Genomic DNA, 61,199 nt, shown 5'->3' on the forward strand with positions numbered 1-61,199 from the left:
GCCGCTAAGGTGTTTATGGTTTGAGAGTGCGCATGTTTGTGGCTTTGAAGCAACGGAAATTAAACTTTTGTAGAAGTTATCTCTTGTAAAGTAGACAATGCTATTAGAATGAGGAGACAATAGACTTGAGATGATATCAAGATGGATGAAAACACGCTCGAATGCTAATGGGGTGAGTTGTCCTTAGTCATTGCTCAAATCTGATGCACCGATAGGAGTGATAATGATCAGCCAGTTAACCAGAGAACAATATCAGGAATCTCTTATACCTCTGCCAGCAGTCGATAAATAAGTCAAGTGAAATGACCGTACTCTATGTGGCAACAATGCTTATTTTTATATATTGGCATACCATTTCTTATAAATGCTCTCACACAAAAATATAAAGAGTGTCACTGAGTGACTAGCCGCTCCTATCAGAGAGAGAAGAGAAATTTAGGAAATATTTCAATAGTTCTAGCAAATGCTAACAGGGGTCCATTAGTATGTCACAGCATCATATACACAAACAAACAGGCAGCTATAGACGCTGGCTAATGTGGCACGGATAGAGACATAGTTCGAAGAAGATTATTGCTATCCAAATGTCTGGACGATAAAAAATAATTTATTACGTCAAGAAAATAATTAATAGACGCGAAGGACTGGAGGCACCATCTCTACATCATCATCTAATGTGCTGTCCACCACAGGTCTGTAGCTGAGGTCAACCTAAAAACGAACACAAAAAAGCCAATGCGCAATCGTGTACTTTCCAACTCTTATACTTATTGGATTAATTATACTATAATTCTTATACAATTCTTAATGCTATCAAACTTATTTCTCTTTAAGTAGACAGACCCAGGCAGTCTATGCAGTAATATTATATAAAATATCGCTAGAGCTGCAAGGATTGTCTATCCTTTCACCACCAATTTCTTGAGCTCATACTAAAGCATAGTATTCTGATATGACATCTCTACAAGCTCTAAGAAGTCTTGACAAAATTACTTGCAACTGTCTTTTAAAACACCCATCCATGTTCAACCAGTTGTAGCAGTTTCATCAATACAAAAGAAGGCCTCTGAAGGCGTAGGCTGTTTTTCGCTTTTAAAACATCTATTTGCATACATCTATTTGCATACATCTATATAATATTTGCATGCCGAGTGAAGGATTGTTTTAAACGTTCACATTACGTCTCTATACCCTAAAGAAACAGCCCACTAAGAACTGGTTTGTCATACAAATAACACATCAAGTTTATTACATGGTAGACTCCATACAATCCTGCATAACCATGCTGATGGCCTTCACAGGAAACTTGGCTTAACATTTTTTTTGTTTCTCTAACATATTAACTACAATGCTTCAGTAAAATGTATTTGGATCACTTTGACTAACAATTTAGAAAAGACCAACAAATAATGCTAGTTCGAAAGATTTTGCTGCTAAACTATAATATTTTCAAATGTGTGGAAACTATGCCAGTCATGCCAAGATAAATAATGAATAACTTTCAAATAATGAATAACTTTTAAATTATTAATAACTTCAATAACTCATTGGTCTCCAAAGACTTTCAAGAAAATATGGAAGTCAATGCAACTGTAATGTCAATCCTGTGTCAGTAGCACTTAATGGAGTCTATTCTAGTTCAGTAATCTTGCAGACTCATTTTGTGTCATCAGCATCACAGTATTCCAACCTAATATCCGACATTACTGAACATCTGACAAATGACCAACCGAAATGATAAGCAAACACAGACATGACAATCAGCGATGAGCATTCCTTCCTAACACTCACGGAAAAAGGGTCGTATAACGTGCCAACAAAGAGTGTGTAACGCTGACGATAAATGGAGAAAAAAACTCATCTACCTGCTTCAACCATTTGTATAACCAAGAATTCATGCCAAATTGTCCTTAGATGTTTAGACTTGAAAGAATTCCTCCAGTGTGATATATAAGCCGTGTCACCATATTTATCAAGTATAATGGTGAGATGAAGAGACTCGGTGTGAATGAGTCCGGCCCGTGGAAGACATATATCAAGAGATGAAGATCTTACCATTGTTTACCATCTAACCGAGTACAATGGTGAAGAGGCCTGAGTAACTGTCGAAACAGTAGAGCTGACACGATTGAGCTGCCAGTTGAATGGTCAAAATAAATTCTATAAATTTACCTTCTGAAGGTAATCCTTAATTTCACACGGAGATAAGATCAGTTCACTCTGCAGTTGACTACTCGTAATATATTGCTAACCAAAAATAAAACATTTGACTGTCTCGGAAAACCACTGGCTACATGAACCTGTAGTCATTTTGGAGACATTTTTAAAGTGCATCAACATCTCAAAAACTGTTTGGTCTATTTAAGGTTTCACTGGTGTTTCAACAAACTTTTGAAATGAGACTAATTTGGTTCTCATGATTTGTGTATAACTTTCTTCATACCTTACTCAAGCAAAAACATCACCAGCATCCGTGACCATCCGGACTCTATAGTAGCGAAATACGAAAACTATTGGGTTGATCAACAACAAAAAGCACTTTTAAAAATTGAATTTCAATCGTAGTAGCTGCTTATCTTCTTGCCAATTTCGTTAGAAATGCAGCAGCGAAATGAGCATTGTCAGCAACTTCTTTTATCACAGCATTTCATGATTCTCGACGGCGGACTGAAAGTTGTTAATGACTTTTGAAATTTTTTTATTTTTGAAAAAAGTTTTTGAAATGTTTTATCACCCCACGGTTGAAGTTAATAATTATATTAATATGTGTGTGGTATTCTGCGTGTTTGTTCCTTTTGTCTGGCCTGTATGAAAAACCTGACCATTTGACATACACTCGTAAAGAGCAATGAAATTGTGAATATGCAGGTGTATAAATTGTAAAAAAGTTGCCAAGATAGTGTTAAGGTTCTCACTACTGTTTGTAAATTGATTCTTCTGTAAAACTTGAAAAGTTAAACAAACCACAGATCCCTGGTATATATCTGCGAGTTATCTGGAAATGTCAAGACCTTTGATTTGGAGACAAATATCGGCTTTTACAACTTTTTAGGCAACACTATAGACATTTGAAGACCTCAACGGAAGAATGATCAATGTCACAATTGCTCAAACATGAGATATAGCCATTTTAAAGTTTAAAACTTGGACATTGATCAGTTTTGCAAAAAGCTAGTTTATTTTAAGTAGGGATATCCCTAGACTTGGATCATTTTTTGCTGAATATTTGTCACAGAGGCTAAAGTTTTGACCAGAACTATCTAATGGAAATTAAACCTAGTATTTTGAAAAAATGTGACATTGATCGTTCTTCCGTTGAGGTATTCATTTATCTTCTAATAAAGCACAAAACAAAACTTCCAAAACTCTTAGCACACTCTTATCTTTTCAAAAACTAAGTTAATCCACAAATGAACCCTAATTCTGCCCATGACTCGGATATGAACAAATAAATTTGGATAGTTGCCAACCTAAAAATTCAATTCAATAGAAACTGGCAACCATTAGAATGATTATTTTTTATAACTGCTGTTATGGGACCAATTTTTATATGAAGGCTCAACTGGTGCCGTAAGAAACAAAACGTTCTCAACTCTCTTATAAACTCAAGTTTGAAGTGATTTCGCTCTATCAAAAATGTCATATTACTTTTTAACTTGAATTAGTGGTTCAGCAGTTTTATTCAAGATTCAAATACGTATATTTGAGGCAAAGCTGTTCAGTGTGTCACGTACCTTTCCAGTTGAAACATCTTGTGAAACCATGGTGTGTTTCCTCCAATGCTCAGACATCGGCTTCTTCGTTTGACCTTCTACTGGCTTGGAGTAATCGTATTCATCGACGCGAGTCTAACAACAGTGCAGAGGAGAAATAATAAAAGGTCTTATGATTTGCCCGAGACAGTGATAATGTGGAATTGCCTAAAGACATCATTTATCGTTTAGCTATCAGTCTACTACATTGAGTTCTACATTCTAAAATAATTACTTTTTATAAAAACTGATGCAAGGTATTTGAATATATTTAATAATTACCATTATTGTATACAACATTTAAAAACAATCTTTTCTTGAAGTATAATTTGATGTATTTGCCAATCGATGTAAGGCAATAAAGTGAAGATTTATTTTGTAATACATGTATTATGTAATTTTTTGTGATTAGCAGATTTGACAAATATAATAAAAATCATTTAAAAAAAATTTATCGATGCTAACCAATTACAATATATTGAATAAAATGCGACAGCGAGCTAAATTAACTTTGGTATTTGTCACATATCCTAAACCATAAATGACCTCAAGATAATTCTTACCAAAATCTGAAAGGACAGGATGTCCACACTCACAGATATATGTTTTTACATACCATTTGCACTCCGGCCGAAATATGTTACTAAACGTTAGACTTAAATTTTGAAGAGCAATAGGAAAGCTTCTAGTAAGATTAGCGCTTTTATCACAACCCTTAAAATAACTGACTATTAAAAATTTGTGACAACTGGCAAAGTTTTTTGTAACATACCGTGGGAAGAACACTTGTGTCAACAATAACAAGTGGAATCATAATTTTGCGAGTTTGGCAAGTTTTAGGAATTGTCATGTCAACGTTACATTTTTTATACCAAACACCGTAACAGTTTATGAGTAATATTTAGAACAAATTGGTGCCCATCTCATGAGCAATAAATGTAAAAATTTCCTGATAGTATAAATGTACACAATATAGCTACAGAATAACACGTAAAAACAAAACAGGTGAATTGAGCAACTACAGAATAACGGGTAAAAAAACAGGTGAACAGTGAATTAAGGAGATGCATAGCAATAGTGAGTCTCCGACCACCAATTAGAGAAACTGCTTGCTATGTTATCTCCAGATGTGTTCTTTTTTTCATACAGAGACGCACATAGGCAAAGTTACATTTATGGTCTCCTGGTGCAATTTTAATAAAGTGATACTATCCACTGATGTTACAAGTTGGCAAACGCTGAATATTGTTTATCTCCTTTATTTCAATGGAACAATCATGCAAGTGCCTTGTATTCAGATATCAGTCAGTTAAATGAAATTTCACTGCTAATTGTTTAACTAGCGAACAAGGCTTTATTTAAAAATACATCATAGAGTTTCTGCTATACATAAGATATTCACAGAGCAATAGGTTCAATTTATAGAGCGCATTGTGAGGGCTATGTTCACATTCAGAGACTATAACCATATTCCTTGCCGAATGAATAATGCTCAGCGTCGTGCAAGCCTCTGTGTTTAGACACATTTGGAGGGTTAAGACTGAGATGGGAGAAAAAGCTAACACAGAAATGTATACAGCATACTGCTAAGAACGCAACATTTACAGCAGGTAATTACATATGCAGGAGAACATTCATTATGACAGCAGTGATATTTTTATACCACACACTAAATCATTAAGTAGTTACGGCCCAAAACAACAATTTACTTTTCTGCACGAACAACATTACACCCACAACATAGTTGCTATATTTAGCCGGCCGAGACTGATTCACTTTGGTGACATAACTATATAACTATATATAACATAACTATATACGTAACTATATACAAGGTGACATAACTATATACGTAACTATATACAAGGAAAAACAATTATTTAAAAAAGGGATTTGAGGAATTCCCGCCAAGCTTCTTCAGAAATACTTGCAGATTACAAGGATATCTCACCACAAAAAACATTAAGGGATACAACGAACTAATGTTGTCAGAGGTAGGTCCCACGGTTATAATGCCTCCAGTCAACTCGGAACAGCTCATTAACGAACGGTGTAAAATAGTTTTGAAGACAACTGAGCTTATTTTCCTATCTTAGCTAATCAATGCTTTTATTTGATGCATTTGCATTTCTCAGGCTGAACGACCAATCCGACGTCTAACAGTTTGGCTGTCCTGTACACATAGAGACATGTATGGGTATGGGCATACAAACAAACACATGATTTTTAAAAGAATACCTACAACACATTGTTTGGCTGCTATGTTTCTACCATTGACTTGAAAAAATGTTGTTTTGGAGACCATATCACTTGAGACGAACTGGCATTGTGGGAACGCATATCTTACTTAACTAAAATCAATAGAAGAATAGCGAAGGTGTTGTTAGACACCAAAAGGAATTACAAATATCGAAAGATCAAGATCGAGATTCAATTAAACAACCCTTGAACCCAAGTCTTGTACCGATACAAAAGTCACTGAACATATATTCAGTGACTTTAAATGCTCTTAATTGTATCTATTCCGACTCGACAACATTTGAACACGGAGGTAACACCCTTGCCTCTCCACAAACACGTTCAAATACATATCCTACTGCACTACAACCTCCGAGATAGAACCAAGAGAATTGGCAGGAATACTTATATGTTTGGGTTAGCCAGAAACACATGTGACCTTGGCACATTGAGAATAGAGACGCGTAATTAATAACAAATAGACAGAGTAAAAGCTTCCAATTCGACTCCGAGGAATGCAAAATCTAGCTAGGTCTCTGATCAGGCATATTTATTATACCTTCGTGTGAAGTGATTAAACAATATACTCAACATGCTATAAATAAATATTCTACTGTGTGACATTTCGACTTCTGTCTACAGTGTACAAACTCTCATGAGCATTCTATGAAACTGTATCGGACTATAATCGATTTGCTGAAATGATTAGAGAACCTCCTGAGAGCCCTCTGTCTATCCATTAATATGTAATCTTTACGAGAAATTTTATATTTGTGCTGACCCACCCACCAATTGGAGCTATTTCGGATCTGTGAGCTATTTCGGATCTGTGAGCTATTTCGGATCTGTGAGCTATTTCGGATCTGTGAGCTATTTCGGATCTGTGAGCTATTTCGGATCTGTGAGCTATTTCGGATCTGGGAAGACGGACATCGACAACATTAATCCCAGCCAAATAAAGACTAAAACAACCTTTTCAGAATTGTCTCTCCTACATCCTTTATACATGTTTGAACGTCTGTAACCAGCTTTTTATTCAGTAATGATATGTGGCTGAAACACTAGTGCGCTTTGTTTGTCAAGCTACATGCCAGAATTCAACGATCAGAATTAGTCAATGCGCCATTGAAAAGTATTGACACAATGTTTGGGAAAGAAGATGCTAAAGATTTGAAAAGATAATTTATATCAACAAAATAAATACTTTTAGCATTTTTATATAGCACAAGGTATTCTTAAAAATAACAAAAATCTATAAACAATTTCGCTTTTGAAGTGCGCGTGAAACAAAGAGTCGAGACTTTTAAGGAATTAAATGTCTAACATGAACCCAACAAGTTTGCTAAGCAAATACAACTGAGATGGCATAGCAATGGTATCTACCTATTAATATTACTTATTAACAATGCTTGTAAAAAAACCTTAGCAAGAGATGGTCTGAACTGGCAGATGTTTCAATTTTATTAAATTCAGCAACATTTCCGTTTTATTGAATGCTCCGGTAGTTATTTTAGAGACTTACAGAGTAATAACACCTGTGGAGCGCAGAGTATCTATAAATAACTCCACGTTTGGACTCACTGACAGTGTCTAACTGCCTTGAGTTACGAGCTGCTTACACGGTTTTTACCTCGACCTATAGGCTGGTTCACACAATATCGCCGTATTTCGGCGCTGATGCCACAATAGTTCGGTGATCGTCGATGATAACCATGTTCTCACTATCACATACCCATCCGTGTTTGCATCAGGAAATACTCTGTGACGTAGTGTTTTCATTTATCTATTTAATTTTTCGCGAAGAAACCCCTTTGTGTTTGCATGCTGGAATCAAAAGCTAGTCCTGCAACGACTATCATACACGGGAATAAATAAATCACTCAATCTGCGACCGTGAATTACCATCGCAAAAATGGTTCACATTTGAAAGGCGGTCGTCGATACTCGGCGAAAAATCGGGAAAGTTTGACAGCTGCAAACTTTCCCGACGATGCTTCGTCGGTGCCATCAATTCACAACTTACATAATCGACGATGAACGCCGAAAGGCAAATGCTGACAAATGGCGACATAGTGTGAACCGACCGTATGATTAGACACGTTATTGCGCAGTGAACCTTTTCCATCTGTTTAACTTTTCTCTTGTTTCATTAGATACTTTTGTTCTATGTTCTGAGTAAATCCTTGTTTCAAATACATGCGCAATTGACTGATATTTTATCAAATACATGCGCAGTTGACCGATCTTTTATCAAATACATGCGCAGTTGACTGATATTTTATCAAATACATGTGCAGTTGACTGATATTTTATCAAATACATGCGCAGTTGACTGATATTTTACCAAATACATGCGCAGTTGACCGATATTTTATCAAATACATGTGCAGTTGACTGATATTTTATCAAATACATGTGCAGTTGACTGATATTTTATCAAATACATGTGCAGTTGACTGATATTTTATCCAATACATGTGCAGTTGACCGATATTTTATCAAATACATGCGCAGTTGACTGATATTTTATCAAATACATGCGTAGTTGACCGATATTTTATCAAATACACTTGCAGTTGACTGATATTTTATCAAATACATGTCCAGTTGACTGATATTTTATCAAATACATGTGCAGTTGACCGATATTTTATTAAATACATGTGCAGTTGACCGATATTTTATCAAATACATGTGCAGTTGACTGATATTTTATCAAATACATGCGCAGTTGACCGATATTTTATCTACCACCGCTCAATTTTTGAAGAGGTGACCATTTGTTGAAATAAAAGTAAAGGGTGAACAAAATTCTGCTGTTTGTAAAGTAGGTAAAATGTTAAACATTAAATTATGCAACAAATACTATATAACCATCAGAACAAACAATAATTACAACGTAAACAGAGGAGACCAATAATTACGACACGACCAGCAGCAGAGACGAACAATATTTACAACATAACTAACAGAGACAAAGAGCAATTACCACATGAACAGCAGAGACCAACAATTACAATGTAACCAGCTGAGACAAACAACAATTACTACAATTGCAACATAAACGGCAGATATCAACTCTGTAGGAATATTAAATTTGCACTCCTACAAATCCTTTCCAAACAGAAATGAGGTCCCATTACTTAGGCCTGCATCCACTGCATCCGATACAACTCACTTCTTAACAACATTGTGGCCTGCCTTAAGTTGTGTAGACATTTTTTTAAATTCCAGGACAGGTAAAAATAGACATTGCGTGGAATTACAGAAAATAAAAAGTTCTAAACCCCAAGCAAACCACAACAGATATTTCTTCATTGTGTAGGGTCCCTGAGAGGAAGCGATTCAAAAACCACCTTTTCACAACCTTGGTCAATCCTTCTCCTCCCCCATTTGGAGCTTTAGCTCCAAATGGGGGAGGAGAAGGATTGACTGAAACTTAGCATACCTTAGAAACCGCACCAGCGTTTCATGAGACAAATAAACTGGCACTTGGGGCCAAACGAATTTTTGCTAGTAAAAGTGTATAAATGACCACAATACGCGTGAACTTTAAGTGAACTATACGAGGGGCAAGGCAAAAAGTGTGACCAATAGAAGTATCTGAGAAATAAATACCAGACGGTAAACAGAGAGCAAAAAGAAAATGTTGGGGCAATAAAGCACATAATATCTACCAAAAAAAACACTGCAGAACGAAAGAAGTGAAGGGTGTCAATTTGGAAGAGTGAAGGCTGAGAAAAGGGAAAACTGACGGGTATGAAGAAGTGCAGGGATGATAAAAATCTAGAGGGACGATCAAAGTAATGATAAAGATACATACATACACGGAAATATGTATATAAACCAGGTAGACAAACAATATTTATGACGTTTTTGCAAAGATTAGCATCAAAAAGCAATAGTACAAAAGTTAGTTTAAGGGCCAGTTTCTCGTATTAGCAAATAAATTAAACAAAATAGCATCTCTCATTGCTAGATGTAACATATTTTATTTAAAAACTCGCCTTTGCAAAAAATTCAGCTCTCACAAAAAGCTAGCAAACTAAAATAGACAAGTATATCGACTAGCTCTATGAGAAAGATCGGACAACTTCCTGTCTGTATGGGGTTACTAATAAAGTTTGTGCGCATGTGAAGCCACGCACATGGTTAGCTTTTTCCAACTTTCGAAAATGAAATACGTGTCTAGCACGCTGAATCAAGAGTGTTATAATTGTGAAACACTCATCGAACTAATACCTTGCGACTATTTATCTCAGCAAAGACGATGACATACATGGTAGTCATCCATAGCTACAGTATCTGAAAACGTCCCAATTGGGTTATTAACTAAGCAATGCCTAAATTGAATATATACAAATTCCGGTTTTGACAAAACCAAACTGGCGAGTGATAAACATTACAATATGAATAACGACAGCAATGATTTAGTTTAAACAAATCACGAATAAAAAGTGAAAGAGCAGCAGATACACTCGCACACACCTTGAAGTCCTCGCGAGCATGAGCTCCTCGACTCTCCTTCCTGTTCTCAGCTGCTACGACTGTTTGACTCGCCACCAGCATCAGGTTCTGCAACTCCAATGTCTCCACCAAGTCTGAGTTCCAGACCAAACCCTTGTCGCTCACCTTGAGGTCAGCCATTTGGTCGTAACATTCCTTCACATTCTCTACACCCTCTTTCAATGTCGGACCATCTCTGAATACGGCAGCATTTGTCTGCATCGTCTGCAGCCGTACAACACATTAGAGCATGGTTTGCATCAGCAAAAAACAAATAGTTGTGATTTTGATATTTTCCATTGATAAGCTCTTGCTTACATCTTTGTCTAATTGAAATATTAAAAGATTTAGTAGTTCTGCTTGACTTTATACCATTGTAAAATCTGTTAGCTTACTATTCAGAGCAGTCCTATATTACGATCCTATATTACGATCCTATATTACGATCCTATATTACGATCCTATATTACGATCCTATATTACGATGCAGGCGGATATCGTATACTGCTTACAAGTGTTTTTAAATCCTTCTGGTGTAACTTTTGTCAAGGTTGTTCTGTTATCATCACCCCTTTATAAATCAGACAAATTTAATATGAAATTTCAATTGCGCAAATTTGAAAATGCCTGGCAATTTTTGCTTGCCAAATTGCAAAGCCTGCCGTGAAAAATGTGGGTAGTCACAGTCTGTAGAAAAAATGCCAGAAAGCATGTTTATAAACAACAGTTCCTTAAAAAGGACCACAAAACAAGCTAGTGCAAAGAGTGTGATACTATACATCTTGCCAAAATGCAACCAACTTCTGTGAAAATTCAACTCACATTCAAGATTATTGAATGTTTTTAATTATTTAGCTAAAAGGTAAATCAATAAAAACAGCTATAAGACAATCTCATTCACCCGAGCCGCTAACCTAAAGAAAACACATCAACTGACACAATGCTAGGCGTTTTGTGGCACACCTCCAGAAACTAACAGTCGGTGTCGGGAACCTCCATCGCAGTCAAGTGAGGGTTATGCGGATTACTGTTTCATCTAATTAGCATGTCACACGGACCCCACACCCGAAGCGCAGTAATGCAGGCCTTAATCCTCTCATAAGCGAGCAACGGTTACCACGAGAACAAGATTTGGTGGCTAACCACCAGATGTTCAGGCACACCGCCTCTGACCGCTGGCATATTATATAATTATAAATATTATGATACGTGTATATATAGCACTGAGTTTGTGAATTTATTATACCACTGTGGCTACATTGAAAAGCTTCTCCGACAAAAATATGTTGAAAAACTATGTTGGAGATTTAAGGTAACGCCAGGCTGCGCCAACCTCCTCTTTCGAAAATGAGCCCATAGATTCAGTAAAGGCCTACAGTTTTTTTTTGTAGATGATGAGCTTGTCTTAAAAATGGGTAAGAAATGCAGTATTCATTACTTTTCTAACAAATACTTTCAAGATGTGTTCGTAACAGATTTGTTTTTAACATATTCTAAAGTTGATCTAATTTGAAAAGGCCAAGGTCTATATAAGGCAAATTACAAACTAACCCTTTGGAGTTTGAGGCGAAGTTGAGAAGTAGGAATGCTGCCATCTGAATATCGTATCTTATCCATATTGGCAATGGACTCCTCACCAGCATCCTGGACAGACAAAGCCTATATTATTTATCACAAACAACACCGCGCAACAACCCTTGGCAGATTTTATGGCGCCAGAATCACCGCCTTTACGGAAGTGAGAATTAACAGTTTGCCTTAAAATACCAATTTAGTCAACATTGTCTCACCTCTCAACCAATTATCACTGTTACAAAGATAAATACAATAAAACAATATTAAATTATAATGCTAATAAAACTTATTACGGTCAGTGGTCAACCACTTCTTCCTACGAATGCAGCGGGTTGCGCAGAGCTCTATAAATCAAAAATGAGTGGGTAATGGGAGCACCGAGCGTGGGAAACCAGCCTGCTAACCAGCCTCCCAGATTCCTTCTATCTGTGCCATGCTTAATAGTAATAGTTTGTATTCTTTCTACGCTTTCTCATTGCCTCAAAGGCTAGTTTTTGCAGCTCAAACGAATGATGATATCGTTCAATCCAAACTATTAAAGATAGGACCTGATAAAAAAATGGTCAACTATACTCAAATTGAATAGTGGATATTATTCCTTTTCTTCTTCCAGTGAACAAAATATGAAGATGCAATGTTCTAAAGGTGGAGCTGTCAAGCACTACGAGAGTACAGTAAATTAACAACAATAGCCAGTTATTTCTGTATGATGCCATTATGAATCTAACCAAGTGAGATGTGCGCTACTCTCACACTTTCTCCCCTTTCGATCAGCTATTTTATGCAATACCGACTATGTTCAAAATACAAATTCCTTTCACGTAACCCCTTTAGGCAGGTACAAACCTCACTCAAATCTTTAATCTTGTCTCCTGGTTTGTTTTCCTCACTGATAGTGATAGCACAAGCCCTTCCAAAGACGACCAAGTCGAGGAGAGAATTCGCACCGAGTCGATTTGCTCCATGAACCGACACGCATGCTGCTTCCCCGGCAGCATATAAACCAGGAACAACTTGATCCTCTCCATCTTCAGTGTGTTTTATAACCTAAAAACATAATATGGTTACAGGATGAAAAACTAATGTGGAAACAAATTAATAAAACCACCTAACCTTGTATCCGCATAGACGGAAGAAATATTTGTTTGTCTCCAAGTGCCTCTCATTTCATGCAACATGAGAGGGTTGCATTAGACCGAGCAATCATTAGTAATTACAGAAAATGCATAATCGTCCATTCATGAATGCAAATAAAAACTTAGTGATATATTTTAAGAAAAGTTAATGAAAGTGTTGTGGTCTGAAGAAGTCCATATCAAAGGTTTTCATGTGATAAGAGATGGCAACAACCATCAAATGACGTGATATTTATTAACATACAAATTCCATTCATACTCTTGGTTAGCTTTCTGCCAGGATATAGATATGAAATGTGAGCAAGCTTATGGTTTGAGGTTGCCTTCAAAGGCCTTTAAAATTTATATGCTCAGCCTTATATAACTCATTTCATCCGTCTACTGTAGCAGGCATGTGATTTTAACGGTTAGACGCTTCACTCCATTTTTCTACATCGAGTCAATCATAATTTCTAATCATAAATCAAATAAATAACCAGGAACTCTTACTTATGATTGGATGGAATTTAAAAGCATAGCAGTCATTGGTTAAAGAACCTGAATAAACAGAAGCTAGCTGTGGTTTCGTAAATATGTGAAGAAATGAGCTTCCGACAACGTCGCGAAAGGTGACACATCACCGTTTGAACTTCCCCAGGACGAAATAATAAGCGCGCTGATATCATCTAAGTCTAACGATTGCAAGCATTTATCTCTCAAATAAATTTATTTATCATTTTTAAAGCCAAAGAAAGGCCGACGTTAGAGCAACCTAATCTTTAGTCTAATAATTTCAGTATTCAAAAATACTGCCTGAAACCTTTTAGCCACAACTACTTCTGAAATCCTGACAATGTTAGGCAGCACAAATGTTCGCTAAAAGCAGCCACCCAACCTAGGAATACCTAAGAATCTATCACAACTGCATGTTTTTGTACACATGAGACAGATAACGGACAAACAACATAACAATGGAATTACACTGAACAGCTATAACTTCATCCTACTTGACATCTACACGACTGTACAATCCCATGAAAAAACAATGTTTAAATGAGAAAGACCCCAGATGCTACAGGAATGTGTACACTGGTGGAGTTTCATAACAATTATTATAACCTATAATTAATTATAACCTGTACATCGGTTATTATATTATGACTTGACTGTTAAAAATGTTGAAATTAAGTGGTACTGTGACAAGTGAAAGATATAATTAATAGGTAGCAGCTTCAGCAGGTGTGTATTTCAACTTTTTGCAAAATAAACATTAATTTGGAGCAAACGACCACGTGTCAGCTAAACCGCTACTCAACATCGAAGAACATTAAAAGTGCAACTTAACTAGAGGATGAACAATACCTCGAAGCTTTATTTCTTTTCCAATTCAAATGGATGTATTATTGAAATTTAAAATGTTTAAAACACACAACAAAGCAATTTGTGGTTCTGCATGACATGAAAAAATATAATATGATGAGTGATAGACCAACGTATGAGTCTTTCCCAGTGCACAAATATTCTCGCAGCGCGTCATCTCGAAAAGATTAACACAATGGAGCTTCACTGATATAGCTGAGCGTAAGATGCAAGAAAAGCTGAGTTGTTAACTTTCATAAATAGATATCTGTGGTTCTCAAGATTTCGAGTTTAATGAAGTATAGCAAGCAGATGAAATAGTATCATTTATGAGAATAAATCAGGGAGCTTATTTTAGGGGTACAGCTTTTTCACTTTCGCTAGAAAAGCTTACAATTGATGTACGGAATCCTTGAATTAGTATGATCCTAAAATTTGGGATCCTGAGGGTACCCCATGTGTAATTAAAACCAATTTGTACAAAAAGCAACATTGGTCATACATTAAAACAAAAGTAATATTGAAAACCTAAACACTGTATTTGGTGCACAGCTGATGAAGGTGACAGGCTCCAATATATGAATACCAGACTACTAAAGGCGTTATTGCTATAGATTGAGATGAAGGAAACCAGGTGAAAGGCTCCATTAAATAAGATACCAGACTAGAACAGGGGTGAATGCTATAGATTGAGATACATTGTAGAAGAAACCAAGTGGAGGGCTCAACTAGATAACATACCAGACTACTACAGCGGTGAATGCTATAGAATCATAGATTGAGATAGAAGAAACCAGGTGAAAGTCTCCAGTAGATAATATACCAGACTATTACAGGGGTGAATGCTATAGATTGAGATACATTGTAGAAGAAACCAAGTGGAAGGCTCAACTAGATAACATACCAGACTACTACAGCGGTGAATGCTATAGAATCATAGATTGAGATAGAAAAAAACAGGTGAAAGTCTTCAGTAGATAATATACCAGACTACTACAGGGGTGAATGCTATGAGATGTGATAAAAGGAAGCAAGACAAGAGGCTGCTGGCCCACTCATCTCAACTGACAACAGCATCAAATCACAGCAATAATCCTCTAATCCTTCAGAGTTAATCACGTCGATAGAGGATGTTTTTTCGACTCAACAGGAAACTGCTTACAATGTGAGTAAATGGAGAGAAAGCTTAAATGCCAGAGCTTCACAGCAAATTACATTGACCATTCGGTTTATTACTTTTTACTAGTGCTTCAGCACTAAATTTGCGCATTTCGACGCAACAACTACTACGTTCTGCTGAAGCCTTGATTACGTAATACGCTGCACTTGATGACTGCATTAAAATGCATAGATAAATTAAAATTGGTTGACACTCCTCTACACCAAAGATGTAAAAGTTACAAGCCAGACTATATATCCAGGTATCTCGGCAAACTAAATCATTTTTATAACCCATCATGACAGCATCGTCAAGAGAGTCAGAAAAACCTACACATAGTAGCATGATTGATATATGCATATACGTATTTTAATGTATTATGTCTTTTAACAATCTTCTAAGATACGTCTCTGGAAAACATATGTATGACATAAACTTACGGTAACAGCGCGGGTTTCAGAGAGCGAAGATATGAAAAACGTTGCATTTTACATACGAGTTTTTAGGGAACTGTTGAAAAGCCGCAATGCAACACCCAAATTACGATAAGTTGTTAATTTTCAGAGATAGTACAAAACAGCACTGACCGTCCTTTATTAGCGTCAAAGTAGATAAATCATCAGACATCCCCCGAACTTGATCTGTAGAGATAATAAGTCTGGGGCATCTGAGAGAGGCATCAATTTTTTATTCAAATACAATTCTGGGATTTAAATCCTAAGCTAGATAAGTCATTACTATCCTTTGACCAGTAATTTATAGTTAACAACCTTTCAACCAAACTAACTGACTTACTTAGAAAAACCTTTCAACAAAAATCCATTTCTCTTTAGTAGCAGATTATCAGCTATTAAGAAGCTGTTTAAAATGGAAAATGAATTTAAAGTAAAATATGAAAAGATTTCCAGAATGTTTCAAGTAAATTACAAGCTTACTTTGTGACACGTTAAAAACGTTTCATCATTTCACGTTAACTAAAGATTGAATCAAAGAATTTCCTGTCTCTAAGCTTATTATTTAAATTTTATAAACTCGTCTAGTCTAAATATTGCTGCTATGGCAACCATGATGCCAGTACCTAACCCTCTTTTCGCCTTTAGCCAAGCCATTATTTTCAACAAGGATTGACAACCCTCTTCGTATATCCGATCAGCAAAACGCTGCTTTACAAAAACGTGAACGACGAACAAGAGATAATCAAACCAGTGAGCATTACAAACTTGTCACCAGCACTGAGTTTGAGTAGGCACAAAAGCTGATACCATTATATTCTGCTGAACATAATAATAATTCTTTTTTTGTGTTGTCTTGCTTTGAAAATACCCTTCATTACAAAAATTAGTAACAGGCCAGTTTTTATAGTAAAAAATATTATACATAACGAAAATCCAGACTTTAGTTGATTGTCACTCTGTAACCAAAGTACGTTATTTATCTAATTTTGAATGTTTATAGCTAAGTGTACAAAACATTACATTTAATTTTATGGTGAACTTCTTTCTATTATGATCGACACGAGCTCGACTTAAGCGCAGCTAAAAAACAACAGCCACTCATAATAATAGCCAAGGAAAGACTGTATTATATATACTGTATATATCCTATATATATATGTATATATATATGTATATATACTATATATCCAACAACGCGACTGATCTCATGTGAAGCCCAAAAGAGATCCCTCATGAAGCTCATGAACCTTCTACATCTGAATTCTGTTGACATACAACATAAAACGAACTGATATTGTCTAGCCAGACGAAGTTTTTGTAGAATTAGTTTTAACAATACCCAAAGGACAGTACTCGAATTAATATTATCCAAAGGACTTCTGTTTTCCTTGTTTAATCACAGACTCTCAGGAGACTTTCAGGAGACTAGTGCGAGTGATAGTAGTGATGAACAAAGAAAGAAGACAATACTTTCCCTAAAATAAAAACAAGAAATTATTGAAAGAAACAATTCCTTGTTTTTATTTTAGGGAAGGTAAATACTTTTGGATCAATTCTTTTAAAATTAAAGAATCTCCAAAGCCATATAATGGCTAAGGCGAAGTAGAAAGTGATACAGAAAAGTAATGAAAACAAAATCGTTTAATGTGAAAAGGCGTGATATGATAAATAAAAAGAAAACAGTAAAAACATACAACATAAAAATATATATGCATATAAATAATGTATGTTAATTGAAAGTTCATGAGGTAGGAGTTAGACAACTTTGTATTGCTCACAACTCTTTTCAGTGAGCTTCCAAATTGCTATACCTCCATTCAAAGTCACAATAAAGCCATGTTTTTATTTTATTTATTAGTACTTTACTGAGTTTCCTACATCCTCTAAATGTTACATTCTTTTTACACAGTTTTATATAATATGCATTTTAATACTTTACAAACTTGTTACAAGTATTTATTGTCAGCTTTTGAGGGATGCAGAATGAGTTCAATAAAATGCAACGTTTTACTATGAGAATGTTTGCTCCATCAATTGACAGTTCCGACAAGTGCAGGAACTATAAGCACAAGTTTACTTCTTACGTCAAGACTGGACTGTATTGTTATTGTCATTGTGGCCGTTCACAAGTCTAAACAAGGCATCTAGTAACATTACTATTTAACATATAAAGGGCAAGTTTGAAACTAGACTTTGTCAAACGAATCGTATTAAGTTTTTAACATTAATAAGAACAGATAATCACAGAATAACACCGCAAGGCATGTTTATGCAAGACTCTCAACCATGTAGAGGAGTAGCGGAATGAAGCTTGAATCATGGAAGTTGAGAACACGGATAGGCACTGTGAATCATTCAACTGGCCCGACATTAACCAGTGGAAAGGTAGCTTAAGGTCACAGATACAACTGAGTACAAGAGAGAGCTCCTTCACTCAGTTGCGCAAAAACATAAATCGCATGGTTTTAATGGAGTTTGCGACAGATATTTTTTGTACAATGAATGTCTTACTTTCTTGTTCAGGAGCGAAATAATTTACTGATCACGCATTATTTCGAAAAAGATATATCACTCAGGTGTATAATGGTATAAAAGAGTCTTCGCCTGTTTTTATACCCTAGGACACTTATGTATTCGCGCCATCTAATTTTCGCGTTTTCGCGGAGTGATCCACTTGCGAAAATTTCATTAGTGAAACTAAACTATCATAACGAAAGAGCGAAAACAAAACGAAATTAAATAGCTTTGGTCATTGATGTTCACAATAAAATCGTCATATTAGAAATGCAGGCATTTTTCGTGTGTGGTTGGCTCATTGGACAATTGCTGCTAAACTCATTATAGCTAATACACCGACTGAGCAGCATGGCAAAGCAAATTAAGATAACAGGTTTTTTGGAAAAGCCAAGACAAACGAGGAAGGTGATGATATTAGTTTAGTCACTGAATTTGTAACTGATGAGGATGAAAGTCTGGTAGGGAAAGTCATAAAACTGAATAATAATTATTGTAGTGATGAATTTTATTACCAACCAAAAACAATAACAACCTGGAGCCACGGCCACCGCGTGCTATAAATACTTGAGATCTCATATTGGTACCGCAGTCACGGCGGGAGGGACCTTGACTCATTGATAGTCCAAGAAACAAATGGCAGCAAGTGACCAAACTGCATTAACTATCTCGTCAACACATTTCTACCTGTGGTTTACAAACACTAACTAGTCCCAAATTGAAAACAATTTCGTAACAGTGAACTGGACCTGAGGAATCTAATTATGTTTGTTCCACTGCATTTATTTTCACATCACTATATTTTTGCACTCATCAGAGCTGCGAAATTAAGTTGCAGCGAAATTTTACTCTGTATGCTACCCACGAAACTAAATACTAGCGAAATATAAGTGCCCTAGGGTAGGCCTATATATAATAAAACTGGAAAGAGAAGACTGTCCTGATTGCAATGAAAAACCCTCCAAAATAACCCTGTACAACAGCAAATCCTCAACACCAACCCTTGATAAGAACAAGCCTTTCAAACCAACCCTGTACTACAACAAATCCTTGCCACCAACCCTTTACAACAACAAGCCTTTCGAACCAGTCCTGTACAACAGCAAACCCTCAACAGCAACCCTTTACAAGAAAAAGCCTTTCAAACCAACCATGTACTACAGCAAACCTTTCAAACCAGTCCTGTACAACAACGAACCCTTGCCACCAACCCTTTATAACAACAAGCCTTTCAAACCAGTCCTGTACAACAACAAACCCTTGCCACCAACCCTTTATAACAACAAGCCTTTCACGCCAACCCTGTACAACAGCAAACCTTTCAAACCTGCCCTGTACAACAACAAACCCTTGCCATCAATCCTGTACAACCGCAACCCCGGACACCAACCTTTACAACAGCAAAGCCTCGACACCAAACCCGGAGGATGGCAATGCACTACTTTGGTTCCAGCTGAAGTGTTGGCTCAAAGCAGCAAACAACAAGGAATGAGAAAAACAGTAGCTGCGTGAACGATACTATGAGAGCAAGTATATGTACATTTAAGTATTCGTTTCTACAACTTGACGTTGAATAAATTCTCACTTGTCCCTTATAGTTAGTGGGCACGCCTCCCATATTGTAGTGCACTGTGGGAAGCACTGGAATGGGATCTCTGGTAACATCCACTCCAGCGAATATCATAGCTGTCTCCGAGATTCCAGGAAGTCGTGCCTTGAGCTGTTCTGGAGGCAGATGGGAGAGCTGCAGGAACATATGATCCTTGTTGGGTCCAACTCCCCTATTTAAAACAACAGACCTGACTAGTAAACATCAGAAACTCTATCCAAATGTGTAGCCATACTTTTCAAGTCTACTGATTAATACAGTGCTATATACCGACTAATATGAGCCTATAACATATATACTAACGACGGGTTTGCCAAGAAGCCAACAATTAATATTCTCTAAACAAAGCTCTCGCTCTATCAATTGACTATTTCACTTTCAAGCGACAAGGTATGCGTAAGATTTCCATCACAGGTGCACTTTCCATATGATATCACAGATGAGACAGCAGAGATGCGCCATCATAGATGTGATATCACGGATGAGAAACACGATGTGACACCAGGAAAGTGCTAAGAAAGTTTGTCTAGTGATGGTATGAACAAGTTACTGTGTTAAGAGAGCTGGACATGAAAAGTGTGATATCACAGATGCGACATTACAGATGCAACATAACAAGTCCAACACCGCATATGTGACACCATATTAGACGCAACATAGACTTAATTTCGGTACTATAAAACTTAGAAATATATGCAATATAAAGGGAGGACAAAGTTTACTTGGATCACAAAGTAAAATTAAAAGCAACATCATAAGTGTGCATGGTTGATAAACGTGTACAGTTAATATCTACATACACGTATCTGATTAGTTAGAGGTTAGCTTGCAACAAAATTCATATTACAGTTATTTGGTACCATAAGATTCACCATGTCTTACTCTGTTGTGTTGTAGGTGTCAAATATGTGGAAATGTGATTACAAGCTCTTAAAAGCTCAAAAACGAAAAGCGGCCGTAGATTGGAATCTGTTAATTTCTCTGACGTAGTCATTACATTTGGTTATTGTCTTGTCACGTGATGTTCTCACGTGAATTGAAAAGCCAATAAAAAGCTCAATATAAAACTTATCGTAGCACTAGTTTATGGCAAACACTTCGGGTTTTACCGAAGACCCCGTATCAAATATAGCTGCTCGCTACTTTACAGCTTTGCTTCGGCTTGATCTAATCGTCAAGTCATAATCTGATCATGTGACCCAATACTTTCCCAATCATTTCTGCAGCACTTTTCGATTATCACAGGTGACCAACAGACTCGTCATGATTATCAGACAATGATATGTACTCCTTCACGGTAAGGTTAAAAAATTAAACGAATTGTTACGGCAAGTTATAAGATATCAGTGTTAAAAGTGACAGCATTATAATGACGATAAAACAGACGCGTAAGAACAATAGACATGATTTTATTGAATGCGTGAAGTATATTTTTGAAAATATTTCGACGAATGAGGTTGCATAAAAGTGTAAACAGAAACCATCTTGTAACAACTACGTCCCATTTGAGCCGTTTTGAAAAGAGAATCCAAACTACGGCGGTCTCGTGTGGCTGTAATTAACTGTTCATTTTTTAGCTTTTAAGAGCTTGTAATCACATTCCCACATATTTTGCATCTATCTACAACACAACAGAGTAAGACATGGTGAATCTTTTGATACCAAATAACTGTAATGCGAATTTTGTTGCATGTCAACTTTTAAGAATTTTATATCAAATGTACTAGCAAATGAATCATATAACAAAGGTATGGGCTGTTGAATATATAATAAAAACAATGATTTATATAGGTTGTGTACTTTTATTCCTCGGAATATAATTTATATTTGACTATTATACTTGTAAATATCTGCATGTAACTTCATGACTACAAATATATCACACTCGCAGGGCAAAAACATTGAAACCTTTCCAACAGATGGTTTTACTGGCCTCTAGGTGAGGTAAATCACCTTGTCAAAATAACGGATGAATAATTTAAACACATATTTCCAATGACAAATGATTTACACAATTCAGCGAGGCAAATGCTTCAACAAATTGGTTATCACATAACTCAAATATAATGAGCTAATCCAGTGCGAAGATATCTGACTATAACTTGCCCTCGTCAGAGTGCCAAACAGATTGAAAACTGCTCATGAAATATGTTCCCGAATAAAACTGATAAAAACCTCTAAAAATAAATTTAAATAATATGTGGGTACATCTAGCTGCTATGATTAGGTCTGGGAAAGCAGAGACAAAGGACGGAGACAGTCGCCAGAGAAAGATTACACATGGTTACAGCTTGCATTCCAGCATCACCAAAACCATATTCAATTTATCAGTACACAGATGGATATCTTCTTCTGTGCAACCATGGCAAAACTTTGCCAAAATTTCGGCGAAATGATAACAAAGTTGAACCAGATTTTGGCTCAAAAAACAAGGCAGAAACAATAAAGTTTTGGAAATGAGAATCTAATCAGATAGGAAAGAAAACTGCGATAGAGTGAGCGGACTGATGAGAGGGTGGCAGACTACTTGAGACTCAAGTGCATATTCGTTCTCCCAGCATTAAACACTCGAAACTGTGTTAATAGACTTTCCGGTCCAACGCCTTCCCGAGTGTGCCTACACCATTACACACGATAGATTGTCATTACAGGAGTCTCGCCGCAACACGTGCGGCGCTTTCGACTGTTGCACCGATAATGATAAGACATATTAGCAACCATGCACAATATCAATGTCTACAAACAGATACCACTAATAACTATTAAAACACTCTAATGACTGGGGCAGCAACAAATTATGTTGCCATAAAATATTAATAGTCTGAATGTGGTTTAACACGGTTGCAGCTAAGCTGGCTCTGCCTTCCAGGTGCCTGGCAGAGACCTACCAGGTACTTTCCTATCATGCACCTGCGGACTGAACGATATACAATTTTTTTGACTGATGTCTGTGAAGACAACGCAAGATGTGATATTATTATTTTCTTGTTCCGATTATGAGCAGCACGAGTAGGAATAAAAAGAGAATCCCAGTACGTATACATTTTTGTCCCATTCATTGCATCCTTTATAACTCTTGTAGCATATAGCATGAACAATCTTCTTCGATCCTGCAGTACTTTTCTTAGACACCACTACCTTGGCAGTCTGTGTACCATGAGAGATTGTCATGTGGACCAACTAACCGCACAATTATGCCAAAATGGTGGCCGATTGGCGCAGGTGGTAGAGTGGCGGTCTATTAAGCCGAAAGTCAGGTGTTCGACTCCCGTCGACAGCAATATTTTTTCCCCAACCTCTGAGCGAGACTTCAAACGAATGGACATGGCTCATATACAGTAAAGATTATTTTACCTCTGACTACTACCATTGCTATAAAAATTGTAGAACTGATTTATAAAAAATTTACTCTTGGTAATATCAATTTTTCGTTGCCATCACTGAAGGAAAAAACAAGTACTGTGGGTGGAGAACACAGGTAAAGTATGACATCTATCTGCCTTGATGGCATCTACATAGCAAGCATCGAGCAAGCACTATTTATAGTTAACCGGCAGCACGCTAAAATTTTCAACTTACAGTGATCTTAGATTCTACTCCTAATGAACCAAACGTAGAATATAGTTACTCGTTATTAGTAAAACCATTTGGTTTTGGTCTACAATTGGTATATGAAGTAAAAAGTGATATTGTCCTTTTTACCTTTTATAATCAGCAAACGAAAATGTTCACAAATAGTAAGACAAACTACCAAGCCGTAAAAGAAGTGATTCAGCATGAAAAAATATAAGAATAATAGAATACACATCATCATCTCCTCAAGGAGCTCTCAGAAAGAAAAAGAGTGAATTACATTTAACATGTTAATAGAAAATATTACCAAAAAATTGTGTGTCTGGCCTATTATTAAGTATAACAAAATCTTTGATTTGTTTTCAGGTTAACGTTGTTTATGTACACTATTCAGTGGAGACAACCCATTGGATAGAATAAGATGATATGGCAGTCCTTGCAAGTCTAAGAAACGCTGAATAGTTTATACTCAGTCAACTTTTGTGCTGACAAACTTATCTTTGAGCTAACACGGTGCCTCCTGCAAGGCCTTATTAACTTGAAACAACTATCTAGGTACCTACGATATTATGTAAGTCATCGCCATAGGCGAATGAGAAGACAGGTCACAATACTTTGTACAAAATACATTTTTGTAGATCTATTGACAGAACATCTATAAAACGGTTTTGGAATCGTGGCCACATGCGTAGATAAAAACAGCCGCTAATAAACACTCTAAACATTGATGGGGCATAGGAAGATTTGGACTTATCAAGTGTATGCGATATTGCTAACCTTCCCTCTCTGATCTCGATAGTTTCAGCGCGAGAGACTACATCTCTGCTGGCCAGGTCTTTGGCAGACGGCGCATACCTTTCCATGAATCGCTCACCCTCACTGTTAATGAGATAGCCTCCCTCTCCTCTACATCCTTCCGTTATGAGGCACCCCGCCCCATAGATACCTAGAAAAAGTAAAGACGCGAGTCGAACATATAGAAAACTCACTCCAACTAATGGCCCAAAATGTGTCATAATAAATAATTCATATATGAATAAACAAAATAGTTGAAGCCGGGTAAAAAACAAAACAAGTTTTCATCCTTGTGCTATAGTTTAGCCTGTAAAGACTTTGAAGTTTTTTTACCCGAGTTCAAATATTTCAAGAGATAAGAATTTCTAACATTGTGAATATTAAATTAGAGCCGGAAGAATATTTAAAAAAGATAAATTGAAAACAAAAAAGAGACAGGTCTGAAGCGGCAGAAACGTATCCCTTTATACTTTCTCATCACAAAAGCGCCTCCAAACCATAACTTTGAAGTATGAGAGTAGAGCGCGACATTATCTTATGAAAAGACATTATCTTATGAAAAGACAAATGTCCATTAACAATTCTCCAACCATGATTCACATAATATCATTTGTTGTTTACACTAACTTTAATCTCCAAACTCAAATAAATGAGCCTTACAACAAGCAGCCTTGAAAAAATGTGACTTTTCAAATATGAAGGAAAACAATTTCATCATATCTTCAAACAACCATAATTCTTTTAAAAAGTTCCCAATTTTACCATATCTTCCTGCTGCTAATATAATTTAAATTCACCTTTTGCACCTAGAAATATAGAACTAATGATTAACAACCATTAACATGAAGCACATAATTATATGATAATTCTAAAACAACATTTTTATAAAAATTGTTTTATTGTATTAAGTTAATTAACAACTCAAGCCTATTAGTGAAGTATTCCAAAGTCCATCGATGAGCATAACTTACTCGTAAATGTGCAAATATTATAAAATGTAATTAGTTGAAACTCTAGAAAGGCATACTTATATGCATTGTCTACAAAAAGGTTCACATTCAGTGAAAAGTTTTTAAGAAGTGGTGATGGAGGGAATGGAGGCTTTATTACATTGTTTACACTTCAATACCCAGACCCAATACCCAGGTCATCTCCCAAACATTGACACTTGTAGTGAAGTAAGTACAGTGTTAATAAGAGTTATTATATACAGTAAATTACATTGTTTTGATTACAGCTGGTATCAAATTTATTTATGGCCAAGCACACTGGTGCCTAAAGAAATTTTAACATCACATTAACAAATAAATTGCGCTGATTGAACAGAAAGGATATAGTGAGTAATAAATACAATTGATGCACAACTAATCTGATGATTTACAATAATGCCACAGGAATGACGCTATTTGAAAAATGGCTAGATGACTTCATCGATGTAATCAATTTGTTGAAGGTAGCTGGACATAATAAATTAATTGTTGTGAACAGCATAATTAGCGTAGAGCGAACAATTTTCAAGTTTTTTTTATTATTACCACACTCTAAAACTAAACAAGTGTCTTAGCTTTAGAGTGTGGAACTTATCTAATTTACTCGTTGATTTTGAAATTCTGATTAGTCATAATTGAACTCTCAGAAAAAAAAGCTTGGACAAATCATAAAACAGTAGCAAAAAACCCAGAAATTTCTAGATGCTTTTTGAACAAAACAATTCACAGGCTTCCAAGTAGAATACTTCTAGTTAGAAGGCAGCCAGCTTGAGGGATCTGTCCACATTAGACTTCACGTCGACCTTGATCGCTTTACCTACCTGTGGGATGGAATTGGACGAATTCCATGTCCATGTTTTGAAGTCCAGCTCTTGTCACCATGGCTGACCCGTCACCTGTGCATGTGTGTGCCGATGTGCAAGAAAAGTATGCTCGACCATAGCCCCTACAGGCAGCAAATGGTATGTTTTACAACGGTAGAATGCTATTGCGCAACAATACTAAATAATAAATAAATTATATTGCCATTCTACATAACAACCAAATGATGTACCATGTTGGGTACAAAAAATTCATGCAGTTATCCAGACATGACAACTTGCAAATGTAAAAAAAATTGAAAACACACCGAGCCTTGAATTATCAACACTGCATTTAAAAATAAAATGTGACAATATTTCAAAAAAGTAAAAATACATTTACATCGTTTCTAATAAACCTTTCTATAGCTTGCACAACTGTTATTCTGTTTAGAAAACATTTTAAGGTTAACCTGTGGCCTCCGGGTTTTAAAAAACAATTGAAAAAAATCTTAAAGTAAAGAATTGTCTCCACCTGCTAACATAGAGGTCACAACTTCAAGGCTAGAGACATTATGTATGCTATAATAACATACCCAGTAGCTAGTACGGTATTCTTAGACTTGAACCTATGAATCTTTCCGTCATCAAGGCAGAGGGCCATCACACCTACACATTCGTCTCCCTCCATGATAAGATCAAGAGCAAAATACTCCACAAAATAGTGGCAGTCATACATCAGAGACTGCAAGCAAACAAACATGAACAGTTGAGCGCGGTTCAATAAAGACAGCTTGCTAGACAAGTAAGTCTTCAAAGGCTTACCGATAAAAATATTCCAATGTTTTGCTGGTGACACCTTATTGAGAGTTGCTGCACCAAATCTATATTGTTTTTGCTGGTAGTACTGATGATTACTGGTTTAGCACAATATTGATTACACCATCTACCTCGAGTTGCATAGTATATTTTTTCAAGCGATAGCCGCAGGCAAATTGTTTTTAAAAACAACCTATGCGGAAATCTCACTATCTACAGAAAGATGTGCGAAACAACAAAGAATTAAAACGTTAAAAATATGCTTTTAAAAAATGCTTTACAGACAATTTCCAAATAAAAGTGAATTTCCAACTTGCTATATCCATACTGAAATTCAATTCCATGCTGAGGTTGTATTCTCATAACACATGGGTCATATCCATGATGCAAACGTGATTGAGTGGTTATGTTAAAGCTATTTTTTTCAAAATCACAAACCGTGAGAAAAGGACTTGTCCGTTAAAGAAGTAAACACCGCTAGCTTACCCCATAAACTCATGGAGCATTAATCCATGCTCAATGTTTTAATTGTTCGCCATTAAATTATTCATCGGAAGAACAAAGAGAGCAACAGTTCACAGCTCATTTCTATTATCATTAACTGCCACCCATAGTGTCTTTAACTGCCCACTCATTTCTATTATCATAGAGATCTATCATTAACTGCCCACCCATAGTGTCTTTCTTAGTTACCAAAGAACAGCCCACCCATAGTGTCTTTCTTAGTTACCAAAGAACAGCCCACCCATTGTGTCTTTCTTAGTTACCAAAGAACTGCCCACCCATAGTATCTTTCTTAGTTACCAAAGAACTGCCCACCCATAGTGTCTTTCTTAGTTACCAAAGAACTGCCCACCCATAGTATCTTTCTTAGTTGCCAAAGAACAGCCCACCCATGGCGTCTGTTTCAGAGACCGATGAACTACCCACCCATGGTGTCTTTCGTATTAAACAAAAAACTGTCACCAATGGCGTTTGTCTTAGTTACCAAATAACTTTCTACCCTGAGAGCTTTTGTTGGGGACCAAAAAACTATCTACCCATAGTGTCATTTTAGTTAGCGAATAACTGTTCCTCTATCTGAAGTGCTTATGTTAGTCACCAAAGATCTGGTCATCAATAGTGTAACCGCGAGTCAGCAGAAACTTTCTCACCCTATGTTTTACATCCTCGACTCGTAGATGGACAGACATTTTTCGTTGTTCACTTCACTGTTATCCCAAATTGTTGGAAATGCATGAAAACAAGAAGGAAAGAAGAAGAAACTCACCCGACCATAAAGCGTGTGGAGCAGGGAGTGACCTGTTCTATCGGCAACGCAGCAGCACCTGTGGGCCTGTCCACCTTTTCCGTACTGCAAGCTTTGGCCTCCAAATGCTCTTTGGTATATTTTGCCATCCTCCAGTCGACTGAAAGGCATGCCGTAATTCTCCAGCTAAAGAACGCAACAGGTACAATAGAAGTGTTGCGAGTGTCGCCTGAGATGATCTACCGAAAGGTATGCAAGTAAATACCATCGACATTTCATAGTAACCGAGTATTTCGTAAGATCCACCTTAGCCTTGTTTGCATCAGATGACATTTCTCAGTAGCATTCGGTAGTTTGCTATCATGAGTGAAAGTTACTGAAGATTATGTTATTTTAAACTTTAGTAGCAGTATGCACAACTATCTACATACATGTATTTTATAAAACAATAAGGAGTTGTTATCTCACGGTGATGCTGAGGGCTATAGGCCAACTGTGATCAATATGCAATGTTTATAGCTAAGAATTCCACACGATGTAGCTGATAACTCTCACCTCTATGTGAGAGTTATCAGCTACATAAGGTGAATGATCTTAACTTTTAAACAAAGAGCAAAAAATTACGAATTAGCGTTTCCATGACAGGCGAGTCAGAAGTCCTACCCCTCTCCTCCGACACAAAGCGGTCTTTTAGAGGAAACCAGGGTCATGTTAACCTAGGGGTGAATTGTCATAAAAGCTCAATAAAATCAAAACAAGGCAAGCTTATTTCCATTATGATGATTAGATGCCATTAGCAGTTCAAATATTCTGCAAACAGAAAGAAATCTTTTGGTCTGGTATGCGCCACCTCCAACAAGTTAGCTCGTTTAAAACTCAGTATCACCTTGATGATCACTTGCTAGCAATGCTCACATGGAAACCAACCGACCTCAATGACAGATTTAGGCGCTTCTCTTGTCATGTATTGAATGGCGTCCTGATCTCCGAGCCAATCAGATCCTTTTACGGTGTCGTAAAAATGCCATCTCCAGTCATCATCTTCCATGTTGCCCAGGGCAGCGTTAATACCTCCCTAAAAAGAAGGTTGGATATACAAGTGCGTCTAACCTCAGCATGAAGCATGAGTCTGACATAATACGCGCCTATTCGACCCAACTTATACACATGCGTGTAATTGCATACAGGCACATGCGATTTTCGTTAATGTCACCATGGTCTTACAACTCCGATTGCCGATGCTCCAAGTGGGTCAGCTTAAGTTCGGGTGCAAATTAGAACATATTAGTAGAAAGCATGAAGGAAAACAAAAAAACTAAGATACGTGTCCGCTTATTATGAAAGAAATAATGGTTTCAATAAACGTGCAGCAGTTAATGTGCATTAGTCTCCTATTCATAGCTGAAGCCTTTAACTATTTAACTTAGGAAGTAGAGGTGATTATCTTCTCCCAACATGGACTTTACCACAAACTGTAATTTAGCTTTTAGATCATGTAAACTGATCTAAAAGCCAAATAACTATAATAAAAGTCACCTGCAAAGTACATGAAATACAGAGTATACATGAGTATACCACATACAACTGCATGAAATACAGAGTATACCTGTGTACACCTCATACAACTACATGAAATACAGAGTATACCTGTGTACACCTAATATAACTACATGAAATACAGAGAATACATGTGTACACCTCATATAACTACACGATGAAGTTGTGCCAAAGCTGGAACCACAAACCTGTGCTGCAACTGTATGTGAGCGTGTGGGAAATAGTTTGGTGACCACAGCTGTCTTGAAACCTTCGTTGGCCAATCCAAAGGCTGCTCTGAGACCGGCCCCGCCAGCTCCAACAACGACGGCATCATATTCGTGGTCAACTATTGAATACTTGGATGCAATCTGCAACAGTCGAATAATAGAATACACCTAATAAATTTAAAAGCAGCCCATCAGCAAAAGTGAGTTGAAGTATAAGTTTTTCAAATTTACTGTTATGCTTCGCATTCTTGGATTGTACTAAGCTCCCCTTCCCAAAAACAGATAGCATATTAGATTAAAGGTTAACTGATAGCAAACTTTTATAGCATTAATAGCAGCAGATGGCGTTACAGATTGGAGCTTGAATAATATTTTTGTGTAATTTTGACCAAATACCAGGTCGTATCCACATTTTAAAATTGTGGAAATAGAAAAAGGATTCACAATCTTCACAAAATATTGACCAACAACAGCTGTGATGCTAGAGGATTATATGAAAATCAGTCATTTTTCGAGCTACATTGCTTAAAAGTTGTCCATTCGAAATTCTTATTCATAAAAACGGACATGTGTAGATAGGTTTCGTGATGACTTTTGAGAATAATTAATTTTTACAACTTTTCAAATTTTCTATAAAAAGTGAAGGAAGAATTTCTTGCCAGCGCATTCCACAGGATATATGGACAAGCCAATAAGTGTATTTCTACAACCACTGTTTAAAAGTTAATACAGGGCGTATAAATACAGTGCAGACTTTTTCGGTGCCGATAAAATCTGCTAGGACCTTGCGTTATAATTATCTACATGTATGTTGGGCAATCATAACAATGTAGCGTGGTGATTACATATGGAGAAATGTTTAGGAATGGTAGCCAACCATAGTGCATTCGTCTTCTGTTCACGGATTGGCTAATCATCAGCATTGACATGGTAATTCGTAAGTCTGTTTTGCTAAAAAAAATTGGCCGCCTTATGTCATAGCTTAGAGCGCTAGCGCGAGTGTGTTCGTCTCCAAAACCGGTTTGTTGTTCTTGTAACATCAAAATCATTGTTGAAAAGCGAAATATTATGATTGTACTGGAATAAATAGAAGTAATTTTAAAATGCCATCCATTAACCTTCAAATAAAGACAACTAACAAGTTCAATGCATGTACAATGGTTACTGAGATGACAAGCAAACATGAAACTCAGAGTAATCCTCATATTTTATAATTTTTTTTCTGGCTGTCCGACGTTGTCGACAATGACTTGCATCTTAGCAGATGCGTGCTTGGGTCAAGCAGTATGTTAGAGTAGAGGTGACCCAGTTCTCAGTATCTAACACTTCTGGAACTGTCAGATTAACCCGAAGGGATGCATTTCGCAACACGTCCAGTCTGACAGAGCTAGGTAGCCATTTCACTTGCCCAATGTCTGAAGGACAGAGGTGGATCTTTAATGTGCCCACAATGTCAGTGTGGTGCACGGGGCCTCCAAGTTATGGTCTAGATCGAACGACCCAGCAATTTAGGGTTGAAAGCTTGCTGAGAGCTTTTTGTCAGATCAGCATTAAGTAGGACTCAAACCACCAACACCATGGTTGATAGTCAAAGATGCTACCACTAGGCCACCCTATACTTTATAATACAGTGTATATATATGTCTATAAAAATGAATATTTTCAATAATCTATATATATATGAATCTTAAAGTTTGTCATTCATCTATGCAGCTATAGCAATTAAAATCTAGGAATGAACAATGCACTTCATCTTGGATTTGAAGTAACGAAGATTGCAACCGCAAGTTTGTGAACATACACACCTAACCACAAGGCTAAACCGTTCTTAGAATTCCCATCGCTCTTACCATATACTGTATACCTTTGTCGCGAAGGATATACAGCTTAAGCCTATACAGCTTAGGTACATACTCTAAGCACAATTTTCAGCCTACAATTAGTCGTTCATATACCATCATAAATGTAAACTGTTTTCCACATACGTCGAAGTATCAAGACCCATTAAACAAGGAGCTGCTATTAGCCTGATGCAGTTATTAATTATTTTTGTGGTGTTGCTGTCAAAGTATTAACGAAAAATTTAAAAAGCTTTCGAGTTGGAAAACGAACTTCGATATGAACAGAAACAATGAAAGAATTATTTGTTTATGATGTAACTAAATCATAATTAGTACGATTTTGTGAACACTTTTCTACTAATCACTTGCTATTATGAGTTTGTATAGATCAAAGAGTGTCGAAGTAGCGGTCAAATGGAGGTGGCGTTCAAGTAAAGGGTGGCGCTCTATCTTTCAACCCTTTTCCTATAGTAACAGTCAAATAGAGGAGGCGTTCAAATAGGGGAGGCGTTTAAATAGAGGAGGCGTTTAAATAGAGGTGGTGTTCAAATAGAGGAGGCATTCAAATAGAGGAGGCATTCAAATAAAGGTGGCGTTGAAATAAAGGTGGCGTTGAAATAAAGGTGGCGTTAAAATAAAGGTGGCGTTGAAATAAAGGTGGTGTTCAAATAAAGGATGCGTTCAAATAAAGGGAGGTGTTCAAATAGAGGTTTAAAGGTATTTATAGCATTTTGGAGAAATCTTGGCACATATTTCGCTTCTAGCAGTTCGAGCGTGCTAGATGAAGCTTGCATGTTTTAACCAATGCCATTAAAGATTGGCAAGTGTAATAAGTATGTGCACAATTATTTCAGAGTATGGCAAGTAGGCCAGGTGGCATAGTGGATGGCACACCTGTCTGCAGAGCTGGGGTTTTCGAGTTCAATTCCAGTGAGAAGTGGTTTTTTGTTTTAAAACTTTATCGCTATAACTGGACATTTGGATGACACACCAACAAATGACAAACAAATACTGATGGGAATGTAGATAAATAAGAATAGTGACAATCAATTCAAGATACATATAGATTGATCCTTACATTTTCATAACAAACTATATATATGCGAAAGTTAAAAAGTAAATACATATAGCGCCAAACTCTACACCTTGAACAAATAATGTTTAATGACCAGACACCCTGAACTCAGTGAGTTCATTTTGAACAAATAATATTTAAAGGTTGACTTGCAACAAAATTCACATTACAGTTATTTGGTATCAAAAGACTCACCATGTCTTACTCTGTTGTGTTGTAGGTGCCAATTATGTGGAAATGTGATTACAAGCTCGTAAAAGCTAAGAAACGAAAAGCCGTCGTAGATTGGAATCTGTTTATTTTTCTGACGTAGCCATGACAGTTTGGTTATTGTCTTGTCACGTGATGTTCTCACATGAATTGAAAGGCCAATAAAAAGCTCAATATAATTTTATCGTAGCACTAGTTTATGACAAACACTTCGGGTTTTACCGAAGACCCCGTATCAAATATAGATGCTCGCTACTGTAGTTTTGTTTCAGCTTGAACTAATCGTCAAGTCGTACTCTGATCATGTGACCCAATACTTCGAAAATAATTTTTGCAACACTTTTCGATTATCACAGGCGACCAACGGGCTCGTCATGATTATCAGACAATGATATGTACTCCTTCAAAGGTTAAAAAATTAAATGAATTTTTACGGTAAGTTATAAGATATCACTGCTAAAAGTGACAGCAATATAATGACGATAAAACAGATGCGTAAGAACAATAGACATGGTTTTATTGAATCGTGAAGTATATTTTTGAAAATATTTCGACGAATAAGGTTGCAGGAAAGTGTAAAAAGAAACCATCTACCACAGCTATGTCATATTTGAGCCGTTTTGGAAAGAGAATCCAAACTACGGCAGTCTCGTGTGGCTGCGATTAACTGTTCGTTTTTGAGCTTTTAAGAGCTTGTAATCACATTCCCACATATTTTGCACCTACAACACCACAGAGTAAGACATGGTGAATCTTTTGATATCAAATAACTGTAATGTGAATTTTGTTGCAAGTCAACCTTTGATGATCAGACACCCTGAACTCAGTGAGTTCCTTTTTCGGTTTAATTAACAACACTGTACCAAGAATAACTGCATGAATGATAGCTATACTTACCTCTTTATTGGACGGTCTGTAATTACTGTTAGTTGTACTCAAAGCCCGCCATGATTGCTTCAAGATCTGTAACATGAAACTTAGTAATCATATTCCATACATTTAATGTAATAATCATACTGATAAATGTAATGATCAAGCTGTAAATTCTGTACACATGAATACCTCTTCAGTTAAACTTATGTTAATTATTGGCTAAAAGAAATTCTGAATTCATGATCGCAGGCTTATGACTATTACAAAAATATTGTAGGTGCTCCTACAATGTAAACTTCAGTTAACGCAGATAATTTATGTAAGCTTTTACTTCGTATAACGTAAACATTACATATGACGTAACGCGTCAAGTTGGTGCAAGTTCTCGAATTCGATTTGTATAACGTGAATCTCATGGTTTGCCTTTAAAAATATGGTTTTCTCTCTTGCCATTCCTGCAAGAGAAAGCGATGTCTAAGGGCATCTTTATAATATATACTAGTACCCTGGTAGTCTTGTGTGATAGGCCATCAGACGTGTTGATAAAGGGCATACAGTTAGTAGCTGCACAATTATTCAGAAATACCGAACAGAGTTCGATCGGTGCAGGTGTTAGAACATCGGTGTAACAAGCTGAATGTCATGAGCTGTACTGTCATTGAAAGCGATGTTCTAACCTAACATTTAACTCTAGCTTCGGATAAACGGAAGGACAGACACTACTTTTATTATAGTAAAAATATAATTTTTACTTCATTCTAGACATGTAAAATACTTTTATTTAATTTTTTTGCAGCAAGAACCTTGTGGTCTAGAATAAAGTGAAAAAATTGACATTGAAGGTGTGCAATCCCCTTGACTAAATGAAAAATTAATGCGGTAGTGAACACTGAATCAAGCGGAAAAGATAGAACAATGAGGAAAGCTGTCAATACAAATCAATAACACCACAGTTATTGTACAGTCATTAAACTAAAAAGTTAATTTCAGTTTTTTTCTGTTTTGAATGACGAAAAGGGTGAGTTTGGGACAATTTTGAAATGGATTAAGGAATTTACAAAGATATTGCAGTTTGTAAGCACAAAGTCTATAATGTAGACATTCTCAGAACGGATTATTTAAGTGGTAGGGGTGTCTACTGTAAACACTAGCAAATTCTCAAAACATTTATCAGCACGTTGTAAACTTTTGTTTATATGAACAAAGGGGTAAATAGCAAATCACATTTAAAAAGTAGACACTTAATGTTAAGGTAACAAATAATGATTAGCAACAACCCATGTATATAGCAGTCCATTTTTAAAACATGAGCATATTAGTTTTGTTCACATGAATAATAACACACACACTGTGGTTTAAAGACTGCATACAACAGTTTTGTGACCATACACCATAAATTAAACTACTTTTTTGTTATAATATAAACATATCAAAGTGTAAAATTCTTTGAAACTTGCATTTGGCAATAAACAATACCGTATGCCAGTCTATAATTTGTGTATGAATCGGTGTTTTCAACAAGTCGAGATTATTTGGCTTATAACACACTTCAAAATACCACATTTATCAAAAACAGTATGTTAGGGTCTAACACCAAATTGAGACGCTGCAAATAACCAAATTTACTTAATAGCTAAAAACCTTAGCTTCATGTTACAAATATTAGAATGAAAATACATAAAACTGAAACTATGATTTATTGACTGAAAAGGGACCAAGGTGTAATAAAATACTAGTTGATTGTAGAATTTAACTGCTCTTAGACGTTTCAGTCAAGCAATCTGTGCGACGCCAGCATCGACACATAGTCGCCGTGCATCGGATGTACAATCAACTCAAATATTCATATTTTCCTGTGTACACGTTCTGTTTAAATTACATATATTTTAAAGTTTTTAATGCATAACAACTTCAGTACATTCTTTTTTTGTTTGTACATATAACGAAGAACTTACTACTACCAAATTGAATGTCAGCGATTAGCGTACGTGACGTTACAGCCGTCATTGTTACATACCTCTTTACTATGTGACGTACCAACAGACAACAACTGAGAAGTGAAACGCAACATGATAACTAACTTTATTGATTAGTAATGTTTCAAGCAACAACCATGCAAATAAAACAATTTATGGAGGAATTAAAACTTTGTGTGTTTCATAATCTCCGTGCAAGCCCACTTGTAACTCTACAGGAAACACCAAAGTGCTTCATATTCGCGCATGCCTGCGGCCGGCTGAATATTGATAGCCGCACCATTGTGCGAGCACATAAACTTATATAATTTTGCGCCTAAGTTATTAAAGAGACGTGTCAAACCGTCTCAGAGTGAGGTAGGAATCTTCATCACCAATGTAGTATCGAGCACAACTGATTTCTTTCTATGTCGGCAAAAAAACCAATTGGCCTCGCTAGTTTTTTCTTGCCGAAAATAAGTTGGTGTAAGCTTGGGTTACAAGTCCGCGCTAGGTATAAAGAGATATGATAAAATATTTTTGCGTTATTTGAAAAACAGCAGTAGTATTGTTTACTAATTATAATTGTAAAATTTTATAATGCCATTTTTGGCTAACTTTTTAACATCAGTTAGCTGTCAATCCATCAATATAATGCATATAACCACAAGTGCAAATCAGCTCAATGGTGAAATGCCTTATCGCTGCCGAGTCATATTCAAATGCACAACCACAAGCTACTCTAATTTTTTACCTGAGTAAGATTCACCACTCTTCAGCATTTTACCTTTAAAAATAGATGTTTTAGTATTGCCCTACTAAGAAAAAACAAAAAAAATCGCTGCTGCCTTTATGTTGTCACCATTTGCAATACGATGATTCTCTTCCAATTTTATGTAAGTGCTCAACAACTGTTGTCGCATTTATTTCATATTCTATTCTTAGGAAGTGTAGGTTTGTTTATAACTAGATTGTCACAGAAACCTTATTGTACACCCACCTCTCTCCTGGAAAGGGATGAAAAAGGTATGTCTATATGTATGCCCAATGGGCCCCCAATGATGTACAGCCCCCACATGGGGAACTGTATATCATCGGTGTGCATATATTTTTTGGAATAATGCTCTTTATTTATGTTTTTAGTTTATACAATTCTTATCAACACTTCAAATTATATTTCATTAGCTATATGTCATATTTTAATCAAGCTTTATGAACTGTTAGTTTTGGTGTTAAGATGAGACTACATCAACAAATACATCTATGCGGAACTTCATTATTAATTCCATTCCGGGAGGGCAATTTCAGTTTTCTTTAACTTTCAGACTCTTAATAAATTGTTAACTTTGTTTTTTATTTTTATGATATTGCGTTCCAAAAGCCTAATTCACTAATAATCACCTAATAATCACCTAATAATCACCTAATTTTACATCTCGCTAATTAACAGTTAATACCTGGTTAGTCTATTTCTACATTGAAACATGGAGATATATGCATGTCTCATTGATAAATGCAAATAACTGTACAATAGAGTTTACAAGTGAGTTACATTCACAAGAGAAAGTATATAGCCCAACAACTACATACAAGGCTTCCTCAAAGCAGTCGCCTCTGAAGTGCTGACGTGGACTGGTACAAACAATAAACTATACACATCCTTATTTATTCCTTTTTGTGCGTGTAATCATTAAAGCACATAAATTACATAATCATTTTATATAGTTCAATACATCAGAGTCTTGGCTTTCAAATGAGCCTATATTCAAATAATTTAATACACAAAGAATAATAGAACTATGAAAAACAGGGTGTCAAAAGTATGTCCTGCAATAAAAAACACTTGGTTGCGGTTCTCACGTGATGTCGCAATTATTATTTAGCCTTAGGTAGTCGATCCCTTTCACTGCTATTGAGGCTGCGCTTTTCTGTGACAATCGGTGCTGTTAAACCCAGAGAGCGCTAATAATAAACTAGGATTCTAGATAATCAACAATGCCCGGGGATCGTGCTAACGCCCGACCAATACAAACACATGTTCTGGGTTAATTGATTATGCTTCAATAAATATACTGTCGTTGATAAAGGTAATGAAATCACATCCATTAAATTGTGACCTGCAGTCGTATGGCTCTAGGACTATATGTCAATCGCACTTTCGCGAGATCATGCAACGCTTGAAATTAATTAGTCTCAGTCGAGCCCCTCAACATCACAATGAAAAGAGAGGGCTAGTGCATAATATCATCGGGAAAACATTGTATGGTGCTTGGAATCTGAGTTATTTATCTTAAAAATAATCTGTACATGGAGAGCTAATGACACTAGTCCCTTTGTCAACTTCATTGGTTCTTTGGAGTCGCCCTACCTTCGCCTGCCACTAGCGTCATTATCGTAGTTGATAAATATAAGCGGTAAGCAATAAAATAAGCGGTAAGAGCACAACACCGAATATAAAAATTGTGACGTTACAATTTTCAAGCCTATACCATTGAACATTTTTGCGGTAGAGCTCTGGGGAAATCCTATAAACACCAACCAATGTCTGTCTCACCATGTCAAACAATGGCTCATCCGAAAGCCAAAACTCTGATGTATTGAGGTATATGAAAAAAAATTTATGTAATTGATGTGCTTTAAGTGAGTATACTAGCTGTTCTACCAGACGTTGTCCGAGTATTAAAAATCAGCTTATAAACAATGAGAAGTAATGGATGCTGCCTGCCACTTGCTATTAGCCTGGCAGATTGCCAATGGAAAGTATTAATAAACTAACTAATGACAACACCTTATGCAATCACCCTATGTGGTATACAAAGCCGTTGGGTATGCGCTCTCATATAGCGACTTATATCTGCAAGCTATCAACTCATCTCTGTGGCCTATTAGGTAGGGTGTCAGACTGGTGAATGGTAGGGTCTGAGATCAAATCTTCTTTGGGATGGATTCTTTATTCCAAGATTTTATTAGCTATAGCCGGAATGCATACAGGACATACTTTGAGAGATATATAGATTAGGAGTAATCATTATGTAATCATGTGTTCAGGCCTGTTTTCATTGTAACTCTTGTATAACTAGTGAACTTTTACCCTCCTGAACTTGTTAAGGCCCTTTAGGATATACATGTAAATGCATGTACCTCTGCATGTATGGTTATATTAATTCTTGTGCACAATACACGACATACTACAATCTTCGTTGGCTCTTTCTACAAGCATCACCTATTCAGAAATCGTCTGCATTGCACCAGCATTCACAGCCCTATAGCAAGCATCATCATCAATAAGTGACTAGGTTGGCAATCTTCTAAATTGCACCAGCAACACCGTGCACCAGCAAGCATTATCTTCAATAAACAACTAGGCTGGCAATTTCTTAAGTTGCACCAATATCGCAGTGCACCAGCAGGACAGTTGTATCTCCCTGGCCATTTCCACTTGTCACGACCCAGAAGAAGCGATATTTTTCCTTTATAGGTTGACTTGCAACAAAATTCACATTACAGTTGTTTGGTATCAAAGGATTCATCATGTCTTACTCTGCTTTGTTGTAGGTGCAAATGTGGAAATGTGATTACAAGCTCTTGAAAGTTAAAAATGAACAGTTAGTCGCAGCCATCACGGAAACGCCGTAGATAAGAATCCTTTTCCGAAACGAATCAAATAGGACGTAGTTGAACAGGATGGCTTCTGTTTACACTTTCATGCAACCTCGTTCATCGAAATAGTTTCACAAATATACCTCACATATTCAATAAAACCATGTGTATTGTTCTTATGCATCTATTTCATCATCATTGTAATACTGTCACTTTGAACACTGATATCTTAAAACCTACCGTAAAAATTTGTTTAATTTTTTAACCTTAGTTCGAAAAAGTGCATATCATCATTTGATAAACATTACGAGCCTGTTGGTCACCCATGATAGCCAAAAAATTCCGCAGAAATTGTTTGCGCTCTTTGGCAGGAAGTATGGGTCACATGATCAGATTACGACTAGATGATTAGACCAAGCTGAAACGAAACTGTTAAGTAGCGAGCATCTATATTTGATACGGGCTTTCCTATAGAACCTGAAGTGTTTGTCATAAACTAGTCCTACGAGACATTTTTTATTGATCATTTTATTGGCCTTTAATTTCACGTGATAACATCACGTATAAAAACAATAACCGCAATGTTTGAGTACGTCGTCAAAATAAAAGTTTCCAAACTACGGCATTTTTGTGATGGCTGCGATTAACTGTTCATTTTTTAGCTTTTATGAGCTTGTAATCACAATTCCACATATTTTGCACCTACAACACAACAGAGTAAGACATGGTGAATCTTTTGATACCAAATAACTGTAATGTGAATTTTGTTGCAAGTAAAGCTTTGAAAAGCAGTAGCGAGTTTGGAGTTGCAGTCCTTGCAGAGAGGGGTCAGGGATCAGACAATCTTCTTAAGCCTGTTAACTAAAATCCACTTCGGTACCTACATAAAATATTGTTACCTTATATCAGTGAAGGAGGTTACACTAAACAGCCTGCTAGTCGCAGCCCAGGATGACTAGTAGTGCACGGGATGGTTTAGTCAATAATGGTTGATAAATATTGTGCTATTTTAAATAGGTGGTGTCCTGTGTTCTTGTTTATAAACAATATGTTTTACTATGGCAACTGGTCTACAGATGATTTGTAAGACAACACATGGTTTCTGAGATTGCAACAGTTAAAATATAGATGCCATTTATGGAAGTACTGCTTCATTAAACTTGCATAGTTTTTATTTGATTAACAAATACCTTTCTCCTGGCTAGCCAGTCCCTGTCCCTTTTTATATAATGTACTGATATGTCAGAACAACTGAACTACTACAGGTAACTACACTGAAACTTATTTGACAAGTAGATCTGTCATATTATTAAAGAAAGTACTGTAGTAAAACTGTATGAATAACCAATATTCAACGATACATTTTAAAGAAAAATCAATTATATGACGCGGCACTAATTCAAACCATATCACTCATTAGCTTAGCTTATTCAGTTTAAAAATATTTTTGTGAGCACCTTGTTAAAGATGAATTGCTATTTTATTAATCTCTATAACCTAGAACAACAAAAATGCTGTCTTTGAAAGGTTAATTGATTTTTTCAGTTTGTTGTGCGCTAATGAAACAATATATGTGCTGGTATAACAAATGAAGCATGAGCAATATTTTACATTTTTCTCAAATACATATCTCTGCTCTTTTATTTATGAATAGGTATTGACTGTAAAAACTCTTCTCTTTGACCAAGTTCTATGATCCAAGTATTAATTTAAATAAAAAAATCAGCTGAATTGTTTTACAGACCACCTTTCGTAGTCATAAGTAAGTTGGCTTTCTAAAGGCAATGGGTTTAATAGATGAGATTGGCTGCTTTTACTTTAAATTTGAGACAGAATGGAAATACAAAACTGCACATCTGCAAGATATTTTCTTAAGACTGCATGCTGAGTAAATTTAATCAATAGGTCTCTATCATTATAAGTGTTTACATCTCAGCTCAGAGCGCTAGAGCGTAGAGGAATGAACAAAAACTGTAAATCGCAGATCATTTGATAACTTGTCATTGTTGATTTTCACTCCTGAAAACTTAATTTTTTGTTAGTAAATGAGGTTCCCCTATACCAGTCTAAAAGATGCTAGTTTAGAGGTGGCTGAAGGTCTATTTAGTCTATTGTATTGGATATTACTTGACATGAAAACCATTTATTTAAATTATTTGGTAAACATGGTAACATGATATGTCTTATGTGCACTAAACTTCTGCTAGAGGTAATGAAACATCTATGTTGAAAGTTTGTCAAATTTTGAAAACTTAATTTTCATTATCACTTCAGCATATTAGCGTCTGTGACCAAACAACTCAGAACTAAAATATTTGTGTCAACTCCCTAATCAATAGAAAACAAAAGATTCTGATTGCAGTCTTGATACTTATAAGTACTGCTATAAATAGACGTTTATTCCATTCTATCCAAAAAATTGTTGCTTTCGGATAGATTGCGGTTAGCCAAACTAACTGCAGTTAACCGTCTGCAGCATCTATCAAATAATATGAGAAAGGGAATATTCACTACCAACTTGCATAATGGTTTTGCTCTACACCGTTGATTTATTCAATTATTTGACCTGTTTCGCTGATATATATTGATCCCCTTTGATTATTGTTGAGATGCATATGGATGAATTAAAACAAAGTTATGATCGTTGGGAATTTCACAAATATCTGTGTCTCAAATCATTAGTACTCGATAATCTCGTACGTAAGATGGCATTGTTACGAATATGGGGATTATGAGCTCTTAGCTTGTGTTCCACTAATATGTACTTGGAAAAATGAGATGTATCAGCCAGTTAGTTAGCTATTGATGGAGTTCTTGCACCATTCATTAGACATACGATAAAACTGATTGATAAACTTTCAAATAGAAATAAACCTGCAACAACATTCAAATAGTGGTTAGGGTATTGAAGACCATAATTTTATGTAGGTGTATTCATGGATTGTAGCAGCAGTTTTTAACAGGTGTGCAAAATGTTGCAGGCAATGTTTTCAACAGCCTTTGGATCATCAGCTCGGGGATTTATAGGCGGGGCAGTGATCACAGCTTCTATATCATATGCTATTCTTCACAGACAGACTCCAGATAAACCGGTAACAGGTCATGTACCTGGTAGGTCTATTAAAAATGAACTTACACAGTTTTCGTAGATTTTATCAGAAAGTATCAGCTTTTTCAACCATTTTGATTTTTTTAATATTTGAGGTGATCCGACTGCCAGGATGTCTCAAGATTTAAAATCGACAAAACTTGATCGCGGTTAAAACGCTCAGAAGAAAAATTTTTGCAAAATGATGTCACTGATTATCATTGTGGTAGTTGATACCGACTATTGCGTTCAAGTTGCAGTCTTACACGTTTCTATTCTGTCAGTTTTTTGCAACTATCGATGTCATGATCACACTTTCGCTTGATCTGACCATTCTAATCGCGGTCAAGTTTTGTCAATTTTAATCTTGAAACATCCTGGCGATCAGATTACCTCAAACATCAAACACAATCGAAAATGATAAAAAATACTGACACTTTTTGCAAAAATTTACTAAAATTTTTTTGCAAGTTCAGTGATTAGTCACCCCTGAGTCACCCCTGAGTAATTGAACTGACGGAGCAACTAAAAATTGATCAAGTGTTGAGAACTTAGTGTAGCCATTTGGTTCTCTCAGTCTCTAAGATTATAATGTTGTTCTATCTCTTATATGGTATTCCTAAATGCATGCTCCTCTTCATCATCAGCCATCATTCTGACTTGTATGTTATTGTTATCTTTTTATAGGTGTCAATTTACATTGCAGGTATTGCTGTCAATCTTCAACCAGTGGTAGTTAAGCATTTATGATGCTGTAAGAGCCCATATATTTTGGTAGAGAAGTTTCCATTTGGAGAGCCAAAAGACATGCGACGCACTCTCCACTATTCCGGTCACACTGTTTATTATGATTTTGCTAAAAAACAACCTCTTTGGGTCTCGCAGGTCTTGACCAAAGAATCCCTCAAAGGTAAATATTGTTAACATTTCCATTGCTTTTTATGCTGCGTAGAAAATTTCAGAATACATGTTCTTTTTGTTTGAGATTTTTTTAATTTTTGCACTTTTGGAAGTCTATTACACATATATAAATCCATAAAACAAAACTGTTCCATGATGTCTCATCAGTTCATCTTGCATGTTCTCAAATGACGCTATCTTCTGGCTGGTCTATCTTAGTTTTTTTCAATTCAGACAATAATGAAAAAATGTTTCCATGTAAATTGCCATAAATACTTGTATATGCTAGCGATATTCTAATGCTGCTTTTGTAGATAAGGCGCATATTTAGAGTAGCTATTGATGTAGACCTTTCAGCACTTCGGTCACCGGCCCCTTCTGTATTACCTCCCACTTTCAGGAAAAGCTAACAGAAGACAGAGCAAGTTTCGTCGCGATGGCCAAATACCAGAAGCCTTTTCGGCTGATAATGCTGATTATGTTAGCAGTGGCTGGTCAAGAGGTCATATGGCAGCAGCCGCTGACTTTAAACATTCCCAGGTAGGTATTGTACAGCTCACATTTGGGCTGATTGTCCCCCCAGTGACCACTTTCTATTAATGGTATTCTTATTGTATATTATACAATACATAATAGTTTGCTGTTGACCCGTCAGCAAATGCGGTGAACTTGTGTTAAATTAGGGAAGACAGGAATAGTCACACAGCCATCTAAGCAAGGCTTTCAATATCAGATAAAAAACAGGAGAGGAAATTCTGCAACAGACACAGAAAAGCTTGCAACTGAAATTATTTTTGGTCAAGCACAACTCAACTTGCAATGTGATTCGACAATATTTTTATTAGCTAGTGTAGTTGTTCCTTTTCTCACTACCAGTTGATACACATTCTCTGTTCACCGAAAAACAAAACCGTGTAAAAATAGAACACAAAATAGCTGCTGTTACTCGCCTGAGATGGCTACAATCTTTGCCAACTTTCATCGGCTGATTTGTCATTAATAAAAGCAGTTTTACTCTATTTTGTAAAAGGCTCTTTTGTTTTGTTTAGGCAAACTTCTGGTAGGTCAGTTGAAATATGAGCTCTTTGACTGCATAAGGTTGATTGCCTTGTGAACATCGCTTAATGGTTGACTTGCAACAAAATTCACATTACAGTTATTGGGTATTGAAAGATTCGCCATGTCTTACTCAGTTGTTTTGTAGGTTCAAAATATGTGAAAATGCGATTACAAGCTCTTAAAAGCTCAAAAACGAACAGTTAATCGCGGCCATCACGAAAACGCCATAGATTATAATCTCTTTCCAAAACGGTTCAAATGGGATGTAGCTGAACAAGATGGCTTCGGTTTACACTTTCATGCAACCTCATTTGTCGAAATATTTTCACAAATATACTTTACGCATTCAATAAAACCATGTCTACTGTCCTTACGGGTCTATTTCATCATCATTGTAATGCTGTAACTTTGAGCACTGATATCTCAAAACCTACCGTGAAAATTCGTTTAATTTTTCAACCTTGGCTCGAATAAGTGCATATTATTCTCTGATAAACATGATGAGCCTGTTGGTCATCTGTGATAGTAAAAAAATGCTGCAGAAGTTTTTCGCGCTGTTTGGCAGAAGGTATGGGTCAGATGATCAGATTACGACTAGACAATTAGACCAAGTCGAAACAAAACTGTAAAGTGGCGAGTATTTATATTTGATACGGGCTTTTCTGTAGAACGCGAAGTGTTTGTCATAAACTAGTGCTATGAGACGTTTTATATTGAGCCTTTTATTGGCCTTTCAATTCACGTGATAACATCACGTGTCAAAACAATAACCAAATTGTTTGAATACGTCAAAAAAATAAATTGATTCCAACCTACGGCGTTTTCGTGATGGCGGCGATTAACTGTTCGCTTTTTAGCTTTTAAAACGTAGTAATCACATTTCCACATATTTTGCACCTACAACACAGCAGAGTAAGACATGGTGACTATTTTGATACCCAATTATTGTAATGTGAATTTTGTTGCAAGTCAACCTTTAAGAGAGCATATGCTCAGCAAAATTTACAGCTCTATCTGACGGGGCTGATTATTTTAAGCTTTAGTCATTGTTTCTTACCAAACCAATTAAAATCAACGGCTGTCATTGTTTACATTGTTTTCATATTAATACACAATTCCGTGTGAAATTGTTATAAATGCAATTAGTTGTTGAACTATTGTCATTAATATGATGGATACTTTTATAATGATAAAATAATTAAATTGGTGAAATGTGCGTATGACTGTTTTATGAAGGTATAGGTTGGTGGTGTTGTTCATGCTCCTTCCTCTTCGCGGAAAAGAAATTTGTAAAATATCCTATGTTGAATTTCTTTTCTCAATGAGGTACATTAAGAGTTTTGTCCCCACGACGATCTGTGGGTTGTGGAAGTATCACTCCTACTACGGTATGTTATGCTGTTCTTTAGGAAGCCATGGATGACACATTTTTCTTAACTAATATAGTACCACAAGATGGAGACAACAATTCAGGTTTTTGGAATAGACTGGAGATGTACTGTCGGGATCTGACAAAAAAGTTTGATGTTGTGTACATCATCACCGGTCCTATCTATCATGTGAACATGGATGATGATCATGTGAACAAGGATGATGATCATGTGAACAAGAATGATGATCATGTGAACATGGCTAGAAATTACGTGAAATATGAGGTAAGTTGATTAGATAATATATTTTTGTTATGAGACAAGCGTTATTTATGTGCGTGTAGTGTTTTCTTGTTTATATATTGCTTTTTTCGGGAAGAATTTGATATTTGGAGATATTTTTGTTTGATAATGTAAAGTTTACACAGACATGTATTATGAAGGATTAATTGTTACATATATCGCTGATTGAAATATATATTTTCATTAATTTGTGAATCTGTTTGGCTAAAGATAAAGATGGACATAATTGTTTGATATCACCATAAGAATCATACAAAGGGGACATCACAAACAGAGAAAGAATAATAATGCGGCTGCATGAAACATAGTAAAAAGGTATAACAAGATAATAACACCAATGGCATTTATGAGCACCCAAATTTTGAAATGCTATAAAGGAGATCAATGATTCGTAAGTGAATGGCACGTCGCTGTATCGGGGATAAGAGTTTTTGGTAAAGGTTAATTGTCATTTTACACACAGATATTTCTTATGCATGCTGATTGCGGTCTCGATGTAATGAAATGGATTTAGCTAGATAGTTCTAAAATGGTTTTCTTTTTGTTTAAAAAATAATTGCATCTGTTCACGAATAACAATAGAGTTATTCTTCTTTTGGCACTTTCTTTGCATATCTCTGTTGCGTATGGCTTTTATAGTAAAGATTTTTTGTTACAAATGGGGAGTTATGGTCAATGCTTGAAAGCTGGTACGGTGACATGATGAAGGTTGTATTTGATTGATTAATAAGCGCGTGCAAGCTAATGCGTCATAAATTGCAGTTAAATGGAAGGAAGTGGGACATTGAGGTTAACACCGTTTATTAAAAGGGTGTCACGCCTAAGAACTGTCTCGCAAATGATGACATGATTTCGGCAGTGATATCACTGAACACTTCTTTGAGCGGCACGAGCCACTAATTGTTTAAACATTTGTATAGCGTTTGGTTCCTGTTTAAAGTGTCGCGGAAGACAAAAAAGGTAATCAATGTAGTATTTACTCTAAATCTTTTCTCACTTATTGTTATAGCTTCTCCGTAAAATTCTTCTTTGATTGCTAGTTTCATGGATATGTGCCTACTAACTGGAGCCTTTTTCAGGTTATTGGAAACAACAATGTCCCTGTCCCAACCCATCTTTATAAAGTCATCGTTGCTTTTGATGAAGGTGAATCGAAGCGAGCTATGGGGGCTTTTATTGTACCCAATAGGCCGATATCAAAGGAGGAAATTAACCTTGCCAAATACCAGGTTGGGCGCGACCATCTTCAGCTGTTGACGGGATTTGACTTTCTGCCAGAGCTTGCCGCTGATAAAACTTGTGATCTGTGTACAGCTAAAGGAGACTCATGCTTGCTAAAAAATTGGAAGGACGTTGAAATATATTTTGCTAAAAGAAATTTGCAGTTTGCTGCGTCTCAACAAGATATCGATGCGGTTACAAAACTTTTGAAGAAGAAAAATATAAAAGTTGATAACAATATGCGAGCGCTAATAAAAAGCAAACAGATAGAAATGAATGAGAACGAAGCTCCAATAAAGGGTATTGCACAATCATGACAGAACAGTAGCTGCACGGTGTGCTCATTACTTTGGTATTCTACTATTGTCAACACAGATTTAGCAGGCAATGAATCGCTGTGCTCGGCATGGCATGCATGACATACATCATTTTAGCTTGGGTTACGTGTTACTTTTCTTGGGAAACCTTATAGCCCATCTGTAAAGGGCTATTACTTTTTATTCCTTAGCTTTTGAGCACGGCTTGAATAAATATACTAATAAATTACTATGCACGTGTAAATCCATGATTGTGATTACCATTTGGGCCATCCGACGATGCTCCATTTTTTATATTTGATGGTTCCATAGTTCTCAATGGAATACCATGATCTTTTCCTGCTCTCATCATTAGGAATCCATGTGTCTTCCGTTGTCTACAACATTCATACTCAGCTTATTTTGGATGGCTGATACGATAACTAGAAATTTGAAAGTTCAACAACTCAATTATGTAATAACATGAACCATTGCAAGCTAGTGTAGAAACATACAAAAGGAATAGACTATCTTCAAGTCCATATTAACTTTATATCTTTTATGCTATTTGACCCACAATATAATTAGAAGGTCTCCATTTTTAAAGCCGCAAAGACTAAGAAACAGCAAAAGGTTGACTGTGTAGGAAAGAGCTGAAGGTTTTGTCACTGCTGTATAAAAGTTTTTGCTGAAGAAAAGGACTAGCTGACATGCATGTCAACCATAAAATAGTGAAATTGTTTCACTTAATTTATCAGGCGTATTATGCTTAGCTGATTATCTATAGTTGCACAAAGCTGTTTGTTAAACATGTTAATTTAAACTACAAAATTACAATCATAGATATTAGAAAATGTTGGATAACATTTCACCATGGTTCTGTCACTGCTCAAGCATGGTAAAAATCTTTCTGCTTCAAATGAGGATCACCAAACATGCGATTAGCAGTATTGACCACTGGCTAAAACATTTCAGCACATTATCAATATATTGACATTGATCGCGTGAATGAAACTCATCTAGTAAAACATTTTACTAGAAAGCAACAAAAAATCTTTACAAAAAATAGTTGAGTCTAGTTGCCGCTTCTTACCTCATGCATATTACTATGATAGCAATGATAATTGCCAGTCCAATTAGGCTGAATACAACAGCTAAGACTATCTTTGTGGTTGCTGCCAACCCAGCTGGTTCATCTTTTTCTGAATCTAATGCGTTATCTACTTGAGATGTTTTCAGTGATCCAGGGGTCAATGGTAATTCCTCTCCATTGATACTCAGGTTGGTTGTTTCATCAGTTAGAAATTCTTCTAGTTTAGAAATAGCTGTGGTAGTAGTGCTAGTACCGTCTTGTCCAGGTGCTAGTGTGAAGCTTACCTCTATACTACCTGTAAATACCAAGAGGCTGTTGGATAACTGTTATAACAGTTATTTAGCAGTACTTTTTCAGGAGCAACAGTACTTTTTCTAATTTCTTAATGACTCAATAATGCTAAAAAAACATGCTGCTAGCTTTCTACTGGTTGAACCAATTTTTTAAAATACTGACATAAAGTCATTAAATCATACATTATAAATATTTGCATTTATTGTTTTCTAATGAGTTTTATGCTCACCTTTAGTGAGTTTGAGGTTTTGTATTCGTTCTGGCAGAATGTCCATTCCTTTGGCCAGTTGGGATTTAATCTCGTCTGCTGCTTTCTTTTCGTCAGGTCCAACTAACGCATCATAATCTCCAGTCAAAGTGAAACTAACAGTTATGCGTACATCTTCTTTCGCATTAGTTTCTATTGCTTGTGTAGTGGTTGTCACTGGAGCGGTGGTTGTCACTGGAGCTGTGGTCGTCACTGGAGCTGTGGTCTTTACTTCAGTTGTAATTTCAATAAGGGTTGTAGAAAGTAAATCTGTCGTTAGGCTCTCTGTAGAAGGAATGTCAGTTGTGGCATTCATAGTTGTGAGACTTTCAATTGTACTAAAGGTCATTTCTGTTTCGGCAGTAGTTGGCACTTTAGATATTGTGGTTGCATTGAAAGATGTTTCAGGAGCTGTTTCAGTAGTTTCTGGTGTTTGCGTAATAATGTTGGATAAGATGGGCAGTGTAATGTTATCACCTGATAAGCTAATAGATGTTGTTGTGTTCATGAGTAGGTTTGGTGTATCTGTTGTGGGTGTTGCTGGTATTGATGCGGTGAAGTTTTCTGTGGTAGGTCCTGGGAAGCCAGTTAGGTTATCAGTTATGAGCATTGGAGAACTCGTTTCTGGTGTAATGGTACCATTTACAATTGTATAATTCGAAATTATTTCCGTCACATTTGCTACTGCTATGTCTGTTGTGATCTCAGCTGGCACTGTGGTATTAAAATTATCACCTGCAGGGCTTCTTGATGTGTTTGTAGTTGTACTATAATTAGCATCTGTTGTGGTTGTCATAGGTGATTCTGAAGAAGTCGGGATGCCAATCAAAATCTCAGTAGTGTTCATATCTCCAGATAAAGAGGTGGTGTTATATGTTGTGTTCATTGGTTCAACGATTGCTGTTGTGGTAAACACTAAAGGTGCCGTCGTTAGATTGAATGTTGTATTAGATAGTCCTTCAATGGGGTCAGTAATTGTATTAATTGGGAAAGGTGTAGAAGTGTTGGAACTGTCATTTGTGGTAGTAATAATAGGTGTTATAGTAGCATTAATCTCTGAAGTTATATTAATGGGCTCTATAAATGTCTCTGTCATATTTTGAGGGGTAGTCATAGTTGCGTTAAAAGTTGTGTTATCACTAACAAACACTTCAGTTGCTGTAATAGTCGGCAGCGGAGTTGTAAAATTCTTTGCGACAATCGATGTTTCATTGAATGTACCATTTGTCTGCTGTTCGAATAATTTTGTAGCATTCATCAATGGTAATGAAGTTGTAAAATTAAAGAAAACTTGTGATGTTTCATTACTTGTGATGTTGCTTAATGACTCGGCCATATCTGTTGTAGTCATCATTGAGGATGATATAGCTGTAATGTTCAAGTTAGTATTTGTTGTTTCATTAGATGTCATATTTGTTATCGAGTCAAATATAGCTGTTGTTGTAATGGCTGGTATTGCGGTTGTTAAGTTGAATGTCGACATGGTTGTTTCGTTAGTTGTGGCATTGGTCGGTAGGTTGAAAATATCTATGGTTGTACTGACTTGTCTTTCAATAGTATCATTAATAGATGTGTTAGACGGAGGTTCTATGAAAACTGTAGACATAGGATTTGGCAGCGTAGTCGTTACATTCGTTGCATCTATATCAGTTTCGTTTAGTGTTAGGTTTGATGGTAATTCAAATAGGCTGGTGGTAGTCAATAACAATGCTGCAGTTGTGATATTAACGCTGTCTACTGTAATATTGTAGTCAGTCATATTTCCTTGGGCATCAGCTGTTTGCGTAGTATCAATACCGGGTGGCATAGCTGTGCTGTTCTCTGGAGCAACGGTTATGTTTTCTAGCGTTTCGTTGACTTGTAAGATGCTTGTTGTGATGAATGTTGATGGAGGGCTGGTAGTATTTGCAGAAGTAGCTATAGATTCATTGAATGTTACATTAGGTTGGTCTGCGCTGTTTGAAATAACAATAGGAGGCATAGCCGTCGTAACATTTTCTTGGGAAACGCTTGTTTCATTAAACGTTAAGTTTGTTTGCGGTTCAAGCACGTTTGTTGTAATCTTTGGCGGAAAAACAGTAGTATTTGTGCCAATACCTGTCATGTTTGTTAGCAAATCAAATAAGGTTGTTGGCACTGGTGATGCTGTTGTAGAATTTGATGAGGCATTTGAAGTGCTATTGGAGGGTACATTCACTTGTTGGTCTAAAGCAATACTTGTTGTAATCATGGGAGGTGAAGTTGTTATGTTAAATGTTATGTTGGCTTGCAACTCCTGTGCACCATCTGTTGCCAGATTTGTTAAGGGTGTCGTTGAATTAACAAACTCCGCTGTAGAACTGTTGGATATCATGCTTCCTTGGTCAGTCATGCTCATTGTTGTGACATTGAATGCTACATCGACAGTACTCCAAGGTGTTGTGGTCTGATTCGTAGTTTCATTGGCAAATGAAGTAAATGTAGCATTAGTAGAAATAGGTGATGGTACAGTTGAAAGGTTGCTTGCTTGGCTTACCTGTTGGTCAACAGATGCATTTATCGTAAATGGCGCTAAAGTGGTTGATGCTTGTGTTATGGTGATGTTCACAAGTTTGTCAGGTGAAGTGGTTGTGGACAATGAATCATTCACACTGTTTGGTGTTGGTGCTGTGGTTGTGACGTTTGAAAGCTGAATCGTTTGAACAGTTGTAGGCAATGAATCATTCACACTCTGTGCAGTTAGTACTGTGGTTGTGATGTTTGGAAGCTGAGCAGTTGGAGCTGTTGTAGGCAATGAATTATTCACACTGTTTGGTGTTGGTGCTGTGGTTGTTATGTTTGGAAGCTGAACAGTTTGAACGGTTGTAGGTAATGAATCATTCACACCGTTTGCAGTTGGTACGGTGGTTGTGATGTTTGGAAGCTGAACAATTGGAACTGTTGTAGGCAATGAATTATTCACACTGTTTGGTGTTGGTGCTGTGGTTGTTATGTTTGGAACCTGAACCGTTTGAACGGTTGTAGGCAATGAATCATTCACACTGTTTGCAGTTGGTGCTGTGGTTGTGATGTTTGAATTCTGACCAGTTGGGACGGTTGTAGCCAATGAATCATTCACACTGTTTGGTGTTCGGGTTGTGATGTTTGAAATCTGACCAGTTGGGATGGTTGTACCAATCACGGCTTTTGGTATAGGTGAAGAAAGAATGTTGGTCCAGTATTGACTTTTAGTTTGTACGAAATGTGCCCTGAAATATATGTAGAATAGTAACTTGTATTGCTTACTACAATATTTTTAAAAATTTTAGCATGCAAAACTTTTAAGGTTTTTTACTTTTAATAGATTTTGATAAAAGTAATATTGATTTGAATTTTTAAGCAAAGTATACTCACTGAAACTGTAGACTTCCTGATACCTCTATTGGCACTTGGTATTTTCCTACCGTTTTCGTTGTGCTCAGCCTTTGAGATTGTATTATAGCATTGTTAGGTGATTGACTGCTGCAGGTGTTCACAGCATCAAAGAAGGCACAGAAAATAGTTTTTTGGTTGATGTCAGGCATCCAGCTTCCTTTTGTACATGTCTGGTTGACTTCTCGGGCCCACATGAGGAATCCATCAAACAGCACAGTGCTGGATATTACAACTGCAATAGCATTATGTTTACACTTTGTAATACATAAATTTAGGCACAGTTACAATGGTGAAAGATCATGAGTAAGACTTTCAAGCTGGCCACATCAGAAAAATGCCTGTGGCAAATAACTCTTTTAGATATACATGTAGGTATTTTGATATTGCTAGAAATGCAGCTATACCGGTTGGCCATGGTTGTCAATATAATGTTTTTTATAGTATAAATAAGTATGCTTATAGGTTGAGGTAATATTACCATATTGCTAATGGCTGATACTACATAAATACAGGCTCATAGATAATTTTGAGGTTATCAAAATAGTATAATTTTGCAGCTTTATAGCATATTATTTGATAGCACCATTGTCGTTATATAAACTCGGTTTTCCATGGATGTACACTTAAACTCCTCTTTTATTGCACATAAAAAGTCACTTTTGGCTGCAAACTAGCAAACATATCAATGAATGCAATGACCTTTTATCACAATATTGTTAAATGTAGTTATAAAATAAAAATATACCTTCAAATTTGGAATAAAATAAACAATTGAAAGCTCCAACAATTTGCAAAGCGGAGCACAGGCTGTAATATCATTGCAGATTAATTGCAAGCAATAGATATGAACCGGTAAAGATTTTTCTCGATTTCCCGATGCATATTTATTTAGAAATCCTTGACAAGTTTGAGGTAAGATAGCAGATTTCTTGTATCTAAAAGGGTTAATGTTGCTTCCCCTAACAGATAGTGCCAAATGTAGGCTATATCACTTCACCCGTAAAAGGCTTAATTTATATTCCCAAAATTCTGATGAGCTATTTGGAAAGTAAAATGCCAGCCTCTATTTGCTTGCCACAATTGAAGGATTGAAAATTGAGCTTCATGGTGTTTAAATAGAGATTTTACGGTATGTTTACTTCATATTCAATGCTGCTCATCTACCTTAATAAGGGATATCATAAGTCGTCCTAATGCTGCCTCAAATTTAAAGCTCCATATCATGATAAAATAACCAAAGGCATGTTTCACTTTATTCTAGTTTGGCAGCTCTTAAACTGGGTGTATTATGAAGTTTGTACAAAAAATAATTAACAAGAAACAGCTTCAATTCAACTATCAAGAGCCATCTTTTCTTTTTATGGAAGAAACAGGCCACCCAACAAACATATTCTGTATTGTTTTGTGAACATTGCTGAAATATATCTCCTTGACTGATGCGACCATGGGTCGGTGATCATGCACAACGCGGGCAGGTGATTTATAACTTGTCAAAATTGAGCTATTGGTTTCTTAACAGCTACCCGCAGCCGAATTTCCTGATTGTTTCATCAACCAGATACTGTTATGAAGTAAATATGAGTCATATACTAAAGCCATAGTCTACCAACATAAATGCCCATTACAATCCTAGCTCTACAGATGTTGTCTACCCTTACCAATGAGACTTGAAAAATATGACTTTTTTTGATAAAACCAATATCCAAATTATGTTATGATTGCTATGATTAATGTTGCTGTTCAACCGACATTTTGGTGGTGTTCAATTAATCTCAAAACTAGATGAATGGGTATCTTCAACCGATGAAGAGTCAAAGAAATTACCTTCTGACCCGATACACTGGCACACTGCACATTTCCCTGGTTGCCATTAACAACCTGTGGTTTTTCTTTTTTTCCCTAATATATCATTTCGTAATGACCACATTTTAAAACCCCTATGCGCGGCTGTACGACGTCAATATGCAATGTCTTCACACAGCATTAGCATAACCCTTAGTTATCTGGCCATTTTTATATGTTACAAACTCACAAGTTTCCTTCCTTGTCGCTATCCGCATCATGCCTTTAGTTTAGCAATAATTTAAGACAACGAATCACTGCTCGATTATATACAGACAGCGTCATTCGTCAAAGCAATTTAAGACTATAGCATGTTGCAACATGACTAAGTTCATCATTCTGTTCTGACAAGGTATAATGGCAATGTCACAAATAAGTTTTAGCATTTACTCTCTGTAATGTTATCTTTAAATGAAAAATATTTCCAGAGCAATTCTTATTATAGAAAATCATCATTTTAGAGGCGTTATATTTACAAAACACAAAATCACGTTTTTTCTCAAAACAATATAGAGCCACAGTGTTTCTGTGATACCTCAACAATGTCTCTAATGAAAATTTTCAGTTTTGGTTGTATAAAACTAAGACTTTTATGTATTGTTGAATTTCCAAAGGCAATGTAACAGTCTAAAATATTATATTTGTTCCTGAATGACACTGAAAACTGAGAAACTTACCAGTTAAGCTTTCTTCAGGCGTGTAGTCAGTGGCTACAGTCAGACCGTCCGAGCGGTACACTGTTATGGTAGCCGGAGCTGAGTCTTTTACGATACTAACTCCATGACCATAAGGTCCTCTTGCACAAGCATCATCCTGCACAGAGCCTGTAGGATATGCTGATACACTTCCTAGGAGAAATGCTATGCTCACGCCTATCATCCAGAAGTCCATGTTTAACTCTAGGTATTTGCCTCCTTGTCAGTGATGAACTGTATGAATTTACACCGCTTTCACCAAGTTGTTTTGAGCTTAGTTAATACTTACAGACTTGTTAAACCTAGCCATGACACCGCCAATGATAAAGAACTTCATTACCCTTCTTTGGCATAAACATGAATGCTGCTTTGTAATTGGTTCGTAGTTTTTCGGAGTGGATGCAAGTTCTCAGTAGATTCCTGATACCAATATAATGAAATTATACTCCATCCTTAAAAAACTTGATCAATATTTTTTTACGTTCTATAGTTTGACTGCAAATACCTTGTTATTAAAATAAGAACAGGAATGTTTGTTCAATTGCAAATTTTAGGGTGTAAATTTTAGGTTTTGAATCCACTCCTTACTTTAGTCTAATGCTATGGTAATATTTTCAAGGTTCTGAAAACTTTGCTGATTAATCACTATGGCAACCAAAATGTGTGGTCACAGTATCTTCATAAGTGTCTCATACAGATTTATTTGATTGAGGTCACATGAAAAAGTATCTCTGATGAACTATAGTTTGCACACTGAATCTGGCTTATCAACCAGGATAAAATACCGTACATACGCTGATTTATTGTTTACCTACCGGCAAAGATGTGCAGCCAGATGCACTTCTAACGCAACTCAATCATGCGCAAAAATATCTCCAGTGACACCTGGTTAGACATCAATCTTTAAACGGCTATATTTTTGTCACTCAAAGTAAGGTTTTAAGATTGAAGTTTGTCTAGTTAGAAATATTGGAGCTTTTAGGGGTCCCATGCATCACATGTGGCTAAGATCATGTTAGTTATAGGTTATGAAAGTTAGGGAAGGTTTATACTGAACAGTTTCATTATCTCATCTCTTAAGCCAGTTGCTTTCAAAATCTCGGCATATCGCAAGTCTAAAACTACTTAGTACGCTGACCAACGATGTATATCTGTTCAAAATACAATCAAATGGCTCATCAGATTATTTTTTCTTTTAGCAGATCATTGTGAAGTTATTTGCTTTGACTTATTCAGTTTGTAATAAGAAGCATTCGTTTATTCGTAAGATCCATGGGCCATACTAAATTCAACTAGACAACACTTAAAGTAAACTGTCCAAGTATGTGAAAACATGAATTATATTTGATCAGGTTCAGGTCATAAACCATTTTATTTTTCAATGTCGATTTTATTGGATTGAAAAGACATAGTCACAGGAGCTTGTCACATCTCATTTATATTAACATGCCAAATCAGGATGAAGCAATCGCATATAATTTTCCATAAATAGAGTTGGCTAGTGTCACGTCGCTGTAAGCTATTTTTCATCTTCCTACTTTATGATTTTGTGCGTTACCCGAAACCTTCCAACACCAGGGGACTTTTTCCCTTTTCCCTTGGCTCAATCTAGCAATATAGCAATCTTTTTAATAGTTTAATGTTGCTAATATAATTTAGAAGTCCCTCCAATTGCCACTGTCTCTGTGTTGTACCATGAGGGCTCTCTGGTATTTTGCTTAACATACATGTGGGTTGTTTTTCTGGTCTTCCTTACTCAGTGTTTAGAGAGAAAATTATAGGGAAGCTCGCCCTACTTAATGTAGCAGAAACTTGGTTTGGTCTTAGCTTGTTCCATAAGACAAGTTATTATCTGGATATATAAGATAGCTGCTTTGTATTATGTTGAAACATAGCAAGGCTCTACGAAGTGATGGCTGGTCAACTTTGTAGTAGTACCAAGTAAGATTTCAGACTTATATCGCCAAGTATCCATACCATTGTTACATAGAATGCTCAGACTCAGCTAGTTCGGTTCATACCACTTAACGGGCTCGATAAAAATTTTCTGAAGCATGTTTGGAGTGCTGTCTATGCGGTCCATGTGCATTAACCAAATTGGATGCAACACTTGAAGATCATTTTACATTAAATGAACAGAGGAACATTTTTTGCTCTCTAGTTTATAAGGCAGGATTAACAATAACTAAATGTCAGACTTTGTTCATGATCATACTGTACTTGAAAAACCTTATCTTTGGTATCTGAAAGAAATAGCAAAATATAGATGCTATCGTATTGTAAAAGTAGTGCTGTGTCATTCGCATGGCTCACTTAAGAACATATTGGTGGTTCATATAGTGTAACATTCTTCTAATTAGTGGCATGGCCAGAGATCTCTCAGGTCGCTCACCAACAAACAGTCTTTGTTACAACAGTAGGACACCATCCTAGCGTCTATCAGCCATTGTCCATGACTAAAATTAGGTTGATTATCTCAAAGATCAATCTTGTTAGAACGTAAGAATTTATCAAGGTCGCTAGCATGCATTGCAGAATGTATGAATGTGTGCTTTTATTCAGCTTGTGTAGTCTTTTTGTCGTTCTATCATTAAAAGAAGTATTCCTTTACCTAAAATTTATAACTTCCATTGTTGTTGCAGTTAATAATATGAGTGCTTTTAGGGATATTTTGGTTCTGGGTGACTCTTCCATGAACAGTAATCATTCAACAGTGTGATTTCTAGAAGTGTGTGAAAATAATTGTGTATTCAATTCTGGTAAATCTGCGACGAGGCAAGGTAGTCCATGGCTATATTTTCATGAATTTTCTAATATATCAATCGATCATCAATAAAATTTATGTCATGAAAAATTGTTCTCTGAGTCAGCAGTATTTGTACAATAGATTAGTATTTGTTACCTTCTCAATTTGCCTAAGTGTGATTGCTACTAATCCAACTGTCCACACTTGTGATTTATCTATGAAATTAAGATTTAATGAATAGAGTGCATGTGGGTTCCTTAGCTACATGAAACCGTGGGTGCAATGACCAATCTATTCATAAATCAAAGGTAATCTTACTGATAGGCACACTTAAATATGTTGGTATTTATACATAGGCCTACTACTTTGGACAGATTAGAGAGTACCTTAAATGAATTGCCAAAACACTGATAGAAATAGAGGTAGGTTGTCAGCATGAAAACAAAATTCTATTTATCGTTTTTTTAAAAATAAATTGAATTTTAAATAATCTTGAAGTGAATTAATATCACCATCACAAAAGGTAAATGAATGTACATTGTAAATACATGTAATCCCTTTCACTAGCTCTGAAAGAATTTCAGCTGCTATTTCACATTATGAGAGGAGCATGTCACTTGTCAGCAGACCCATCATACAAATGTAGAAGCTCAGCCTTGCATATACAAGTTGAGCTGCCGTCTCAGTTTACTTTCATAACAGCACTTTCTAACACTTCATTTGTTCTCTCTTTAGCTAGACGTACTGATGGACCACCTTCACATCTGTGTTCGCAACTTGGTCTTCTACAGGCTTTTTAAGAGCTGTTGAAATGTGTGCATAACTTTTTTTCTTAAAAAGTGAATTAACGTAACCCAGTGGTTCGTGTCCCCTTTACTTAATCTTTCCTCTGAACGGTTTCCTTATTGCTCACTCATTTCACTCTGCCTGCTCATTTTAGGATCAACAATGCAAACAATAGCTACTCTTAAACTAGGGTTCAATAAGACTTTCGTATGCCTTTTCATTCTTTTGTCAACAAAACATTTTAAAAATAAGTTTTTCATCTTTATTAACCTCCACTTGAACTGCTAGCTTAGAAAACAATGATACAATTGGTGACGCAGTGATAAAAGTCCTTTATTTGCAAAGTCATCATTACAAGCGATGGATCCATGAGTCTACATATCAACTCATTGAAAATATACAAGAACAACTCAGCCTTGCTCATGAGAACTATTGACCCCGGAACTGCTGGGTTTTGGCTAACAATGCCTCAATCAACTACCATCATCAATGACATAAATCTCGTATATCTAGTCTTAAATTTCAAAAGCCCAATTTCTTATATGATTGATGTCATTCCATTAGGCTTATGCCTCCATTTCTTCATAGTAATTTATGCTCCCAGTCAAATCTAACCTTCACTAGCTGTTCACTATCTTGCCTTGTAATGCCTTTACCTTATGTTCACTGAGGTTTCATTAGTTATGCGTTTGCATATATACATGTATGTATTTCAACAAAGTAATATTGAACTGGTGGGTTTAAATTGATATAGAATTTCAATAATTCTGTAGCCAAGTATCATGTCAAGCAAGTCTGTCATTTCATCAGCTACGCATTTCCTTTTGCTTTACATGTCATTAGTCCACAAAAGCTAATGAGAGTTGTTAGCTTTGACTAACAAGTTTTCACTTGGCTTATAGCCCCTGTTTAAAAACAAAGTAAACTGGTATTACTATACACTTGTTTACCAAAATTAGGGTAAGTTTATATCGAATTCATTTATTATGTTATGGTCAAAGTAACTATATTAATGATACTAAACTCAAACTTGGAATTAACTTCAGCGCTGTGAGACAATTCGTCATACTCATGTGCCACCATTTTCTTATGCTATATCATTTCAAGAAACGAGTCTTACCTCTGGGCTGATAACAGAGCAATAGGAAAAACAATATCTATGCATGCTAGTCTTTGCTCATCGGGTTGTCATAGCTAACTCTTACCAAAGGGAGTATAGGATCAATCTTCTTCTGGGATTATATGTGCTTATGAAACTGACTGGCATGTGACTTTATGCATTCTCGAATCGAAACCACCTGTAGGGACTTGTCAGAGAATTTATTGACATATAAATAATCTTTATGAGGTTAATCCCTTGAGGATGTTTGCTTGAAATGAATCAGCAGGGGTGGGTTATTACCATTGACTGTATATATCTACATGTAGTTTAAATGCTGTAGATCAGTTTCTAACACATTTAATGAGGACCAACCTATGAGTTTCAGATCAAATTGATTAGTGGGAAGCTCTGTAATCGGGTGGACTGAAAGATTAATAAAAGTGGTTTTAGGTTGTCATGGCAATTTATTAGCTCAGTTCTTTTCATCATCATAAACACGTGTTGCCGGCAAACATAACGGTAGCGCACTATATGGTATTAGTAGATAGTAGTGGTGGAATGCCTTCAGAACTTTCATGTACTAGATGAATTACTTGTGATCTGCTGCATGCAGTTCACACTTCACTACTTCAATCCATTCTACATACATTGTTAAAAGAAAGTGCTTATCAGTATCAAACAACGCAAATTGTAAACCTAAATATGCAAACCTAATCTCCCTGACCATTATTAGATTGAAAAAAAATTTTTTTCACTCTGGGTAACCATGACTGGATATATCAGATATTTTTATTCATCACAATTAGTTTATGCCTGATGCTATTTCATGTTATCTGATTAGTTGATGAAAATAGCTACATATGTTCTTGAAAAACTTTGTTGTATTGATACCTCCATGCAAGAGATAAACCTTTGAATGACATGTGTTGTGGCATTG

The 61,199-nt window shown here is 36.2% G+C and overlaps 3 protein-coding genes across 4 annotated transcripts; 1 reads left to right on the forward strand and 2 right to left on the reverse strand.

Annotated features, from left to right (window-relative positions):
* Positions 1–314: 314 nt before the first annotated feature.
* On the reverse strand, positions 315–36,473 carry LOC137385291 (succinate dehydrogenase [ubiquinone] flavoprotein subunit, mitochondrial-like). The gene is made up of 14 exons (XM_068071734.1): positions 36,290–36,473; positions 34,297–34,362; positions 30,253–30,414; positions 29,439–29,582; positions 28,529–28,693; positions 27,036–27,184; positions 26,461–26,585; positions 24,633–24,801; positions 20,259–20,454; positions 12,918–13,118; positions 12,048–12,140; positions 10,479–10,721; positions 3,735–3,848; positions 315–711 (listed from the first exon to the last, which is right to left on the reverse strand). The coding sequence occupies exons 1-14, from the start codon at positions 36,341–36,343 to the stop codon at positions 628–630; spliced, it is 1,965 nt and encodes a 654-aa protein (XP_067927835.1). The 5' UTR covers positions 36,344–36,473; the 3' UTR covers positions 315–627.
* A 227-nt stretch (positions 36,474–36,700) lies between these two features.
* LOC137394782 (nuclease EXOG, mitochondrial-like) lies at positions 36,701–48,089 on the forward strand. The gene is made up of 6 exons (XM_068081552.1): positions 36,701–36,741; positions 42,809–42,938; positions 43,694–43,825; positions 44,216–44,355; positions 46,284–46,529; positions 47,627–48,089. The coding sequence occupies exons 2-6, from the start codon at positions 42,812–42,814 to the stop codon at positions 48,083–48,085; spliced, it is 1,104 nt and encodes a 367-aa protein (XP_067937653.1). The 5' UTR covers positions 36,701–36,741; positions 42,809–42,811; the 3' UTR covers positions 48,086–48,089.
* On the reverse strand, positions 47,741–55,929 carry LOC137394769 (uncharacterized). Of its 2 annotated transcripts, XM_068081541.1 has the most exons (6): positions 55,611–55,929; positions 53,071–53,323; positions 49,681–52,925; positions 49,158–49,452; positions 48,347–48,462; positions 47,741–47,881 (listed from the first exon to the last, which is right to left on the reverse strand). In XM_068081541.1, exons 1-6 carry the CDS (start codon positions 55,822–55,824, stop codon positions 47,862–47,864), a joined length of 4,143 nt encoding a protein of 1,380 aa, XP_067937642.1. In that variant the 5' UTR covers positions 55,825–55,929; the 3' UTR covers positions 47,741–47,861. The 2 variants fall into 2 exon arrangements, with proteins under 2 accessions (XP_067937642.1, XP_067937636.1); XM_068081535.1 differs by lacking the exon at positions 47,741–47,881 and having other exon boundaries at positions 48,299–48,462.
* Between the last annotated feature and the right edge of the window lie 5,270 nt (positions 55,930–61,199).

Source organism: Watersipora subatra, chromosome 1 (assembly GCF_963576615.1).
Source record: "Watersipora subatra chromosome 1, tzWatSuba1.1, whole genome shotgun sequence".
Lineage (NCBI taxonomy): Eukaryota > Metazoa > Bryozoa > Gymnolaemata > Cheilostomatida > Watersiporidae > Watersipora > Watersipora subatra.

Bases quoted from the DNA above. Each gene is read 5' to 3' on its own strand.
- LOC137394769 (XM_068081535.1), bottom strand. From the start codon at position 55,824: ATGGACTTCTGGATGATAGGCGTGAGCATAGCATTTCTCCTAGGAAGT. The intron at 53,324-55,610 runs GTAAGTTTCTCA...ATGCTATTGCAG, and splicing joins GCCTGAAGAAAGCTTAACTG to TTGTAATATCCAGCACTGTG. The intron at 49,453-49,680 runs GTGAGCATAAAA...TGGTATTTACAG, and splicing joins AAACCTCAAACTCACTAAAG to GTAGTATAGAGGTAAGCTTC.
- LOC137385291 (XM_068071734.1), bottom strand. From the start codon at position 36,343: ATGTTGCGTTTCACTTCTCAGTTGTTGTCTGTTGGTACGTCACATAGT. The intron at 24,802-26,460 runs GTAGGTAAAGCG...TACTTTTTCTAG, and splicing joins CGTCCAATTCCATCCCACAG to GTATCTATGGGGCGGGGTGC. The intron at 12,141-12,917 runs GTTTGTACCTGC...TTGTCTGTCCAG, and splicing joins AGATTAAAGATTTGAGTGAG to GATGCTGGTGAGGAGTCCAT.
- LOC137394782 (XM_068081552.1), top strand. From the start codon at position 42,812: ATGTTTTCAACAGCCTTTGGATCATCAGCTCGGGGATTTATAGGCGGG. The intron at 43,826-44,215 runs GTAAATATTGTT...TCCCACTTTCAG, and splicing joins GACCAAAGAATCCCTCAAAG to GAAAAGCTAACAGAAGACAG. The intron at 44,356-46,283 runs GTAGGTATTGTA...GCTGTTCTTTAG, and splicing joins CTGACTTTAAACATTCCCAG to GAAGCCATGGATGACACATT.